We start from the raw sequence: 72,089 nt of genomic DNA on the forward strand, positions 1-72,089 counted from the left end.
GTAATGTCAACGGAGTATTTAAAATCTTCTTTTCCCTTTTTTCTTTTTCATGTTGTATCCTTCCCCTCTTTTTTTCTCCCTTCCCCCCCTTTAATCCTTTGTTTCTTCTTGATCTTATACTTTAGATATTAGGAGAAAAGTTCAATTTCTTTAACAGTTGGAGGCCTTGATATTTAGATATTATCATGTGTCTTTCTTCATTGTTTATCACTAAAACGTTTGATGGATAGACCCTAGTAAATTTCGGATTTTCTTTGAGAAATATATCAGTCACGGGTTTTAATTTCCATCTTTGTTGTCGAGTATAATTAGAGAGGTAATTCATAATTCTTAGATCTTTTAATTTTTTATTCCTAGTTTTCCATATCTTCTCCTTGTATATGAAATTATGGAAGCAGACTATTGGAGATTGAGCTGGTAATGTTACTGGTTTAAATGTCCTATGCATTCTCACCATTAGAGTTTCTTTGTCTCCTATATTGCCTGCCAATTCTTTGGAATTTTTGTAAAGATAGTCCTTTATTTATTATTTTTTTTATCTTCTCCGAGACACCTTCTGGGTCTGCCATTTTTTTGGGCTCTAAAAATGTATTATTAAGGTATCATATTGGTGTTGATGGTTGGAGATATATCTTAATATTCCCAGTTTTTCTTAACTTTCCTGGATCTTCTGTTTGAGTTTTTTGATTTCTTTCATTTCATTGATAAAAGTTAAGATATACTTTTTTTTATAGCGCCTCTGTGTTCTTCCAATAACTTTGTTAAGAATTATTTAGTGATTGCCTCTTGCTCAACAGTTACTTCTGTTAACCGTGCACTGTGTTGATGATGCTCAATCAATCAGGTTGGATCTGTCTGGTAAAAGTGCTCTATTATAGGCTTTTTCTCAGGATTCTATTTGGGTAACCTTTCTCTCAGAACATACTCATCATCTCTCTTTCTTTGAATTTAAATTTAAACACCAGAGCAATTCTGTCCGAGATGGAGGTATTGGCCCACTGGAATCCCTTTCTTCAATCGAATAGGATTGTGACTCCCCCAATTTAACATATTTATCCTGATATCCCCCTCTTGCTATATTATTAAAGTAATATCAAAAAAGTTAAGAGATAAATCTCCAATTTCTGCAGTACATTTAAGATTACACAGATTATCAATAAGTATTGCAAGAAAACTATGGAAACACTCATCAGTACCCTTCCAAATGATGATAACGCCAACTATAAAACCATTCCATAGAATAATGGAATCAGTGTAATATCTCAGCCCTCCTGAGAATACCACTACATCTTCCCACCAGCCCAGGTGAAGGTTAACATACGATAGGGCACAAGGTGTCCCCATTGCATTCCCCTTTAACTACTTGTAATAGGTACCATTCAAAAATAAAGTAGTTATGCTGGAGTAAAAATTGCAGCAATCCAGAACGAATGCATTGTGTCTATAACTATGGGCCACCCTATGATTGAGAAGTTTCTGGTGTTCAATTCGGTAATGGACACAGGGTAGACAGATTACGTTCGGTCTACCTTTAAGGTGAAACTTTGTAGTTGTGCCCAGTTTGGGAGGAATTAAAGATGGATAGGCATGTTCAGCCTTTCTAAAACGGCAATTACTCCACCTCCACAGGTGGTACCTCATACGCCTGTAGGCAGTCCCCTAGTTACAGTTAGTACCGGTCACTATTGAGGCAAGACTTGGTGATGCTTGGTTGGTTAATCAGGTGAAGGGGGAGAGGCCTGGACCCCTTTATAAACCCAGTTAATTATATGGACATTTTACTTTTATTTTAGCAAAGCCCACACGTTTCTGAACTTTATTTAGCACCTTCGGTATGACTTATAGTTTAATTGAGTGGTAGTATGAAATCTTTATGTGAACAGACAAACAGGGCTCAGCGGTTTTGAGGGATTGACCAGGAGCTTCCTGCCTAGTGACTGAGATTTGATAGCCAACTGTATGTGATGTTATATAGGTGGAAATAAGCTTCTGCGCCTCATATGTCTGTTCTTGAGGGATAAATCCTGTGAACTTGAGGGATTTCATTTGTAGAGTATTGTGGTATTTTTTTCATTTTTGTGAATGTATTTTTAGGTTTATCTCCTTGAGTCCACTGGTCAAATTGGTTAAGGATCAGATTGGCTGAGATTGATAAGTGTTCGCATACTGAGTCCTCTTACTACTTATACCTCCTCTGTTTGTAGGCTGTCTATCTCTATGTAGTTAAAATCATTAGCAATTACCTAGACCAGTGTACTGTAGGCAGGAATGATTAAAGCTTGGATATGTCCACTAATATTGCTACATCTATATACTGACTTGCTACATAGTTTCACACACTTGTATTTCCCTATTGTATATTATTACAGATCTAGTCTAGGAAGTTTGACTGTGGGGTCTCTAACTTTGCCAGATTGGGGATTTTTTTTAGAGAATTACCTTCTTATTGGTTGGTTATTATAATTGATAAAAAAATGAGGGCACAAATAGCCAGAGACTATTTTAAAAAATATTAAATAAACTTATCCTAATTTTGAAAAGATCACATACTGCAATAAGTACATTCGTGATTTAGAATTTTTTTTAAATTTGGTAAAAAGTTACTATAATGTTAGTGGAAGTCCCATTAACCAAAAACTCTACACAAAATTAAATATCATAGTATGTAAATAATTAATTCATAATTCATGGCCAATTAGATGCAGTTTTTGTGGCATCTCTCACTTTCTGCAGTTTTCATGGTTCTCCATCAGACACTAAGAAATCTTCTATTGGTCCTGAGAATTTAGGATTTTCAACACCCAGTAACATTGCAGCTCAAGTGAACGGTGATTAATGACCCAAACTGCAATAGCCAGCCGTGAAAAGATCATATTTGTAAAAAAAAGAATTAATAATTTCAGCCATTTTTTAAATTCATTCTTGATGTGTGATGTTGATGTCAGTTTATGAGTGTCTGTATGTGTCTTAACACTGGATTTATTTATATGTGTACGTATGTGGCCGGAAGTCGTGTTTCTGTATGTGCTTGTGTATGCAGGTGTGTATGTCTGTGTTTGTGTGTCACTATTTTGGTAGCACCCATGAGGGATTTAATGTAGAATAATAAACACCAGAAGTTGGGGTTATTGTTAGTATACGGCAAATACTAATTACTGGAGAATTGCAACTTTCACAACACAGACTGAAGGGATACAGGACAGTGCCTTTATTATTCATTGATTGGTTTATGGATTTATTTATTGAAAATAACCCAGTGTCACATTTCCCTATCACCCAAACAGAGCAGGAATATAAAAAATATGTTTCTTCATGGACTCTCAGCTCACTGTTGGATGGAGATCCTGAGAATGATAGTTTAGCTAGCATTGGAGCACTCCGACAACAGGACTGAGAAAGCCACATGATGGCGAAACGCATTTCTGGATAAACACAAGGACTCCATTATATAATTTGGTATTTTATATTTGCTATTTGCTTTATTTTTCATTCATTTAGTCTTCTTAATATTGATGCTTAATATTAAAGTATTTAAAAATATCCACTGTCTAGACTCCTGCATTTTCAAAGAAGTGCCATATAAGGCATCTATACTGAGCCAGCTTGCAGGCTCTGTGTTTGTATGATAATTACCTTCTAAAAGTGATACAGATTTATAAGTGGAACTTCACTATCATTTTATATCTTCCTTTTATCCTGAGCTTTTATAAGAAAAGATGTTACCACCATAACAACAACATCAAAGAGGGGAGTGGTCACCTGAAATGGACCAATCAGCGCTACACACCAGAGCTGGGTTATATAGCTCTAGAACATGTGAGTGTCCAATTGAAGTTTTAATATACTAGCATATGTTTTAAGGTTTTACACTATTGCACTTTATTTTGTATTTAAAGGGATATACACCAGATTGGAGTTTCAAAGTAGCAAGTTAAGTGTTCTTTACGTATTTTTATATATACTAATGGATACGTCACTTTATACATAGAACTCCACAGTTTTATTGAAATTTGCACCTAGTTGTGTGTTTGTTGGAGAATTGTACATTCAGTGTAGTCATAGCTATGAGAAAATTAGTTATGCAAGTTTGTACAGAAAATATTCTTATTTTATTTTTCATTTGATGTCACACAATTAGATCACTTCTAAAACCCATACATTTGTCTACCTGCAGTTAATATTGGGATAAGATAATATTATTTTTTACATTACTGGGCAGTTGATATCTCCATTTACAGTAAGGTGCTGTGACATCATAAATACTCTGACATCATCTGATGAAACAATCAATATCAAACTCACCTAAAGTCAGAGCAACTGGACACCTTGAGAGTGAACAGTTGCTACTGCATTGGTCAGGTGCTATTTTCAATAATTTATGAATTATTACTATTATCAATCAGCTGATTGCTAAATATATTTGTGAATTTAAAAGCTATATATTCACGCAGTATAATAAGAATGAAGAGAACAAGAAAACGTTCTCGTAACGAAACTGAGGACAGTCAGGACATTTCTGACAAATTAAAAACAAAAAATAGAAAACTCAGTACCAGATCAAAAGGACAGGAAGAGCAGACATCTCTTGGACATTCCAGGAGAAAGAGCTGCAATGAGCAGGATATTGAGAGAGGGAGAGAGCCAAAGAGACGGGTCATTGCTGAGGGACCCAGCAGATATCAGGGTCAAAAACGATCCAGGACCTCCAGTCATGATGAGGATTCGCAGGTCATACAAAAAAGAGTCAAGCTCTCCTCATCTGCCAAACTGGGTCATAAAAGTGAGAGAAAGTCTGCTGGAAAAAGCGGCCAGATATCTCCACTCAAAAAACAAGCCCTGAAACGAAGCATGGAATGCGATCTTGAGGAGCAGGTCATGCAGAAAAGACCAAAGCTCTCCTCATCTGCCAAACTGGGTCAGAAAAGTGAGAGAAAGTCTGCTGGAAAGATCAGTCAGTCATCTCCACCCAGAAATAAAGCCCTGAAAAGAAGCAGGGACTATGATGATGAGGAGGAACAAGTCAGACAGAAAAAGGGAAAGGTCTCCTCTGGAAAGGAAGAGGAGAAAACAAACAAGCCAAAGGGCAACGATGAATGTATTACAGGTATGAAAATTTTTTTTTTTACAGAGATTTGCCAATTCGTATCAGATATTTTACCCTCAATTGACCATACTCTGTACCCATTCACCGTCTCTAATTAATCAATATTTCCCACACTTCAGCTACCACGAGTTCTCAGGCGATGGGGTTTTAAACTAAAGAAAAATACAGCCAGAGTGACCGATCAGAGAAATCAAAATCACTCACTCACGGTGTATTGGTTGCAGGGTATTGAGGGCATAACCCAACGATAGAAATAGAAAGAGAAAAGACTGGAAAGGGTTAACTAAACGAAGTGCCCCCAAAGAACAGTCTCTATACCCTGGCTAAGATAAGCTCTACCAATGTACAGCAGCAAATATGCTAAATCATAGAGCAAAAAAAAGAACTAGGAAAATAATACATTTTTAATAACCCCACTTAGGAGAACCAAAAGGTATAACAAAAATGAACAGTGTAAAGCTCATAGTGAAAAACAGAGATAAAGAAGTAAAGAAAAATAGATAAAAGGTTTAACATAGGTACATCTGCTAAATCTGTGATATATGCAGTAGTTGCACTCAATGTCTAGTGGTCACTAAAGGTAACTATATATAAACAGCCTCTATATTACAGGTAATTAAATGGACCAGCGGTATAGACAATGAGAGGTCAGTGAAACAAAAAAGAAAGAAGTACAATGTAACTTGCTTAAATTGTTGTGTATATAGATACACGTATATAATTAATCTAGAGAGGATAACCCCAGCAAGTATCTACGTTGTACAAAATGGGGAGCTCCATAATCGTGAAACACACCCTTTCTGTTAGAGAGAGACTTAGTGAGTAGGTTAGTCCGGCCGGACAAATTAAAGGGACACTCCAGGCACCCAGACCACTTCTGCTCATTGGAGTAGTCTGGGTGCCAACTCCCACTACTCCTAACCCTGCAAGTGTAATTATTGCAGTTTTTTATAAACTGCAATAATTACCTTGCAGGGTTAACTGCACCTCTAGTGGCTGTCTACTAGACAGCCACTAGAGGGAACTTCCTGCTTCATAGCACAAGAAACCTGTGCTAGAGCGTCGCTGGACGTCCTCACGCTGTGTGAGGACCTCCAGCGTCGCTCAAATCCCCATAGGAAGACGTAATACGCATGTGCGGCATTGCCGCGAATGCGCATTAGGTCTCCTCGGCCGGTGTGCGGGATCAGTCTCGCCCACCGGCCGATGGAAGAACAGGGAGGAGCGGCGTGGAGGAGGAGACAGCGGCGAGGGACATCGCTGCTGCCTCAGGTAAGTGACTGAAGGGGTTTTCACCCCTTCAGTACCTGGGGATTGGGGGGTGGGAGGGAAAGGGACCCTCCAGTGCCAGGAAAACGGATCGTTTTCCTGGCACTGGAGTTTCCCTTTAATGTAAAAGTCGCTCTAAATAATTACACTGCAAGGAAAGGATGGAAAGACATGTAGAATGGATAAAAAAATATAGGACCAATAGAGTAGCTATGGTGCCAGATATTCTGTGGATAAAAAGTATGTATTAGATAGAGAGGTATTACAAGTAACGATATAATGCACTGTAGATAACCTGCCTATACTGGAAGAGCTAGAAGGTCAGGAAAACGACTGGCTTTGAAATCAAAAAAGCTAGCTACAGCAGTCCTAAATGAACCTCCGTGGAAACAAGTGAACTAAATAGGAAGATATAACAAGTATCAATATAATGTAACATTATTACCCTGCCTGTATGGGAGAAACTGGAGAGTAAAGTTACTGGCTGGCTTTTAAATAAAAAAGCTAACTCAAATAGTCCTAAGTAGTGATAACGAAAGGAAGCCCCCTCCCAAATCTTAATTGGATGAATAAAGAGAGAGCAGATGCCTAAGTAGGGTACACAGTGTACCAGGGTTTGCTCAACGCGCGTTTCGGCGCCCACGTGCGCCTTTGTCAAGAGCTTTTAAACTAGGTAATGGTATAGAGCAATATTTCAAGACCTTTGATAGATGTAGAATATTAATCCCTCCATTTTGAAATAGCCAATAATATTCATAAGGAATGTAGCACAAAATAAAATGTATTTTAATCAAATTATCCATGATGTGATATTTATAAACCATATTATCGTTTCATATAACTGGGTGGGATGGGAAGATTTGTATAGCGGTTCTAGAGTAATAGAGAATTAAGCTGGTTCCTATGTTTATAATGAATTGGAGGCTAATGCTATATGTATTAAATCTTTAAGGAGGAAGTACACAGCCTGTGGTTGAATCAAAGAAGCCACTGCCTCTGTCAGTCACTGGTTACCGATTCCATAAAGTGCTGGGACAGGGGAGCTTCGGACAGGTGAGTCTACTAACAATCTATAATTCTTAATACATCTATTGATCTAGTGGAGAACTCACTTCTCATTATTCTTTTTGTATTCCTATAACAATTTATTGGGAATTAATTTGTTATTAACCTTGGGCACGTGCATGATCCATAAATGTGGAAAGTATAGTAAGACGTACAAAGTAGACTCCAAATAAAATACCTAGGACCTTCTATTTTGCTATTTTGTGTTGTTTAACATGGCTTCCTTTATTAACAGTTCTATTAAATCTTTCGGTCTTTCTAGAAACTTCATAATTCACAACAGAACAACAGACATAGGTCTCGAATTAGTAAAAACATTTCTAATTTTCAAAGCTCTGTATAAATATCCCTTATATAGGATTCCCAGGTAGGTTTCCAAGCTCTGTATAAATATCCCTTATATAGGATTCCCAGGTAGGTTTCCAAGCTCTGTATAAATATCCCTTATATAGGATTCCCAGGTAGGTTTCCAAGCTCTGTATAAATATCCCTTATATAGGATTCCCAGGTAGGTTTCCAAGCTCTGTGTAAATATCCCTTATATAGGATTCCCAGGTAGGTTTCCGAGCTCTGTGTAAATATCCCTTATATAGGATTCTCAGGTAGGTTTCCAAGCTCTGTATAAATATCCCTTATATAGGATTCTCGGGTAGGTTTCCAAGCTCTGTATAAATATCCCTTATATAGGATTCTCAGGTAAGTTTCCAAGCTCTGTATAAATATCCCTTATATAGGATTCTCAGGTAAGTTTCCAAGCTCTGTATAAATATCCCTTATATAGGATTCCCAGGTAGGTTTCCGAGCTCTGTATAAATATCCCTTATATAGGATTCTCAGGTAGGTTTCCAAGCTCTGTATAAATATCCCTTATATAGGATTCCCAGGTAGGTTTCCGAGCTCTGTATAAATATCCCTTATATAGGATTCTCAGGTAAGTTTCCAAGCTCTGTATAAATATCCCTTATATAGGATTCCCAGGTAGGTTTCCAAGCTCTGTATAAATATCCCTTATATAGGATTCTCAGGTAGGTTTCAAAGCTCTGTATAAATATCCCTTATATAGGATTCCCAGGTAGGTTTCCAAGCTCTGTATAAATATCCCTTATATAGGATTCTCAGGTAGGTTTCCAAGCTCTGTATAAATATCCCTTATATAGGATTCCCAGGTAGGTTTCCGAGCTCTGTATAAATATCCCTTATATAGGATTCTCAGGTAAGTTTCCAAGCTCTGTATAAATATCCCTTATATATGATTCACAGGTAGGTTTCCGAGCTCTGTATAAATATCCCTTATATAGGATTCTCAGGTAGGTTTCCGAGCTCTGTATAAATATCCCTTATATAGGATTCTCGGGTAGGTTTCCAAGCTCTGTATAAATATCCCTTATATAGGATTCTCAGGTAAGTTTCCAAGCTCTGTATAAATATCCCTTATATAGGATTCCCAGGTAGGTTTCCGAGCTCTGTATAAATATCCCTTATATAGGATTCCCAGGTAGGTTTCCAAGCTCTGTATAAATATCCCTTATATAGGATTGTCAGGTAGGTTTCCAAGCTGTGTGTAAATATCCCTTATATAGGATTCTCAGGTAGGTTTCCTAGCTTTGTATAAATATCCCTTATATAGGATTCCCAGGTAGGTTTCCAAGCTCTGTATAAATATCCCTTATATAGGATTCTCAGGTAGGTTTCCAAGCTCTGTATAAATATCCCTTATATAGGATTCTCAGGTAGGTTTCCAAGCTTTGTATAAATATCCCTTATATAGGATTCTCAGGTAGGTTTCCTAGCTTTGTATAAATATCCCTTATATAGGATTCCCAGGTAGGTTTCCAAGCTCTGTATAAATATCCCTTATATAGGATTCCCAGGTAGGTTTCCGAGCTCTGTATAAATATCCCTTATATAGGATTCCCAGGTAGGTTTCCTAGCTCTGTATAAATATCCCTTATATAGGATTCCCAGGTAGGTTTCCTAGCTCTGTATAAATATCCCTTATATAGGATTCTCAGGTAGGTTTCCAAGCTGTGTGTAAATATCCCTTATATAGGATTCTTAGGTAGGTTTCCGAGCTCTGTATAAATATCCCTTATATAGGATTCCCAGGTAGGTTTCCAAGCTCTGTATAAATATCCCTTATATAGGATTCTCAGGTAGGTTTCCAAGCTCTGTATAAATATCCCTTATATAGGATTCTCGGGTAGGTTTCCAAGCTCTGTATAAATATCCCTTATATAGGATTCTCAGGTAGGTTTCCAAGCTCTGTATAAATATCCCTTATATAGGATTCCCAGGTAGGTTTCCAAGCTCTGTATAAATATCCCTTATATAGGATTCCCAGGTAGGTTTCCAAGCTCTGTATAAATATCCCTTATATAGGATTCCCAGGTAGGTTTCCTAGCTCTGTATAAATATCCCTTATATAGGATTCCCAGGTAGGTTTCCTAGCTCTGTATAAATATCCCTTATATAGGATTCTCAGGTAGGTTTCCAAGCTCTGTATAAATATCCCTTATATAGGATTCCCAGGTAGGTTTCCAAGCTGTGTATAAATATCCCTTATATAGGATTCCCAGGTAGGTTTCCAAGCTCTGTATAAATATCCCTTATATAGGATTCTCAGGTAGGTTTCCAAGCTCTGTATAAATATCCCTTATATAGGATTCTCAGGTAGGTTTCCAAGCTCTGTATAAATATCCCTTATATAGGATTCCCAGGTAGGTTTCCAAGCTGTGTATAAATATCCCTTATATAAGATTCCCAGGTAGGTTTCCGAGCTCTGTATAAATATCCCTTATATAGGATTCCCAGGTAGGTTTCCAAGCTCTGTATAAATATCCCTTATATAGGATTCTCAGGTAGGTTTCCAAGCTCTGTATAAATATCCCTTATATAGGATTCCCAGGTAGGTTTCCAAGCTGTGTGTAAATATCCCTTATATAGGATTCCCAGGTAGGTTTCCTAGCTTTGTATAAATATCCCTTATATAGGATTCTCAGGTAGGTTTCCAAGCTGTGTGTAAATATCCCTTATATAGGATTCTCAGGTAGGTTTCCAAGCTCTGTATAAATATCCCTTATATAGGATTCTTAGGTAGGTTTCCGAGCTCTGTATAAATATCCCTTATATAGGATTCCCAGGTAGGTTTCCAAGCTCTGTATAAATATCCCTTATATAGGATTCTCAGATAGGTTTCCTAGCTCTGTATAAATATCCCTTATATAGGATTCCCAGGTAGGTTTCCTAGCTCTGTATAAATATCCCTTATATAGGATTCTCAGGTAGGTTTCCAAGCTCTGTATAAATATCCCTTATATAGGATTCCCAGCTCTATATAAATATCCCTTATATAGGATTCTCAGGTAGGTTTCCAAGCTCTGTATAAATATCCCTTATATAGGATTCCCAGCTCTATATAAATATCCCTTATATAGGATTCTCAGGTAGGTTTCCTAGCTCTGTGTAAATATCCCTTATATAGGATTCTCAGGTAGGTTTCCAAGCTCTGTATAAATATCCCTTATATAGGATTCCCAGGTAGGTTTCCTAGCTCTGTGTAAATATCCCTTATATAGGATTCTCAGGTAGGTTTCCTAGCTCTGTATAAATATCCCTTATATAGGATTCTCAGGTAGGTTTCCAAGCTCTGTATAAATATCCCTTATATAGGATTCCCAGCTCTATATAAATATCCCTTATATAGGATTCTCAGGTAGGTTTCCTAGCTCTGTGTAAATATCCCTTATATAGGATTCTCAGGTAGGTTTCCTAGCTCTGTATAAATATCCCTTATATAGGATTCCCAGGTAGGTTTCCTAGCTCTGTGTAAATATCCCTTATATAGGATTCTCAGGTAGGTTTCCTAGCTTTGTATAAATATCCCTTATATAGGATTCCCAGGTAGGTTTCCGAGCTCTGTATAAATATCCCTTATATAGGATTCCCAGGTAGGTTTCCAAGCTCTGTATAAATATCCCTTATATAGGATTCCCAGGTAGGTTTCCAAGCTCTGTATAAATATCCCTTATATAGGATTCTCAGGTAGGTTTTCTAGCTCTGTGTAAATATCCCTTATATAGGATTCCCAGGTAGGTTTCCAAGCTCTGTATAAATATCCCTTATATAGGATTCCCAGGTAGGTTTCCAAGCTCTGTATAAATATCCCTTATATAGGATTCTCAGGTAGGTTTCCAAGCTCTGTATAAATATCCCTTATATAGGATTCTCAGGTAGGTTTCCGAGCTCTGTATAAATATCCCTTATATAGGATTCCCAGGTAGGTTTCCGAGCTCTGTATAAATATCCCTTATATAGGATTCCCAGGTAGGTTTCCAAGCTCTGTATAAATATCCCTTATATAGGATTCTCAGGTAGGTTTCCAAGCTCTGTATAAATATCCCTTATATAGGATTCCCAGGTAGGTTTCCAAGCTGTGTGTAAATATCCCTTATATAGGATTCCCAGGTAGGTTTCCTAGCTTTGTATAAATATCCCTTATATAGGATTCCCAGGTAGGTTTCCAAGCTCTGTATAAATATCCCTTATATAGGATTCCCAGGTAGGTTTCCAAGCTGTGTGTAAATATCCCTTATATAGGATTCCCAGGTAGGTTTCCTAGCTTTGTATAAATATCCCTTATATAGGATTCCCAGGTAGGTTTCCTAGCTCTGTATAAATATCCCTTATATAGGATTCCCAGGTAGGTTTCCAAGCTCTGTATAAATATCCCTTATATAGGATTCCCAGGTAGGTTTCCTAGCTTTGTATAAATATCCCTTATATAGGATTCCCAGGTAGGTTTCCAAGCTCTGTATAAATATCCCTTATATAGGATTCTCAGGTAGGTTTCCAAGCTCTGTATAAATATCCCTTATATAGGATTCCCAGGTAGGTTTCCAAGCTCTGTATAAATATCCCTTATATAGGATTATCAGGTAGGTTTCCAAGCTCTGTATAAATATCCCTTATATAGGATTCTCAGGTAGGTTTCCAAGCTCTGTATAAATATCCCTTATATAGGATTCCCAGGTAGGTTTCCGAGCTCTGTATAAATATCCCTTATATAGGATTCTCAGGTAGGTTTCCAAGCTCTGTATAAATATCCCTTATATAGGATTCCCAGGTAGGTTTCCGAGCTCTGTATAAATATCCCTTATATAGGATTCCCAGGTAGGTTTCCAAGCTCTGTATAAATATCCCTTATATAGGATTCTCAGGTAGGTTTCCAAGCTCTCTATAAATATCCCTTATATAGGATTCCCAGGTAGGTTTCCGAGCTCTGTATAAATATCCCTTATATAGGATTCTCAGGTAGGTTTCCTAGCTCTGTATAAATATCCCTTATATAGGATTCCCAGGTAGGTTTCCAAGCTCTGTATAAATATCCCTTATATAGGATTCACAGGTAGGTTTCCGAGCTCTGTATAAATATCCCTTATATAGGATTCCCAGGTAGGTTTCCAAGCTGTGTATAAATATCCCTTATATAGGATTCCCAGGTAGGTTTCCTAGCTCTGTATAAATATCCCTTATATAGGATTCTCAGGTAAGTTTCCGAGCTCTGTATAAATATCCCTTATATAGGATTCCCAGGTAGGTTTCCAAGCTCTATATAAATATCCCTTATATAGGATTCTCAGGTAGGTTTCCAAGCTCTGTATAAATATCCCTTATATAGGATTCCCAGGTAGGTTTCCAAGCTGTGTATAAATATCCCTTATATAGGATTCCCAGGTAGGTTTCCTAGCTCTGTATAAATATCCCTTATATAGGATTCCCAGGTAGGTTTCCAAGCTCTGTATAAATATCCCTTATATAGGATTCTCAGGTAGGTTTCCAAGCTCTGTATAAATATCCCTTATATAGGATTCTCAGGTAGGTTTCCAAGCTGTGTATAAATATCCCTTATATAGGATTCCCAGGTAGGTTTCCAAGCTCTGTATAAATATCCCTTATATAGGATTCTCAGGTAGGTTTCCAAGCTGTGTATAAATATCCCTTATATAGGATTCCCAGCTCTGTATAAATATCCTTATATAGGATTCTCGGGTAGGTTTCCAAGCTCTGTATAAATATCCCTTATATAGGATTCCCAGGTAGGTTTCCTAGCTCTGTATGAATATCCCTTATATAGGATTCTCAGGTAGGTTTCCAAGCTCTGTATAAATATCCCTTATATAGGATTCTCAGGTAAGTTTCCAAGCTCTGTATAAATATCCCTTATATAGGATTCCCAGGTAGGTTTCCAAGCTCTGTATAAATATCCCTTATATAGGATTCACAGGTAAGTTTCCAAGCTCTGTATAGATATCCCTTATATAGGATTCTCGGGTAGGTTTCCAAGCTCTGTATAAATATCCCTTATATAGGATTCCCAGGTAGGTTTCCAAGCTCTGTATAAATATCCCTTATATAGGATTCTCAGGTAAGTTTCCAAGCTCTGTATAAATATCCCTTATATAGGATTCCCAGGTAGGTTTCCAAGCTCTGTATAAATATCCCTTATATAGGATTCCCAGGTAGGTTTCCTAGCTCTGTGTAAATATCCCTTATATAGGATTCCCAGGTAGGTTTCCAAGCTCTGTATAAATACCCCTTATATAGGATTCCCAGGTAGGTTTCCTAGCTCTGTATAAATATCCCTTATATAGGATTCCCAGGTAGGTTTCCAAGCTCTGTATAAATATCCCTTATATAGGATTCTCAGGTAGGTTTCCAAGCTCTGTATAAATATCCCTTATATAGGATTCCCAGGTAGGTTTCCAAGCTCTGTATAAATATCCCTTATATAGGATTCCCGGGCAGGGGCGTACCTAGAGCATTTGGCACCCGGGGCGGGTCCTATTTTTGGCACCCCCCTGCCCCCCCCCCCCCCCCCCCAAATTTAAATATAAAAACAACCAATTTTTTTTTTATGTATTTAGCACTACGCAGTGTTTGTGTGTTTGAATGTATGCATGTTTTTGTATGGAGTATATGCGAGTGAATGTAGCGGTGTGTTTGTATGTAGTGTTGGCGTTTGAATGCAAGCATGCATTTGTGTGTTGTGTGGTATTTGAATGCAGTGGTATGGTTATATATAATGGTGGGGTGTGTATGTAGTGTTGACGTTGAAATTCATGAGTGTATTTGTGTGTAGTGTTGGCGAGATTGTTAGATGTCTGCACATATACACATACACGGACATACACACATGCAGATACATATACACAAAACACAGTCACACACAGATACACATTGACACACATGCAGACATCGTGGCGACTCTAGGAACAATATATATGGGGGGGGCACATAAGATACCACAGTCAAAACAGGAGGGGGAGCAGTAAAACTTCTCACTAGGGGATGGGGTAATATGCTGCCATTGGCTGTCTGATGCCAGCATGCTGTGTTCTGCATGCTGGCATCTGACTACACATTTGCATATTATTCACATTAGCCACCCAGATTTCTTGTTGTGGGCTGGCTGACACCTCTTAATTGCAATCTTTGTTTAGCAGATAACTCCTCTATTTGCTATCCTTTGTGGGATTGCCATATTTAAGGACACCAATTAAAGGAACTATCTGCTAAACAGCACCCTCATTTGGTATCTTTAAATATGGAAATCTCACATACGGGCACCAATTCAGGGAATGATCTACTAAACAGATAAAGGATAAAAAAAATGCCCTTTTCTTATTTTCAGTTGTTTAGCAGATAAATCCCTTATTTGTTATCCTTATGTGGGATTGCAATATTTAAGGACAGGAAATAAGGGAGCTATCTACTAAACACATACGCAGAGATACACACAATCACACATAATCACAGATTTACACAAACACAATCACTGACCCACAATCACATACACACACACAAATATTACATACATACACACATTTAATCATTAAGAGGTCCACCCTGCCTCCCTACCTTGCTCTAGAAGGGCTGGAGTGGATCCTCAGTCCCTGGTGGTCAGTGGTTGCTGCTGGGATCTCTGTGCTCTTTCTGCACAGGTCCATCGCACGCCCTGTAATGATGCCGAGGCCGCGATGACATCATATCCTGGCTGCCGGCTCACTGCAGGGCGAAGACCGTCAGACACAGTCACTCACACACAGTTACAGGCACAGTCAAACATGCAGGCAATCACACAGGCAGACAGTCACACATACACACACAGATTCACAGACAGTCACACCCACAATCACAGGCAGACAGTCACACATACACACAACACAGTCACAGGCAGTCACTCACACACACACACAGTCACAGACAGTCACTCACACACACACGCACACACACACACAGTCACAGACAGTCACTCTCACACACACGCACACACACACACACACAATCACAGGCAGACAGTCACACACAGTCACACAGACAATCACAGTCAGACAGTCACACACACAGTGGCACACACACACACACAGTCACAGACAGTCACACACACAATCAGAGGCAGACAGTCACACATACACACAACATAATCACAGACAGTCACACACACACAATCAAAGACGGTCACAATTAGGGATCGACCGATATTGATTTTTTAGAGCCGATACCGATAAGCTGTGAACTTTCATGCCGATAGCCGATAACTTGCCGATATTCTGTACATTTACCATTTTGAAAAAATAAACTCTTTCTAACGGTAAATGCACAAAATATACATGCCACATGTAGTGGATGAAGTGTATTTAGACAGGGGAGCTGTGTGTGTAGTGGATGCAGTGTGTATTTGTGTAGTGTGTATATATAGTGTATGCAGAGTGTATAGTGAATGCAGTGAGTGTTTGTGTAGTGTGTATATATATATATAGTGAATGCAGAGTGTGTATAGTGAATGCAGAGTGTGTATAGTGAATGCAGAGTGTGTGTATAGTGAATGCAGAGTGTGTGTTTGTGTAGTGTGTGTATAGTGAATGCAGAGTGTGTGTTTGTGTAGTGTGTGTATAGTGAATGCAGAGTGTGTGTTTGTGTAGTGTGTGTATAGTGAATGCAGAGTGTGTGTTTGTGTAGTGTGTGTATAGTGAATGCAGAGTGTGTGTTTGTGTAGTGTGTATGTATGTAATGCAGTGTGTGTGTATGTATGTAATGCAGTTTGTGTGTGTGTAGTTTGTGTATGTAATGCAGTGTGTGTGTGTAGTTTGTGTATGTAATGCAGTGTGTGTGTGTAGTTTGTGTATGTAATGCAGTGTGTGTGTTTGTGTAGTGTGTATGTATGTAATGCAGTTTGTGTGTGTTTGTGTAGTGTGTATGTATGCAATGCAGTGTGTATGTATGTAATGCAGTGTGTGTGTTTGTGTAGTGTGTATGTATGTAATGCAGTGTGTGTGTGTTTGTGTAGTGTGTATGTATGTTATGCAGTGTGTGTGTGTTTGTGTAGTGTGTATGTATGTAATGCAGTGTGTGTGTGTGTTTGTGTAGTGTGTATGTATGTCATGCAGTGAGTGTGTGTGTGTGTGTGTTTGTGTAGTGATGTAACTTGTGTAAAATGGAGGGGGGATTTTTTATGTTTATTATAATTTTTTTTATATTTAAATTGTATTGTTTTTGTTTCTTTTAGTCCCCCCCCCACCCCCCCACCTGCTTATTACCAGGGAGGGGGGGATATAGTATTCCCTGGTGGTCCGGTGGCTTGTTAAGTACTGTGGGGCGGCTGGCAGCAAGCGCTAACTTACCCTCCCAGCAGCTCCTCCAGCTCCCCAGTGTAAATCTCGCGTCCCTTAGTGCCGCGCGGAGCGTTGCCATGGTAACCCGTGGCAACGCTCTGCAGCCGCGGGTCTCGCGAGATTTAGACATGGAGCTGCAGGAGCTGCTGGGAGGGTAAGTCAGCGCTTGCTGCCGGCCCCCCCAGGATCGCCGGGCTTGTAATGAGCCTGGCGGTCCTAGGAGGTATTATCGGCAATATCGGTAGCTATATTGGCCGATACCGATATTTCCGAAAATAACGAATATCGGCCGATTATATCGGTAAAACCGATAATCGGTCGATCCCTAGTCACAATCACAGTTACACACTCACAATCACAATTACACACTCACACACAGTCAAAGACAGTCACAATCACAGTTACACACAGCACACACAGTCAAAGACAGTCACAATCACAGTTACACAAAGCACACACAGTCAAAGACAGTCACAATCACAGTTACACAGAGCACACACAGTCAAAGACAGTCACAATCACAGTTACACAGAGCACACTTAGTCAAAGACAGTCACAATCACAGTTACACACTCACACACAGTCAAAGACAGTCACAATCACAGTTACACACAGCACACACAGTCAAAGACAGTCACAATCACAGTTACACACAGCACACACAGTCAAAGACAGTCACAATCACAGTTACACACTCACACACAGTCAGACAGTCACAATCACAGTTACACACAGCACACACAGTCAGACAGTCACAATCACAGTTACACACAGCACACACAGTCAAAGACAGTCACAATCACAGTTACACACACACACAGTCAGACAGTCACAATCACAGTTACACACAGCACACACAGTCAGACAGTCACAATCACAGTTACACACAGCACACACAGTCAGACAGTCACAATCACAGTTACACACAGCACACACAGTCAGACAGTCACAATCACAGTTACACACAGCACACACAGTCAGACAGTCACAATCACAGTTACACACAGCACACACAGTCAGACAGTCACAATCACAGTTACACACAGCACACACAGTCAGACAGTCACAATCACAGTTACACACAGCACACACAGTCAGACAGTCACAATCACAGTTACACACAGCACACACAGTCAGACAGTCACAATCACAGTTACACACTCACACACAGTCAGACAGTCACAATCACAGTTACACACTCACACACAGTCAAAGACAGTCACAATCACAGTTACACACAGCACACACAGTCAGACAGTCACAATCACAGTTACACACAGCACACACAGTCAGACAGTCACAATCACAGTTACACACAGCACACACAGTCAGACAGTCACAATCACAGTTACACACAGCACACACAGTCAGACAGTCACAATCACAGTTACACACAGCACACACAGTCAGACAGTCACAATCACAGTTACACACAGCACACACAGTCAGACAGTCACAATCACAGTTACACACAGCACACACAGTCAGACAGTCACAATCACAGTTACACACTCACACACAGTCAGACAGTCACAATCACAGTTACACACAGCACACACAGTCAGACAGTCACAATCACAGTTACACACTCACACACAGTCAGACAGTCACAATCACAGTTACACACAGCACACACAGTCACAATCACAGTTACACACAGCATACACTCTCTCACTTACAGTAAGATTGGGCTGGAGTAGGAGTGGATTCAGTCCCTCCTGTGCTGTAGTTGGGGAAGCAGGGACCCCTTCCTGCTTCCCCTCTCTCTGTGTGCAGCAGTATGAGGCTGCATTTAGCTCCGCCCCCGCATCCGGCTTGGCTCCGCCCCCACGGCCGTTTTAGCTCCGCCCCCAAATCTCCGTGCAGGTTTCCTGCTTCCAGCCCCTGCTTGTGAGCTGTGTTGGCTGCCCGGCGCCCCTGCTGCTACGGCACCCGGTGCAGCCACACAGCTCACAGAATAGCAAGCCTGGCCAGCCCTGGTGGCACCCCCCTGCCTGATGGCACCCGGGGCGGACCGCCCCCCCCGCCCCCCCCTTAGTACGCCACTGTTCCCGGGTAGGTTTCCAAGCTCTGTAGAAATATCCCTTATATAGGATTCTCGGGTAGGTTTCCAAGCTCTGTAGAAATATCCCTTATATAGGATTCCCAGGTAGGTTTCCAAGCTCTGTATAAATATCCCTTATATAGGATTCCCAGGTAGGTTTCCAAGCTCTGTATAAATATCCCTTATATAGGATTCTCAGGTAAGTTTCCAAGCTCTGTATAAATATCCCTTATATAGGATTCCCAGGTAGGTTTCCAAGCTCTGTATAAATATCCCTTATATAGGATTCTCAGGTAGGTTTCCAAGCTCTGTATAAATATCCCTTATATAGGATTCTCGGGTAGGTTTCCAAGCTCTGTATAAATATCCCTTATATAGGATTCCCAGGTAGGTTTCCAAGCTCTGTATAAATATCCCTTATATAGGATTCCCAGTTAGGTTTCCTAGCTCTGTATAAATATCCCTTATATAGGATTCCCAGGTAGGTTTCCAAGCTCTGTATAAATATCCCTTATATAGGATTCCCAGGTAGGTTTCCAAGCTCTGTATAAATATCCCTCATATAGGATTCCCAGGTAGGTTTCCAAGCTCTGAATAAATATCCCTTATATAGGATTCCCAGGTAGGTTTCCTAGCTCTGTATAAATATCCCTTATATAGGATTCCCAGGTAGGTTTCCAAGCTCTGTATAAATATCCCTTATATAGGATTCTCGGGTAGGTTTCCAAGCTCTGTATAAATATCCCTTATATAGGATTCTCAGGTAGGTTTCCGAGCTCTGTATAAATATCCCTTATATAGGATTCTCAGGTAGGTTTCCGAGCTCTGTATAAATATCCCTTATATAGGATTCCCAGGTAGGTTTCCAAGCTCTGTATAAATATACCTTATATAGGATTCCCAGGTAGGTTTCCAAGCTCTGTATAAATATCCCTTATATAGGATTCCAAGGTAGGTTTCCAAGCTCTGTATAAATATCCCTTATATAGGATTCTCAGGTAGGTTTCCAAGCTCTGTATAAATATCCCTTATATAGGATTCTCAGGTAGGTTTCCGAGCTCTGTATAAATATCCCTTATATAGGATTCCCAGGTAGGTTTCCAAGCTCTGTATAAATATCCCTTATATAGGATTCTCAGGTAGGTTTCCAAGCTCTGTATAAATATCCCTTATATAGGATTCCCAGGTAGGTTTCCGAGCTCTGAATACACGTCCCTTAAACAGAGCTATTAGGGAGGCCCCCAAACCCTGTAAATACATCCCTCAGGAGGTGTTGAAGCGATGTTACAAAGTGATATCTGTATTATGCCCCCACTATTTAAATAAAGTTTTACAATAAAAAGTAGCTGAAATTCCCACCTTCTTTTGCAACATTGTGTTTGATACGAGGCTCTCTCCTCTCTCTATGTGATGCTCAGGTTGTGCTAGCTTCCACCAAGGACACAGGTCAGGTTGTTGCAATTAAATTAATAAAGAAAGCTAAAGTTGAGGAAAAGACCATTCAGAAGGAGAATCGGATACTGCAAATGGCGAGCGGCAGTCCGTTCCTGTGTCAGGGACTCGCTGCCTTCCAGACCCGGGTATGAAACACCGTGCCCATAATGTCTCCTTATTTCTAGATATTTCTATATGGCGGATTGTGTTCTGTTAATATTAATGCAGTATATATTAACCAGAACTTTGTTGTCTCTCTTGTGAAACAGGAGTACACCTGTCTGGTCATGGAGTACATACCAGGGGACAGTCTCCAATCCTACATGGCTGGGAAGGAACATCTGTCCATGGAGGAAGCAAGGTGAGTCATTAATAGCTCTAGCAGGTAGAGGAAAGAAGTAGTGAGTTTAACACACGATACAGAAATGAACCTTTCAATATCAGCCAGACAATGGGCAATACAAGAAACTCAGAACTAGGAGCGGGAGGCGTTCTGTACGAACTGATGGCAGATCGGGAGCCGATATGAGTTAGCTGACCTGCCGTAGCCCGAAGCCGACGTCAGGGTGTATTTCAATTTCTATTACCATGGATCTTCTGAATCAATTCATATACAGCTTGTGCTTTATGACAAAGAACTGAGAAGGGTTTAATGGGTAACATATCAAGAGACAGTCCCTCCACCATTTGGGTACTTATTAAGTAAAACCATTATAAGGATCATGTTTTCAAATGATAAAACTGATGTTTTTAATAATATTAATGGTATTAAAGTAAAGTCTTATCTCCCATGGACAGGTCCTGTTTGTCCAGATTGTTAGGCATGATAAATAGATACTTGTATCGTACCTGCGGTCATACGTTTCTTGGCCTGCGCAACTCCGATCCCTCCGTCCATGAAGACTGTGTCTCTCCTCTCCCGCGGTGTCCCGAAGTTCGGCAGCCAATGGATGGTGCATACGTCCATGCAATTAACGGCTCTATCTTTGCCCCTTAAAGGGAAAGCACTCCTATTATAACTGCTCACTAATTACCTTAATTGGTTCCCTAGCCTATCAACACACACTTAGGCCTATTTATACCTCCCTCTGACATCACATCCTTGCCCTGTCGTGGTCTTTGTAGTCCGAGAGTGCTTTTCTTTAGCTTAGACTTTTCTGGTATCTTAATTCCAATTTGTTTCTTGTTCATCCGTTCATCTGGTATCCTTGACCCTCTGCTTTGTTCTACATTCATCCTTTCGTCTCCAATCCAGAACTTGGCCGGTCTGACTATTCTATACCTCTTTCTGTACATTTTATACGTTAAGACCAGCCACTCTAAGGCACGGTAATACGTCTTGGTTTGTGTATAAGTATAGAGTGTGGCGAAACCAACCTCGCCACTGGGCCCTGGAGAAGCCTGTTTGCTAGCCTCCTACCTGCTGACTATGGCCCCTGGGTTATTTGGGGCATATTGTACTTTATATTGCTGCTGCTGGCCCTTTTAAAAGCATCAGTGGACATATTGGGACTTTTGGGACTACTGTCCCTTTAAGACTGTGGAGCATATTACAGTAATACTACCTTTAATATCATGTATGTATTTATGTGTTGAGTTAACCTGGGTTATATGTATGTAGCATTCAGCTGATTGTTCGGTAGAATCACTCCATTCATTATACTGAGTGAAACTACCGAACAACCAGACCACCCAGGAATAAGTATGCCTCCAATTACCGTTTGCAACAATGTTGCAAACGGGTAATTGGCAATCAGTGTAATGTATTCTTTGTCCTCTGGGTGGCCGCCATTCGGGAAACGAACACGTGGCGGCGGCCATCTTAAACTCCCGAACAGCGGTGTTTTGCCGTCGAGTGTCTGGAACTAAAATCGGACACTCGACTAGGCAAACACCGCTGAGACCTCCATACTTCCAGAAATTCGTATAGAAACTACCGAATGGCCCGCCGTTCGGTAGAAAGAACCCCACAAACAAGGTAATTCATTCAAACCCTCTCCAGGCTCTATAACACAGGCAATTCGTCTGTTTTCATTCCCTTGTCTGTGACCGACCGCAGGGCCAAAATGCATGGAACTGTTTTCGGATACTTTACCCATGCGGTCGGTCAAATCTTTGGAACCCCATATCTCCCGAACCGTTTATCCGAATGAACTGATTTTTGGATATGTTGTCCCCCTGAATAAGGGCTGTTTTTGGGGTACATCCAGAACCTGGCTAAAAATGTGTACCGTATAATTGGGTTTACTGTTATCTGAGGGGAGGGGATGTGTGGGTGGAACCATGTATGTGATTGGTTATTTTATGCCTCCCCCTGGGTGTGGCCTGTAAGTGTACAAGTGTAATAAAAGCCAGGCTGGATGAGCCAGTCCAGAGTTCCTGCTTAACCCTCAAAGTGAAGTGTCGTCTCATTATTGGGGGAGGATTTATTGTATGCTGTTCCAGTTTGACTGCTAGGATTGAAAACCTATTCGTATGGTTCCTATTCAACTGTCTACAGCATTCAGAGGCTTGAGAAGATTCATATGCTTCTCTGATACGGTGATTGTGGTGTCTGCCAGAGTGCTTGGAGTCCTCAGGAAGCGCTAGGAGCATCCATTAACGGAGGTACCAGGTCGGAGTGACAGGCGACCCGTTACATAGAGCTCCTTAGTTTGCGTGTTAGTGTAACTGACAACTGCATAGTGCTGACATGTCACAGTTACCCTGCTAGGTGCACTATAAAGAGAAATACATTTTACCAATAAATTGAAATGTTCTGCCCTGCTATATGTTATTTTAATATTAATGATTTGGGCAGATTGCTTGATGATGTTCTTTCTATTCTTTTTTCCAGGTTCATTTCAGCAAACCTTGTCTGTGGGATCCAGTATCTCCATGCCCGCGGGATACTTCATAGGTCAGTATTAGTGCTGGTTTATTTAGAAAGCGCTGGCGTGCTCCAATGAGAAATAATGTTATTATATCTCTGCTCTCTGCTTTATCTCACATTTATATCTGTCTTCATTATCTAGGGATCTGAAACCAGCCAATATTCTCTTTGATGCCAAGGGCTATGTCAAAATAGCAGATTTTGGCCTCTGCGAAGAGAATATTTTTACGGATACAACCACCAACGGACGAGCTGGCACAGTCAAGTACATGGCGCCAGAGGTTAGTTAGAGGGTGTGGCTATGTGAGCTGTAGGGGGAGGAGTTAAGGGTAGTGATATAAGAGCATATATGTTTAATTAGCAGTAGAGAGCCGAGTAGCAGTGGGGAGAAGAGGGCACTATCAGAGTATAGATATAAACAAAAAAAGGGATACAGCTGTATATCTGCAAATAACTAATTGGCAACACAGTATCAGAGTAGCAGTGGGTGGACTTAGAGGAATGTGTTTAGACTAGATTTGGAATAAAATGATGGGGATTATATGAAAAGCTGTAAGATAGTAATATTCTCAAAAACTCCATACCAAACCTATTACAGTCTAAGTAGAAATATAGTAATGATGTGTCCATTTAATACCATGTGTTAATACCTATGTGTTTTTGCAGGTACTAAGCTACAAAGAGTACGGCCATTCAGCAGACTGGTGGTCGTTTGGCGTCATTCTCCATTACATGATAACTGGGCAGAATCCATTTAACACCAAGATCAGTAAGACGCATTTTATAAATGAAGTATTAAACGCTGACCCGTGTTACCCAACCTGGCTGGGCAGTGATACTATAGACCTTCTGAGCAAGGTAAGGAACAGGCTGTTATAGGAGCAGATACACTGTAAGCCGGTAATAGAGAATGTGCCGGTTAATGTTTTAATTGAATATAACGATAGAGGTTGTAAAGAAGAATGATAGAAGTTACTGGAGAAGATATGGGATATCGGTGGTAATAGATACTGGCTCTATTTATTGCAGTATGTACTAAACAGGTTATAGAACCAACTGTTAATAGTGAGAATGACTGGTTATGTTCCAGTGCAGAGCAGATTCAGAATTCCCTATTCATGCCTGCCTATCACCCATTATTGCTCAGGTTTGATAGCAGCACGGAGTGGTGGGGTGTTCAACAACTAATGCCTGAAATTATTTAAACCTTGATATTTAGTGGGTTAATACTAATATTTAATAATGATGGCAGATTAAAACACAGACATTTACTTTACAAAATGTAATCTTGTATATTACTATCTACCTGCAATGTACCGACAAATGGAGAAGCCATTTTGTGATTCTATTGGACTACACAATAGGCATGTGCAAGGGGAAAATTTTCGGTTCGGTTCGGTTCGGCACTTCCGCAATTCAGAAATTCGGCACTTCCGCAATTCAGAAATTCGGCACTTCTCTTGCAGCCGCTTAGTAGATAACTCCCTAATTCCAACGGTATTAAGGAGTTATCTACCAAAAGGCTGAAAGACCCAAATTGGTCTTTCAGACAAATTTACTAATACTAAGTAAAAATTCTATTAAATTTGCCTGTGGCTGCTCACTGTAAAAAATAAATAAATAAATAGGGTCCCACCCCCCTCCTGAGCCCCCACCCGTGGCGCGCGAGTGGGGGCTTTTAAACTAAAGGGGGAACCTATTGCCCCCATCCCTGAGTGGCAGGTGGGGGCCCTAAAGTAAAATGATGTGGGGGGACCTATTGTCCTCCCCCGACCCCCACCCCTGAGCGGTGGGTGGGGGCCCTAAATACCAATAAGGGGGGACCTAATGTCCTACCCCCTGGACCCCACCCCTGAGCGGTGGGTGTGGGCCCTAAATTAGAATAAGGGGGGGACCTAATGTCATACCCCCTGGCCCCCACCCCTGAGCGGTGGGCAAGGGCCCTAAATACCAATAAGGGGGTACCTAATGTCCTACCCCCTGAGCGGTGGGTGGGGGCCCTACAGTAAAATAAGTGGGGGGGACCTAATTTCCTACCCCCTGGCCCCCACCCCTGAGTGGTGGGTGGGGGCTCTAAATACTAATGGGGGGGACCTAATGTCCTCCCCACTGGCCACCACCCCTGAGTGGAGGGTGGGGGCCCTAAATAGGCTGCTCACTGTTTAATAAACATGCCCCTACTCGCAGTTTAGCGAGTAGGGGCATAATTTACTAATACTAAGTAATCATTACTTAGTATTAGTAAATTTGGCTGAAAGACCAATTTAGGTCTTTCAGCCTTTTAGTAGAGAGTTCCCTAATACCGTGGGAATTAGAGAGTTATCTACTTATTTATTCCTGTCATTACACTGACTGGCTAAGTAACTTACATTTTATATGAATGTATGTTACTTGATTGTTGTAAGTGTTGCAAATGCTTACAGCTGAATCCTGGCTATGTTTGTATACTTTTTATTTAAAATTGTATACAGTGTAATATTCTTCATTCTTCCACTGGGAGTATATTAGTTCTTAGGCAATACTGTGCTTCAGCACTTCGACAATTTCGGAACTTCGACCATTCATCTATAAATTCATCTAAATTCACATTCGGACCGAAACGAGTTGCACAAGAGGAAATCTTTATTTAAAAAGATTTATACCGACAAGAAAAAAAAGGGGGGGGGGGCAGCTTCGCTCAAGAGTAGGCGCCATCTAGTATTGTAATTGTTTATGTGCTTGCTGAACGACTTTTATCTGCTGTTTAGATATATATCAAAGTGATGTACCTACTTCCTATTTTAATTACTATGTGATGTCAATTAATTGCCTCAATAAAAGAAAAAAATATTTATAAAGAATTAGAGTTGCTGGTATGAGATTATTGTTAATGTAACAATTTACAACAAACTTTACACAAACACAGCCATCTAAGGTTTGATAGAAGGTTAAAATGGCTTCCTTCAGTAGGGATGATAACTTTTAGTTTGCGTTATAGATTATTACATCGTACATTAAAATATTACAGTTCGGAGATATCACAAAGTAAAGCGGCACTGTCATGCCGAATCCCGTTTTTTTTTTAACCCCCCTCCCGCCTCCACTACATCCAATCGACCCCCTAGTCACCCCCAAATGCCCCTAAGCCCCCCACATTACCTCTTTTTAATTCTTTATCTTCTGCCCCGATCTTTATTCAGGGCGCCGCCATCTTTGTGTGGGTAGGTGAAGTCCCTGTGGGACACGTCATCTACCCACACTAGACAGACTGTGAGATTCCCGCACATGCCCAGTGAAACACCTGGACATGCGAACGGGAATTTCACCTATTCATTCATTCATCAGACAGACGAATGAATGAATAGAAAAAATCAGACGAACAAACTAACACTGTGTATCAGTGTTAGTTTGTTCGTTCAGTTTATTACAAGGAGGGAGCTACCGGCGTGCAGCTCCCTCCTTGTAATATGTAAAGACAGAAGCGGCAGGGAGCAGTGCTCCTCGCCACTTCCTAAGCCCCCCATGTCCCCCCTCACTCTATGGGGGTCAATATGACCCCCATAATAGGACAAGGGAGATTAAAATCTCCCCAATGCCCCTACTCGCTATACCGCGAGTAGGGGCATGTCCACTAAACAGTGAGCAGCCTGTGGCTGCTCACTGTAAAAAAAAAAAAAAATGGTAATAAGGGGGGGACCTACTGTCCCCCCCCCCGGCCCCCACCCCTGCGCGGTGGGTGGGGGCCCTAACAATAAGGGGGGGGGGACCTTCTGTCCTCCCCCCCGGCCCCCACCCCTGAGCGGTGGGGGGGGGCCCTAATAAAAACAATAAGGGGGGGGACCTATTGTCCTCCCCCCCTGGCCCCCACCCCTGCGCGGTGGGTGGGGGCCCTAATAAAACAATAAGGGGGGGGGACCTATTGTCCTCCCCCCCTGGCCCCCACCCCTGCGCGGTGGGTGGGGGCCCTAATAAAACAATAAGGGGGGGGGACCTATTGTCCTCCCGCCCTGGCCCCCACCCCTGCGCGGTGGGTGGGGGCCCTAATAAAACAATAAGGGGGGGGACCTACTGTCCCCCCCCCTGGCCCCCACCCCTGCGCGGTGGGTGGGGGCCCTAATAAAAACAATAAGGGGGGGGGACCTATTGTCCTCCCCCCCTGGCCCCCACCCCTGAGCGGTGGGTGGGGGCCCTAATAAAACAATAAGGGGGGGGACCTACTGTCCTCCCCCCCGGCCCCCACCCCTGCGCGGTGGGTGGGGGCCCTAACAATAAGGGGGGGGGACCTTCTGTCCTCCCCCCCGGCCCCCACCCCTGAGCGGTGGGTGGGGGCCCTAATAAAAACAATAAGGGGGGGGACCTATTGTCCTCCCCCCCTGGCCCCCACCCCTGCTTGGTGGGTTGGGGCCCTAATAAAACAATAAGGGGGGGGGACCTATTGTCCTCCCCCCCTGGCCCCCACCCCTGAGCGGTGGGTGGGGGCCCTAATAAAACAATAAGGGGGGGGGACCTACTGTCCTCCCCCCCTGGCCACCACCCCTGCGCGGTGGGTGGGGGCCCTAATAAAACAATAAGGGGGGGGGACCTACTGTCCTCCCCCCCTGGCCCCCACCCTTGCGCGGTGGGTGGGGGCCCTAAATGGACCCCCCCCCCCATCAAGGTGACTAGGGGTCCCAAGCCCCTAGTCACCCCCCACCCAAAACATTCTATCCCCTACCTACCCCCCTCACCCTAAAAATAGTGAGGGGGGAATAAAATAACTAACCTGTAAAAAAAAAAAAAAAAAAACTTACCATTTGACGTCTTCTTTTTTCTAAATTCTTCTTACTTCAGCCCCCCAAAAGGCCAAATAAAAATCCATAAACCCGTCGCACTTTAAAAAAAAAAAAAAAAAAAAAAACCGAGCGCAAACAAAAATTAATCCATCTTCACCCATGGAGGGCACGCCGCGTACTGAGCTCCGCAGGGCGGGTCAAGGCTTATAAAGCCTTGCCCCGCCCTGCAATTAGGCTTAGAACACAATGATTGGTTGGTTTAAACCAATCAGAGTGCTCTGTGTCATTTTACACAGCGTGGGAAAATTCAAAAGAACTTTCCCACGCTGTGTAAAATGACAGATCACTGTGATTGGATGGTTTTCAAGCCATCCAATCACAGTGCTCTGTGTCATTTTACAAGCGTGGGAAAATTCCAAAGAACTTTCCCACGCTTGTAAAATGACACAGAGCACTGTGATTGGATGGTTTGAAATCCATCCAATCACAGTGCTCTGTGTCATTTTACAAGCGTGGGAAAGTTCTTTGGAATTTTCCCACGCTTGTAAAATGACACAGAGCACTGTGATTGGCTTAAACCAACCAATCATTGTGTTCTAAGCCTAATTGCAGGGCGGGGCAAGGCTTTATAAGCCTTGACCCGCCCTGCGGAGCTCAGTACACGGCGTGCCCTCCATGGGTGAAGATGGATTAATTTTTGTTTGCGCTCGGTTTTTTTTGTTTTTTTTTTAAAAGTGCGACGGGTTTATGGATTTTTATTTGGCCTTTTGGGGGGCTGAAGTAAGAAGAATTTAGAAAAAAGAAGACGTCAAATGGTAAGTTTAATTTTTTTTTTTTTACAGGTTAGTTATTTTATTCCCCCCTCACTATTTTTAGGGTGAGGGGGGTAGGTAGGGGATAGAATGTTTTGGGTGGGGGGTGACTAGGGGCTTGGGACCCCTAGTCACCTTGATGGGGGGGGGGGTTCATTTAGGGCCCCCACCCACCGCGCAGGGGTGGGGGCTAGGGGGGGAGGACAGTAGGTCCCCCCCCCCTTATTGTTTTATTAGGGCCCCCACCCACCGCTCAGGGGTGGGGGCCGGGGGGGAGGACAGTAGGTCCCCCCCCCTTATTGTTTTTATTAGGGCCCCCACCCACCGCGCAGGGGTGGGGGCCAGGGGGGGAGGACAATAGGTCCCCCCCCCTTATTGTTTTTATTAGGGCCCCCACCCACCGCTCAGGGGTGGGGGCCGGGGGGGAGGACAATAGGTCCCCCCCCTTATTGTTTTATTAGGGCCCCCACCCACCGCTCAGGGGTGGGGGCCGGGGGGGGGGGACAGTAGGTCCCCCCCCCTTATTGTTTTATTAGGGCCCCCACCCACCGCTCAGGGGTGGGGGCCGGGGGGGAGGACAGTAGGTCCCCCCCCCTTATTGTTTTATTAGGGCCCCCACCCACCGCTCAGGGGTGGGGGCCGGGGGGGGAGGACAGTAGGTCCCCCCCCCCTTATTGTTTTATTAAGGCCCCCACCCACCGCGCAGGGGTGGGGGCCGGGGGGGAGGACAGTAGGTCCCCCCCCCCTTATTGTTTTATTAGGGCCCCCACCCACCGCGCAGGGGTGGGGGCCGGGGGGGGGGCAGTAGGTCCCCCCCCCCTTATTGTTTTATTAGGGCCCCCACCCACCGCGCAGGGGTGGGGGCCGGGGGGGGGGCAGTAGGTCCCCCCCCCCAATCTTTAACCCCGCGCAGGGGAGGGGGGGTGTTTATTGTTTTTTTTGTTTTTTGTTTTTTACAGTGAGCAGCCACAGGCTGCTCACTGCTTACTAGACATGCCCCTACTCGCGGTATAGCGAGTAGGGGCATATTATTTACTAATACTAAGTAATCTTTACTTAGTATTAGTAAAGTTGGCTGAAAGACCAATTCAGGTCTTTCAGCCTTTTAGTAGATAGCTCCCTGATACCGTGGGAATTAGGGAGTTATCTACTAAGCGGCTGCAAGATGCAGCCGCGGCAATGAATAGGATCGGAGTTTCATTCATTAGAATGAAATTCCGATACAAACAAAGTACCGAATTGCATCCTAACACCAATGGAGAATTCTGTTAGGATGCAATTCGGCAGTTTTGCCGGCGTTCTGTCTAAGTGACAGGACGTTTGGCAATACTGACAGGAAGCATTGTGGGAACAGGGAGGAAAGCTAGGGATCATGGGAAAATTGCTCTGACCAGCGGAAATGAAGCACACTTTGCTCCTCTGCTGGTCAGAGCTGGTCAAGCGGAGGAATCCCATAAGACAAAGAGTCCCTACTTTGTCTTATGGTTTTAAAGAAAACTAAAGGAGACAGGAAGAAAAGAATAACAGATCCCGAGAGAGGGGGAGAAGAGGAAGAGATTGAGGAAAGGTAAGTTCGGCATGACAGTGCCGCTTAAGTATTATACTCAGTGTATCCTCTCTCTCTCTCTTCCTAGCTCCTGGATAAGGACCCTTGTGCACGTGTTGTGATGGGAAGGAACATTCGGGAACACCCCTTCTTCAAAGACATTAATTGGGAAGATCTTGAGAGGGGTAAAGTGAGCTGTCCATTCCTGACATTGCTAGTAAGTGCACATACAATCAGTATTTACAAACTGAGGGAGGATTATATAGAATAATACATCCTTAATTATTATTATTAAAAAACGATTCCTTAATCCTCCATTAATCACATCCCAGCAGGGGTTCAACTAAAGAAGTACTGGATTCATTTCTCCCCACCGTTAATGTGACCATTAGAAACAGTACATTGTCATTTATACGTAAGAAGTAGACAATGCCATATGATGCTAAACTAATGACATCTATGTTTATATCGCAGACACCAGAGACAGGCACCACAGGGAAGTAACTGAAAACTATGTCATCAGTGGCCCGTCTTTCATAATCCCTAAATGTCTGGAATGAAAGTACTGTAGAGGCTTCCAGCAAGGAAGATAGAGATGGACATGTCTCGGTTATACTACAGGAGCTGCTCGAACATCAAAAAGAGCACGTTCTCCCACAAAAATGTGTTGCTGTATACCGTCAAATATTTACATTATATGGAATTATTTTTAAGCCAAACATTTCCTGGGAAAACATCTAGAGCGTAATATAATAGAGGAGAATACAAGTCTGAGAACTATTCTCAATAGTCCAAATTCAAGAGGGCTGATATCTAGGTGCTTTGATTTGATCAGAGAAATAAAGTTAGATGACAGTTTTAATTCCAAAGTGGTATGGGGAAAAGACCTGAATAGAGAGATATCAGCCGAGGATATGATCAGGGCTATAAATAATGTCAATAGAATGGTTCACTGTCTAAACATTGTTGACATTTTTACAAACTAGCAAATATGTGGTATCTAGTCCCAGCAAAACAATCTAAAATGAATAAAGGCATGCATAATGGTTGTTGGAGATGCGGATCAGGAAAAGGTGATTATTTTGGTGGCAATGAGGGCTACTTAAAAAAAGTAAGGAGTGACATTAAAGATCAGATAAGCATTCTATGTGAAATAGACTTTTACCCTAGAGAATTTACTGTAGCATCTGAACTGGCCTCGAATGTCTACTGAGAATAGAATGATGATAACACATATTCTGATGGCTACTAAGTTTGAACTAGCGAGAAATTGTAGAAGTAATAGGATTCCAGAATGAATGGAAATTAAGGCTCATACGTTATACGAATGTAAACCTGAATTAGGTATTACTAAAAATAACTCATCTGTAATGTGAAAATCCAATAAATGAAGGCTGCTATTGATAGTTTTGCAGTCTAACAGTTAAACTACCCTGGGCTGTTAATATAGCTCAATATTAGTAGAAGTTAAAATACTTCAGGAGGAGTCTGAAATTGGACAGTAGAGTCGTCACGTCTCAGTGCAAGCTTGTATGGTTTTGTAGCGTGGGAAGGGGAAAATAGATAAGAAATTTGGTATAAAGCGCAATTTTATTAAGTATTTTATATGTGTAATTGTAATTCTTTTTCATTGAAAGTTGCATTTGTTGAATTGTATAAATTTTATTAAAATAAAAGATTAAAACGATAACGCATATTTACATTATTTGTAGAGGACTATCTTTTACTGGTGTATTTAAATGATATACTGTGTGTATATGTGTGTGTGTGTGCGTGTGTATGTTAAGGTGACAGTTCCAAATTTATTGTATGAAAGGTATTTAATTTCAAGCTGCCTTCTCCTCTGAGCCCCCACCCTTTCATTTCATGTCTCTTGTGTCGTTGCCATTGAAGCAGTGCATGTCTATGAGGAAAGTTCAGTGTCACTATACAGAGAGTGGAGACACTAAATGTCAGTCACACTGTGTAGCACTGCCCCAGGAAGTACCTCTAGTAGCCATTTGAGGAGTGGCCAGTGACGTTATCTCTAGACTGTAATGTAAACACTGCATTTTCTCTTAAAATGCTTGAAGGGAATGATTATACTCACCAGAACAAATACAATAATCTGTAATTGTTCTGGTGACTATAGTGTCCCTTTAAACATATCATAATTAACCAACATGGCCATGGAAACATGTTTACATTCAGCCACGCTACACTTATTCAGAATACAGCGTTATACCATGGGCCTATGTTCAACCACACTCCATTTTCCTCAATTAAGATTCACCGCAGTGTGTCTCTTTCTTCCCCAGCCCCTTTATGTGTCTCTGTGTCCTGCAGCCCCTTTGGGTGTCTCCTCCTAGAACCTGTCTGTCTCTTTTGCCCCTTCCCCAGCCCCTGTGTCTCCCCAGCCCAATTGGGTATCTCTCCCCCAAGCCTCGATCTGTCTATTTTGTCCCTTCCCTTGCCTCTCTGGTTTTCTCTCCCCTCAAGCCCCTGCCTGTCTATTTTGCCCCTTCCCCTGTTGGTCTCTTTTGCCCCTCCCCCAGCCCCTCTGTGGCTCTTTGCCCTCCTAGTTCCTCTGTGTGTTTCTCCATAGCGCTATTTGTGTATCTCTTCCTCCCAGCAACTTGTGTCTTTCTTTCCAGCTCCTCTATATCACTTTGTGTTTCTCCAGCCCCTCCGTGTATTTCATCTCCCCTATGTGTCTTATTCCCCCAGCCCCGATGTATCTCAATTCCTCTCCCCAGCAGCAGTGTCTCATTCTCCGCTAATCCCTTTCATGTGCTCATTTCATTCCCCCCAGCGACCCATGTGTCTCAATCCTGCAGCCCACTCCATGTGTCTCAATCCTGCAGCCCACTCCATGTGTCTCAATCCTGCAGCCCACACTCCATGTGTCTCAATCCTGCAGCCCACTCCATGTGTCTCAATCCTGCAGCCCACTCCATGTGTCTCAATCCTGCAGCCCACTCCATGTGTCTCAATCCTGCAGCCCACTCCATGTGTCTCAATCCTGCAGCCCACTCCATGTGTCTCAATCCTGCAGCCCACTCCATGTGTCTCAATCCTGCAGCCCACTCCATGTGTCTCAATCCTGCAGCCCACTCCATGTGTCTCAATCCTGCAGCCCACTCCATGTGTCTCAATCCTGCAGCCCACTCCATGTGTCTCAATCCTGCAGCCCACTCCATGTGTCTCAATCCTGCAGCCCACTCCATGTGTCTCAATCCTGCAGCCCACTCCATGTGTCTCAATCCTGCAGCCCACTCCATGTGTCTCAATCCTGCAGCCCACTCCATGTGTCTCAATCCTGCAGCCCACTCCATGTGTCTCAATCCTGCAGCCCACTCCATGTGTCTCAATCCTGCAGCCCACTCCATGTGTCTCAATCCTGCAGCCCACTCCATGTGTCTCAATCCTGCAGCCCACTCCATGTGTCTCAATCCTGCAGCCCACTCCATGTGTCTCAATCCTGCAGCCCACACCATGTGTCTCAATCCTGCAGCCCACACCATGGGTCTCAATCCTCCTGCTCACGCCATGTGTCTCAATCCTCCTGCTCACGCCATGTGTCTCAATCCTCCTGCTCACGCCATGTGTCTCAATCCTCCTGCTCACGCCATGTGTCTCAATCCTCCTGCTCACGCCATGTGTCTCAATCCTCCTGCTCACGCCATGTGTCTCAATCCTCCAGCCCACTCCATGTGTCTGAATCCTCCAGCCCACACCATGTGTTTTAATCCTCCAGCCCACTCCATATTTCTCAATCCTCCAGCCCACTACATGTGTCTCAATCCTCCAGCCCACTCCATGTGTCTCACTCCTCCAGCCCACTCCATGTGTCTCAATCCTCCAGCCCACACCATGTGTCTCAATCCTCCAGCCCACACCATGTTTCTCAATCCTCCAGCCCACTCCATGTGTCTCAATCCTCCAGCCCACTCCATGTGTCTCACTCCTCCAGCCCACTCCATGTGTCTCAATCCTCCAGCCCACTCCATGTGTCTCAATCCTCCAGCCCACTCCATGTGTCTCATTCTCCCAGTCCTCTCCGATATGCATTATTCTCCCACCCCCCTGTGTCTTATTCATCCCAGCCCCCATGTGTCTCAATCTCCCAGCCACTAAATGTGTCCTACCCTCTACCGCCTGTGTGCCAGTTCACCTCCCTCCTCTTGTATAGCATGGCCAAGCATGGACAGCAGGATTGGAGCTTGTTTCCCTTTTTCCAGTCTGACAGGAAGCAGTTTGGTACTCTCAATGAGCACTTCCTGTCAGACCAGGGAGAGGGAGACAAGCCCCTCTACCCCATACCACATTCGGCCACTCTAAATACAGAAACCGTACGAGCAAAGCGCTATACAGTGCGTTCTTCTCCTGACAAATCATGTGCCCACTAGGTTGGTGGCTGTACACCTTATGGTAGCACCCGCCCTGGAACAGGATAAGTTAAACTGGCCTCAGGTTACTCTCAGCAGGACAGTCGACTTCTAGGCTCTAAGCCTTATGTGGGCGTGGGCAGTGGAGTGTCCCTTTAAAGAACATTGGCAACAATGTACACTTATGGACTTATATAAAACTGAATTATTTAATGCTTGAGAAAGAACCGAGAGAAACGCCTCACGTGACTGCCAACTGGATGTATCTTTGCTGTACACGGAATTGAAGTGGAACCATTTGAATCAATTTTACATGTATGAACTTGAGTCCTAGCAAGGATAATTTGGATATTATTTCTTTTTATTTCACTCATTAAACGTTTAATAAAGATTGTGCTTCATACACAATCTGTGGTCACGATTTATATTTGTAATTATTGGTTGGTACATTGTAACCTTTCATTTTCTACGACTGTCACATTATTTTGTGCATGAAATGCAATATAACTGTATATACAATTTAGAATTATTTTATATATTTTTAAATACTTATATTACACTTGTCATTTTTTCCGCACCATTTTTTCTGTGTTTATTTTGATACAGATCTGTTTGCCAAGATTTTGATGGTTGCAACACTGCTGTTCATTTTAATAGTAACAAGGGATTTATTTTCAACAGTGATTTTAAGTTAATGTTTGCCTTTAAATATTGTGCCACTTTATCATTTCTTGATTATAGTGATTCTAATAACTAAAACCTCCAGATAATACACGGTGAGCCGCCGCGGTGTCAGGAGAGAATGGCTGGTTGTATTGTGCGCCAAGGCTCAGTGTACCAGCCTTAGCTCGCCGGTTTTGGTGGAATTTTCAGAAAAAAAAGAATAACAAGTGTATAAATAGGTGCTTAATAAACTGGTATTGTGCAGCTGTAAAACACTCCATGGATATCCCAAAATCCAAAACGTATAAGATAAATAAAAAACAACCAACTCAATGTTCAGGTTATGTATTCCATCTAAAGACCACATACCATGACTTTCAATAGCCGCAACATGTCTATCTTTAAATGTAGAAATACTGTCTGCCAGAGTAATTAAATACTGCTTGCTCCTTCAAAGAGTTATAGCCTATATATAGGGAGCTTTGAAACTACTTTGTTAATCCCAATAAACTACAATTATGCAGATGGCTACGACAATAAAAATACCAGCTTTCAATACAGTTTGAAACGTATCCCGCCTGAGAGTGATGGGAGTTATTTCAGCTGCATGAGAGCTGCAGTCCATAGCATACTAAAGACAAGGATTACATTATTCCGAGTTTTCTCTAATCATAAAAAAATCTGTATGTCCCAAAACTACAAAAACCCTAACTCTACACAAACCCTGCCCCTACACCAAGTGCAACCCTACTACAACTCGAGCCCTACACAAACCCTAACTGTACAAAAACTTGGAATCTTGCGGCTGGCAGGAAGCTGTAACTTACCTTCACAGCAGCTCCTGTCAGCTCCCTTCTCTCTTCTCCGATGCGTGCAGCTCCCAGGTCAGCTCCCTCTGCAACTCTCGCGAGAGCTGCGGGGTCAGAGCGTTGCCACGGGTTACCGTGGCAACGCTCCGCGCGGCCGCGACAGTTGCAGAGGGAGCTGACCTGGGAGCTGCACGCACCGGAGAAGAGAGAAGGGAGCTGACAGGAGCTGCTGTGAAGGTAAGTTACAGCTTCCTGACAGCCCCCTCCTACAGCCCATCCACTGGACCACCAGGGAGTGCAAGCCCCCCTCCCTGGCCAGCTAACAAGCAGGGAGGGGGGACGAAAACATATTAATAATAAAACAAATAATAATAAGAAAAAAAAAAATTTAAAATAATAACATAAAAAAAATAATACAATTAATAATAAAATAAAAAAATAGTTACCTAAAAAAAAATATATTAAAATAATAATTAAATCATAATTAATAAAATGCCCACCCCCCACCAATGCTCTGCACTCACACACACACACACTGCACTCACACACACACTGCACTCACACATACACACACTGCACTGCATTCATTATATACACACTGCACTCACACACACTGCACTCACAGACACTGCACTCACAGACACTGCACTCACACACACTGCACTCATTATACACACACTGCACTCATACACACACACTGCACTGCATTCATTATATACACACTGCATTCATGCACACACTGCATTCATACACACACTGCACTGCATTCATTGTACACACACTGCACTCCATTCATTATATACACACTGCACTCATACACACACACTGCATTCATACACACACACTGCATTCATTATATACACACACTGTAAATAAATATTCAGTTAATATAATTCTTTTAGGATCTAATTTTATTTAGAAATGTACCAGTAGCTGCTGCATTTCCCACCCTAGTCTTATACTCGAGTCAATAAGTTTTCCCAGTTTTTTGGGGTAAAATTAGGGGCCTCGGCTTATATTCGGGTTGGCTTATACTCGAGTATATATGGTATATAAAAATACAGATTATCACATTTTAAAATAAAAAAAGAAAATCCCCACAGTAAATGAGGGCAAATCCAAAGAAAAGACAATTTAGATAATAAAACATATATTCTACCTTCCCTTATTTTTTTTTTACAAAAAGGTGAAAAATGCTCTTACATTTTCTGTATAAAACTGTTAATAAAGTGACAAAGTTTTGTTTGTTTTTTTTAAAATGAAATTGAGATTTATCTGATACCAATGAGTTTTTTTTCTGGTTTTGTAAAAAATGCAATGTATGTATAGAAATAAAAATACAAGATATTGTTATAGAAGAAAATGTTGCTATTTTGGGAGATTTCTGTGGTTCTTGAAAAAAAAAATAAGCTTTTTAAAATGATTGACTTATTAATTTGCTTGCATGTTGGGGTACATATTGGTGATTTATGGATATTATAATTACGGACTTGTATCAGTAACTAGGGAAAAGACTTCCTAACAGAATTCTAGTTACCGACCCAATGTACTTTATTGATGTACCTTCATATAATCTAAAGAATACAGACATCCCTTTAAAGCGGTGCAGTCAAACCCACTACCACCTTGCAAAATGAGTACTTCATAAAAATACAATCGTTATGAAATACTCATGTGTTGGAATTTCACTGAAATTCCAATCCAGTTAAAAGAGAGATACTGAAACAAAGTAGGGACAATTTTTTTCTCAGTATTTTTCCTTGTGCCTGACCCTGCTTTACATTTGGCAGAGTTACCATTGTCAAGTGACCAATGGCGTCTGCAGAAAAAATATCCATGTAGGATCCTGCAGTCTTGTGGATTCCTCCATAGACCTCAGTGCTGTACTCTTGCGCACGCATAAAAAGTACAGCAGTGACATCAGCTCCTGGCAGCTGAAGCGCCAACAGCAGAAGAGGATGGTGGCGCCAACGAGGGACTGGTTAAGGTATGTTAAACTCCACCTGCCTCCCCTCCCGGCCATCAAACCCCCTGCGGCGATGTCACTGTCTTTGCAAATTATGCACGATGATTAATGCAAGATATGAATATTTTGCTCAAGTCTCACTTAACGAGAACTCCACAGCAGCACAAGTTAACCAGGTGAAATGACCAATCAGAAAACATCAAAGTAAATAAATCTCCCATACTCATCTAGCACCTCCTTTTTCGAACTGCGAACAACAAACAGTATAGATATACATCTTGCGAAGTCTTCAAAACTTGAATGAAAACGATGGTTTCTCAAGAAAAACACTGGGAATCGAAATCAAACTGAAACAAGAAGGAAAAAAAAATAATTGAAAACCAAGATTAGGTTAAGAAATGGGTATGGTACATATTCAAAAACAACATAGAATAGTATAATACACCATATGTATATAACATCAGAACAATACCAAGTATGAAGACAAACATACCAATCCTGAACCAGGATCTAAACGAGAAATAAGGGAAGGGAAGAATAGGGTGGGAAAATATTCAACCTTCTGTCATTAATACAATTAAGATAGGTACACTGAAGCTAGCATCATCTACAACTGGAACCGAGAGATACAACAAGAATCCATAAGCAGGCATTGTACCACTCACGTGCATAGAAGTGGAGATCTTGATAGCTCCATCTATTTGTAAGTAGATTTTTTATTTTTTTTTCCACTCTTCCACTGTGTAAAGAATACTATATACTTCTCCATATCTTCACTTCTGATTTTTATTACATATGCAACCAGAAAACACGGTGAGGCGCTACTGCCTTCTCCTTGTACAAGCAACTTACATTTGACCGGGAAAAAAAAAGAGACTCTAGACTGGGTTTTCGCTCTGCTTCCACCAGTACAATTCAAGCACTAAACCACCACATATACTCCAGAAACACTGATGAACGAACACAAAACAAGTTATCACATCTGTTCAGTATTTCTTAGTATTTGTCTTTTTTCATTCAATGAAGTCAATTTAATATTTTTAGATAAGATTCTGAAATTAATTAACATTTGTGGGTAAACTTTAAAGTGATTTAATATTTTGAGAAATATTTTAGTATATAAATATGTTTTGATATATTGATACTTTTTTGTTTAATTTCTTTTTATTATTTTCAGTTAAGTTGTCAATGTATAGGGTACAGAAGGAAGAGGGATACTTAAAATGGTTGAACATAGCGGGGTTCACATTAGTTATACAGAGTCAATAAAATTTTCCAGTATGAGCAATTGCAATTACAGTTCCAGTGCCCCTTTGGGGCATTCAATGTCTCTGCTGGTAAGTGTGTGTCGACCGTTCAGGATTTCTAGTAGCGATGTCAATACCTTTCATAACATGGCTAGCAACATTTGGACCCTTAGGTCCCAACAAGTACACTCTAGGACTGTGATTTTGGGATGTTCGAGTGAATTATATCGTCGGTTGAGCTGTCAGAAAAACAGGACTGATAAGGTTACTTGTGGGCTTAGGAGTTAGAGGCTCCCCGACCTCCCAGTTCCGTTGTTCTGACATAATATACCCAGTGGGTTAGTGGGTCTCCTGTTCCCATCAGACTTTTAACGCGGTTGGGGCGTGTGGGTCCCCGTCATTGTGGTGGGAGGTGAGGCCGTTGTTTTTTTGTCTAGGGGACGGGTTTGTTCAGTGTTTATACCCCAGGTGTTGGTGCCTGAGTGATAGGGCTGGTTGGCCGTGTAGGCCGTGTTAGGCTTAGGTTAGAGCAGGATTCAAGGTTCTGGCCTGCGATGTACCTCGGGTAAGGGCTTTCCTGCCTTTGTTTTTTCGCAGTACGTGTCCTGATGTGCACCTGTGTCTCTAGCAGTCGTCTTGTTGTATGTTGTCTTGCGGTCGGGGATCCAGGTATGTCTCCCTAAGGGTTTCAGGGAGTAGCCTGTGCTCGTACCTGTGTTTGATCTCGTTTTGTCTGTTAGTCGTGCTTACGGGGTAGGGTGGGGAGGAGGGACGGGCGTGTGTCCGCACGTCAGTGAGTCGGGTGTCTGTCCGTTTTGGGTGGGGTGGGTAGAGGGGGAGGGGGGGGGGAGGGGAGGGGGGGAGGGGAGGGGGGAGGGGGGGCGGCTCCTCGGGAAGCCAGCTGTCGGGGTACGCTGGGCTGGTGAAGTTCCCCTACTGGGACTTCGCTTGGGCCACCAGCTCGTGTTTGTAGATAGCTGGGGTCTTAGTATTAACCAGTTTCCCCTAGTAAGTCTGGGAGTCTATCTCCAGTCATCGTCAGAATCCAGTGTGTCCATGTATCTAGGTACCTCTGGGCTCTGTCCGTTGCCGTCAGGTGTAGGTCCTCCATCACCCTGAGGTCCTCCATTTTCGCAAACCATTCCCTGAGGGTAGGGGCCACCGTGTCTTTCCAGTGTAGGGGGATGAGTAGTTTGGCAACGTTCAATATCCGTATAGTCAATGAGCGTTTGTATCTGTTGTCGGGCACCTTAGTGTGGTGTAGGAGCATTGCTGCCGGTTCGTAGGGAGGGGGGCTGTCTGAGAATTTCTGTATTAGTTTGTATATCCCCCGCCAGAAAGGTTGTATCCTCTCGCAGGACCACCAGATGTGTAGGTGTGTCCCGGTTTCAGTCCCGCATCGCCAACATTTTGCGTCATGGTCTGGGTGCATGTTATGTAGTATGTCTGGTGTGCGGTACCATTGTGTGAGCAGTTTGTATGCGGCCTCCTGGTGTCTGCTGAAGACCGCACAGTGGTGTGTCAGTGCGCATATTTTGTCCCATTCCCCTTCGCTTAATTGCAGGTTCAGGGCCGTTTCCCATTTACCCTTAAATCTAGGGGTTTCAACGGGGATCTGGGTTTGTAACATGCCGTAAAGCTTTGATATCCCGTGTGAGAGTGGTTCCGGATCTAGGCACAGTCGCTCGAACTCTGTCGGAGTACGGCGTAGGGCCCTGCCCTGTGGCAGGGTCCGGAGATAGCTCGTCGTTTGTGCGTGTGTGAGTGTCTGTGAGAAGGTCGGGGGCCGGTCGCCTATGAGGTCTGAGAGGGTCTTCCGGCCTGTTGGTGCGATTAGGTGGAGGAGTCTAGGTAGTTGGGTAAGTATCATGCTCCTAAAGATTAGCGGGTCTAGTCCCGGGGGGAAATCCTTGTTGTGTGTCAGGGGTAGTAGGGGTGACGGGTACGGGGTTAAGTTAGCTCTGTCAGCTATGTTGTACCATACCTGTAAAGTGTGCCTCACATATATAGGTGCCTCCATTTTCCCCCTTCTGGGTAACCATGGGGCCAACGCTATGGGGATCCCCAGGTCTGCCTCCTCCACTGTCTTCCATTGCTTGTGGACGGCGCCTTTGGACCATTCCACTATTCTGAGGAGATGGCACGCTAGGTAGTAGAGGTGGAAGTCTGGCAATGCCATGCCCCCCCTCTCCCTCGGCTGAGTGAGTTGAGAGAATTTTAGCCTAGGTTTTTTCCCATTCCATACGTATTCCCTTAAGGTCCTGTGTAGGGTCGCGAAGTATGTCTTGGGGATACGTATAGGTATCGTCTGCATCAGGTACAGTAGGCGTGGGAGGAAATTCATTTTGACGACTTGGACCCGTCCAAACCAGGAGATGTGGGGGTATGACCATTCCCCTGTATCTCTCTTAAACAAGGCCAGCATCTGGGCGAAGTTTTCCTTAAAAAGGTCCATGGTGTTGCGGGTGAGCCATATACCCAGGTACCTGATTTTAGAGTCTGCCCATTGGAATGAGAAGCTCTGACGGAGAGATGTTTCCCGTTGTTTGGGCATGGAGATGTTGAGGATGTATGATTTGGCGAAATTAATTTTCATGTTAGATATCTCTCCGTACTCTTTAAAGGCTCTAACAATGTTAGGGAGTGAGATTTCGGGTTTAGAAACAAAGAAGATAAGGTCATCGGCGTACGCCGCGACCTTGTGTTGTGCCCCGCCTCTGGTTACCCCTGTGATATCCGGGTTGGTCCGGATTGCCTGTAGGAATGGTTCTAATGCTAAAACGAAAAGGATCGGCGACAGGGGGCATCCCTGTCGGGTGCCGTTCTGTATTGTGAAGTCCTCTGTGAGAGCCCCGTTCACGAGTATCTGGGCTTTGGGCTGTTTATAGAGCGCCTCTATCCAACCTCTCATGTGCGTTCCCATGCCCAGGTGCGAAAGGGCCTGGAACAGGAATGGCCATCCGATCCTGTCGAAGGCCTTCTCCGTGTCTGTGGATAGCAGGAGAAGGCCCCCGACTCCCCCCTGCTCCTCGTGGGCTATTGATAGGGCTCTGATCGTGTTGTCCCTGGCTTCCCGTCCCCTCACGAACCCCACCTGGTCCGGGTGTACCAGGGCAGGGACGTGCGGTTGCAGGCGTGTCGCCAGGATTTTTGCTAGGAGTTTCGTATCGCTATTTATAAGGGAGATGGGTCTATAGTTGCGGCAACAGTCGCCATCTTTCCCTTCTTTTGGAATGAGTGTGATGTGTGCCCTGAGGGATTGTGGAGGTAGGTGGTGCCCGTCCCTAATCGCGTTGAAGGAGGACAGCATCGGCGCATATAGGATCTTTGCAAAGCATTTGTAGTAGCGCAGTGGGAGGCCATCCGGCCCCGGGCATTTGCCCAGTTTGGATGTTTTGACAGCCCCTGCTATCTCCTCCACCGTGATGGGCTCCTCCAGCGCCTCCGCTACCTCTGGTTCCAAGTGTGTGTGTGTGTGTTAGTTTGGAGGAAGTTAGTTATCCGGGTCATGAGGTTGGCTCGTGATTGTGTGCCTTGTGGGGTCGGTAGGGAGTAGAGGTCTGTGTAGTAGGAGCGTACGATTTTGTGTATTTCGGCAGGAAGGCGAAGCACTCTCCCTTGACCGTCCTTCATTCTGTCTATATACGTCAGCTGTCTGCGTTTGGTCAGCATTCTTGCTAGCAATGTTCCGCTTTTATTGCTGTTGGTCTCAAAGAACGTCTTTTGTCTGGCCGCCTCTCTATGGTGTCTAGCGTTTAGTAGTGTGGATAGTTCCCTTCTTAGCTGAAGTAGCTTGGCCTGTAGTGAGGGGAGGTTGTCTCTTTTGTTCGAGTCGTCTGTCGTCTGTATGTCATGTATTTTTTTTTTTTTTTTTATTATAAATTCTTTTATTGTTTTTTCAAAACACTTATACAGAAAGACCGACAAACAAAACATGGGTTGTTTTGCATAATAATAAACATAAAAAACAGGTCAGTACTTAGTCCATCAAACAAACCCAATACATAGTACAACATTATCTGCGGGGGTAAGCCAGAGGGTAAGCCGGGGGGGAGGGTTATCTATACTCAGGCCACTGATTCAATGGGAAACAACTGAGCTCTTTTCGCTCAATGATTCAGGGAATAGTTTCTAAATTATTAACCCAACTTTGCCATAGATCAAATCTTTTTGGGGAATTCAGATATGGTATACTTAAATCTCTTTCCATCCTCGCCTGGAGGTTAATTTGATTTTTAATAACCTCCCAGGGCAGAATTTGATTTGATTTCCAATTCCGTGCCACCACAATTTTAAATGCGATACAACAGTGAATTATAAAACTTCTTATTGAGTGTGACATATTCGGCCACTGCATATGTAGCAGAACTACCTCTGGTTTCCTTTCGAGTTCTATTCCTGTTAAATCTTTAATAAACCTTATCAATCTCACAATTGAAAGCTGAATATTTGAGCAGCTCCACCATATGTGGAGAAATGAACCAACCTCTTTTTCACATCTCCAACATCTAGCTGTAACTCCTGGGTATATCTGAGATAATTTACTCGGGACTAAATACCATCTATAAATCACCTTATAGTGGGTCTCCAAGAGATTTAAGCATTGGACCTGACTACGTGTGTTATTTATGGCTTTACACCAATCTTGGTGTTCCAAAGTACAGCTTAAGTCTTTTTCCCATTTATCCTTTTGTGGAAAACTAGACACTTCTTTAATATTTCTAATTACCTCTATAGCTTTAGCCAGGACTTTAGGTATGGCCTGATTTGAGAATATTAGTTTCAACATAGTAAATAAATTTCCTATCTTTCTACTAAGATGTTTTTGCAAAAAATATTTAAGCCTCAGGTAATTAAAGCTCTCTCGTTGAGAGAGGTGATATTTTTGTAGAATAGAACTAAAAGTCATTATTTTGTCTGATGATAATATCTGTGACACTTTAATTATACCATGTACTCGCCAGCTCTCTAAAGACAAATTGGACAGATTGGCTTCTACAATCCTCAGATTTGCCGAATCCATTATTGTAAATTTCAAATCTAGTTTCTTTTTAATTTCCTCCCAAACTGGCATCATTTGGGCCCATATCCTATTATTGTTAATGTCGATCCCCATTTTATCTAGACTTTTCGTATTCCATATCATGCCCTCAGGGGTTTTCAAACCTAGATCTTCCATTTCAATATTAAACCAACTTTCTTCTTTGGCACACGCTAGTTGGGCCCTGTACATATGTGTGATCACATTTGCCCAATACATCACTTTTATATTGGGGAAATTTAATCCCCCTTCCTTGGTTTTCAGTGAGAGAATATTTCTATTAATTCTGTTTTTTTTTCCTTTATTGATAAAATTTTCCAAATTGTTTTGAAATAATGTCAGCCATATTGCTGGGATCTTTAAAGGAATCATTTGGAATACATAATTCCATTTAGGAATAATATAGGAATTAATAACATTTATACGGCCCCACCAGGTAATCTGCATATTTCTCCATTCTTTAAGTAAAGAGTTTGTACTTTTTAATAACTTTAAGAAGTTTTCTTCCATCATTCTGTCTAAATTCTTAGTAATAACTATACCTAAGCAATCGAATTTCTGGGGCGCCCATATAAATGAGTATTTTTTACTAATTTCTTCCCTTGCTTTCTTGTCTAATTCAATGCCCATAACAACCGTTTTTTCATTATTTAACTTGTAATTGGCTAGGTAGCTATACTTTCTAACTTCCTCCATTAAATGTTGCAAAGAGCTGATTGGGTCAGTGATTGATAGCAGAATATCATCCGCATACATGCTGATTTTAAATTCTTTATCCCTTATTTTGTAGCCTTTTATATCTTCATTATTCCTAATATTTTCCGCTAGTGGTTCTATGGAGAGGATATATAACAAAGGGGAGAGCGGGCAACCTTGTCTCACCCCGTTATTTATATATACCCAGTCTGAGCAGACATTTGGGCCTACTATTCTAGTTGAAGGGTTTTTATATACCGACATAATACCTCTTAGCATCCAGCCATCTATTCCGTATGCTTCTAGAGATAATTCTAAGAACTTCCAATTCAGCCTATCAAAAGCTTTTTCTGCGTCAACTGCTAAAGTCATAAGGGGAATATGTTTCTTGTTGGCGTTATCTATAATGTCTATAATTCTCCTTGAATTGGAACCTGCCCATCTCTCTGGTATAAAGCCAACTTGGTCATTATGGATTAAGGTTCTAGTAATACTCTTAAGACGGTCTGCTAGAATGGATGAAAATATTTTTACATCAGAATTGATTAAAGATATGGGCCGATAACTGGACATGGCAGTTGGATCTTTTCCCTGTTTCAAGATGGGCAGCATATTTGCTCTTGTCATCTCTTCCGGGAAACTACCCACTTGCACTGCGTTATTAAATGCTAATGCCAATTGTTTGCTCAGAATAGATTTAAATGTATAAAAAAATAGATTGGAGAATCCGTCTGGGCCGGGAGTTTTTTGTTTCTTACTTCTCATTATGGTCCGATTTACCTCCTCCTCTGTGATCTGTTTATTTAGACTCTCCTTCTGAGTCTGATCTATTTTTAGAAGGTTTGTACTAGTCAGGTATTGTTTAATCTTATTTATAGGGGCTTCATCAGGGATATTATATAACGCTCCGTAGTATTCTCTAAAACAATTGCCAATATCTTTTGGATTTGTGTAGGTTATTTGATTGTGTACAATCTTTAATATCTGAGCGTTAGCCTGTTGTTTCTTCAATTTATTGGATAACATCTTATCTGTCTTATTCCCTCTACAATAAAATCTCAGTTTTAGTTTTTTAATATTATTCGCTGTTTTGATATTCAAACATTGTACAATATTATTTTGGACTTCCGTTAGTCTTCTACCTTTCTCTATTGAGGGTTCTTTTTTATTGTCCTCTGTAAGTTTATAAAGTTCAATATACAAGTCTCCTAGTCTTTTTTCTTTAGTTTTAACTTCATGGTTTAATTTTATAAGGTACCCTCTCAGTACTGCTTTAAAGGAGCACCAGGTATTTAGATTTGATGTATCCGATGGGTCATTCTCCTTAAAAAAAACAGTTTATCAGCCTCTCCAGTTTAGTCTTACAGTTTTTATTGTATAACAGATAGTTATTTATTTTCCACGTTGTAGTATTTCTGGTTATTAAATTGTCTTTAATTTCAAATATATACATACTATGATCTGACCAGACATTTTCTACTATATTTATTTTGCTCATATTGTTCACTAGATTTAAATTGCCCCATATCATATCAATTCTTGAATATGTATAGTGGACTTTAGATAGATGGGTATAGTCCCTTACTTCTGGATTTTGGAGACGCCAAACATCGAATAAATCAAATCTATTTTTAGTATTAGTTAATGAGCTCGCATTTTTTATTATTGTTTTATTTATAACACTCCCTTTCATCACTTTTTTGTCTTTTGATGGGTCTAATATGCAGTTAAAATCTCCTGCAACTATATATAATCCTGTTTTAATTTGATCTACCTTATTTAATATTTTGTTTAATTGTGAGACTGGGGCTATGTTGGGTAAATATATATTGACTATAGTATATTTCACTTCGTTTATCAGACCTACTAATATCAGAAATCTACCTTCTTTGTCTAATTCCTGATAGAGTGTCTCCCACTTAACTCTTTCTGAGATTATCAATGCCACGCCTCTTTTTTTTTTCTCCTTCATGGAGGCATGTATAATAATTGGGAACTTCTTTCCCCCCCACGTTGGTTTCTCATTTTGTCTCCAATGAGTCTCTTGTACTAGGCAGATGTCAATTTTATCTTTTATCATTTGGTTGCGCAACAGGGATCTTTTATACACCGTATTCAGGCCTTGAGCGTTTATAGACAGGAACTTAACCATATTTTGTTCTTCTCCTTCTCCTTTCCCCCCTCCTGACTTTAAAACCTCGCAGATAACACAAATATAAGACAAACAACATTACAACAGCTAGGGACATTTTAAGTCCCAAAACTACACCTATCTCTCCAGAGACCTTAACCTGGCCTCTGTGGATAGCCCCCATCTCGTAAGCAACCTCTTGCTCCGAGACTTGTGCTTATATAAGAAAGCATCAGGCAGGGCCATGGGGTAGCATCTAAGGGCACGAACCTGGGGGGAGAACCAAAAGGGAGGAGAGGAGAGAGGAGAGGGAGAAAAAAAAAAAAAAAAAAAACAACTGCAGTTCGATTATGCTAAATTGTGCTACTTGTTTCCTCTTATATATATTATTCATTATACTATTTTGTGCCCATTACTTCCACCTTATATATATTGTCCTGTGATTAATTTTCTACACCGTTCCTTTTTCTAACCCTCTATAGTGATTGCTTATTTCAATTTATTTCAGTTTATCTATTCCTTACACATTCTATACTATAACACTCCAGTTTAAATAGTCTAGCGACCTAACTACACTTATATCTTTAATAAATGTTCAATACAGATTTACCCTTCACCCGTTTGGTGCTATGTTCAGTGAAGTTACAACCCATAACAGATAATAAATACTTTTACCCTTTATAGGGTTTAGCCCTTCCTAATCATTCATTATACTAATTTGTGTCCGTTACATTCAATCTTATTTATAATATCATTTAATTCGTTTTTTACAGTGAACCTTTTTCCAATCCTCCATAGTGAGTACTTTTTTATAATATAATACCCTAATTTAAATATTCCAGCAGCCTTACTGCCATTATCTCATTATATCCTTATTGTGCTCTATTTCTTTATCCCTTCAATCATTAAGTGATATATTTAATAAATTAAGCAAACTTTTACATTGTGACTTTATCTTTGTTACTCTTATAATCCTTTACCAAATAAAACCTTAGTTGCCTCACAATTTCTCCTATTATATTGCATACCCCTATATCTTCTATTATTCTATACTTATTACTTCTTCTTTATCTATACTTAAGTACCACTTTCAACCAATCCTGCAATAGGAAAAAAAAAAAAAAAAAAAATATATATATAAAAAACAAATAAAAAAAAAAAAAATAAAAATAAAAAAATTATCTTCATTGGCTAATTTAGTTTTTGGAGAGCATACTCGCTTTAGTCCAGTCCTCTAGCTCTTTAGCTGAAGTAAATGTTCTCCATCTATCTTCCCACCACACAATTATTTTGGATGGCTGTATCCATTTATATTTTATCTCATTTTGCTTCAGAGGTTCTAAGGCTTGATGAAAAGTTTTTCTCCAGCGTCGAGTTTGAATTGATAGATCTTGAAAGGTGATTATCTCTTTAAATTTCTCTGAAAGATTTTATTTATTCCTCAACAGATTCAGCACTTGTTGTTTACATGAGACTGAAAAGAAACATGCTATTACGTCTCTTGGATAATGAGACGGAACTTCCTTAGGTTTTCTTAATCTATGTATCCTTTCTATGATGGGAACAGCGGTTTCACACTGTAGGCCAGCTTCCTTAAAAAAAGATAGTAGATAGTCCTTTAATTGATCTTGAGTTACAGCTTCTGGAATATTTCTGAAGCGCACATTGCACCTTCTTGATCTGTCTTCCAGATCTCTAATCTTCAGATTAATTTGTTGTAGTTTATCTTCTGTTTGAATATTCTCTGATTGCAAGTTCTTTATTTGATCTTCCATTATAGTAATTTTATCCAATGCAGTAGTTAATTTTGTATTCATTCTCTCCATCTCTATTTTAATTGTGTTTAAACTGATGGTGATCTGATTGGCTATCAATGCCGCTTGCTCCTCCAGTTTAGTCACAAGAAAATCTTGAGAAACAAAGTTAATCTGTTCCAAGCTTTTTAGGCTTACTGTCTGTGTGATCTGGTCTTGATATAGGATCTCGCTGTCTTTCCTGCCCTGTTTTTCTTTATTGGGTGAGAAGAACCCTGATAGTCTCGTGGGCTGGGAGTCCTCTTTTTTCTCTCTGGACTTAATTTGTTTCTTGGTCGTCATTATGGAGCTCTTTCTGTCTTCCCTTGTTCGGGAGAAGAGTGGCCCTTTAAAAATGATGTCTCTGCTAGCCAGTAGCGTTTATCGTTGTTTCTGAGCTTTTAAGAATAGCTGCTAAGCTTATATAAGCATTAATCTATTACAGCCTCTTTTATAACTCTTTGTTATATTTCTCTTCTCTTTTTTCCTTTTTCTTTCCCCTTTTCTGTTCCCTTAACACACAGGAGATCCCTCCACTCCCTGCTTTAACACAGCCCTCTTATCGAGACCAGTATATACCAGTAGACACTTATCTTTTATAGAAGCTTTAAATATCTTCTTCTGGTCCCCGTAGCGCTTTAGGAGCCTTTTAGCCCACCTCAGTGGTTGATGCACCAGCTCTCTCTTCAGCCAGATCTCCCTTCAGCTCTCTTTCCCTCTGTCTTTAGCAGCCTTAAGCCTCTCGTTTCTCTGCGTCTCTCCGTCTCTCCTCGCCTCCTCGCCTCATCTCTCGTCCCCTCACTCGCGCCCGCGCCCGCTCCTCATAGCTCCGCCTCTCGACGTGCGCACGTGGCGACCTCACGCAATCACGTCCTCACGTCATCACGTCCTGCCTGTATGTCATGTATGAGTGACGTGATGCGAGCTTCTCTTTGTCGCTTTAACCACGACCCCTTTTGTATAAGGTGTCCTCTTATTACGCATTTGTGTGCCTCCCATATGTATGTGGGTGAGGTTTGGTCTGGTGTGTTGGATGTGAAGTAGTCCGTCAATATCTTTTCTGTTTCAGTCCGGATGTCAGGCATGGACAGCAAGTAGTCATTCAGCCTCCACTTGGTCGCCCTTGGCCTATATAGTGGTGAGGAGATAGTGAGCGTCACCGGTGCATGGTCAGACCACGTTGCTGTTCCCAGCTCCGTTGTCTTCACCAGGGTTAGGTGGTGGTGTGTCGTGAAAAGGTAGTCAAGTCGTGAGTATGTGTTGTGTGGGTGGGACAGGAACGTATAGTCCCTTTCGTCCGGGTGGTGCGCTCTCCAGCATTCTATCAGTTGCGATCGTCGAAGTAGGGCCCTGATGTGTGTCAGGTGCTGGGTCGGGACCCTTGAGGACCCGGAGGACGAATCCCATTTAGGGTCCAGTGTCAAGTTGAGATTCCCTCCCAGAATTAGTATGCCCTCTGTGAAGGTTAGCAGTTTGCGCAAGGTGCGTTTGAGGAAGCTGTAGTGCCTTTGGTTAGGGGCATAGATGTTTGCAAAGGTATATGTAGTTTCGGATATGGTGCCCCTTAGGAATAGGTATCGTCCTTCCGGGTCCGATTCGGCTCCCGTTTCATGGAATGGTACCCTCTTGTGGAGTAATATGGCGACCCCTCTTGATTTGCTTGTCTTAAAGTCGCTATAGTACCCTCTAGTGTATCTGTGGTCCGTCAGTTTGGGCCGGAGCCCTTCTTTGAAGTGTGTTTCCTGGATATAGACCACGTCTATTCCGGATTTATAAAAGTCCCTCAGTGCGCTTGAGCGTTTTTCGGGTTTGTTCAACCCTCTTGCGTTGATAGTGGTGATTGTGAGGTCCGCTTGTCGAAGCGCCATGGTAGGCCTCCTGGGGGACCTCAGGGTGACGGTCTAGGGGAGATAGTCTGTTGGCGGGGGTATGTAGGGGAAAGGAAGGGGAGAAAAGAAAGAAAAAAGGGGGGGGTTGGGGAGAGAAAGAGAGGGGGGTGGGGGGAAATAGGGGTGAGTAGTCAGTCTGTGGTGAACCAGCGTCCGTCGAGGCGCTGTCTAGGATGTGGGTTGCCCGGGACGGGTTAGTCACCTTCCCACCAGGGGTGTGAGGCGACCCCCTACCCGGGGTCTATTACCCCTTCCTCAGAGGGGTCGAGGGAGGTCGCGAGTGTCGTGGCAGCACTCGTGAGTGTGCGGGTTGTTGTGTTATCGGTCCCCTAAGTCCTGGGGTTCGTTATCCATGTCGGCCCCTAACGGCTCGTAGTGTGTCTAGGTAGTCTATGTGTTCCTCGCTTTCTAATGCGTGGCCCTGGGCCATGTAGCCTTCGTCTGTGTCGGATCTCTCGTAAGTCAAAAGGTAGCGTGTGTGGGGGAGCTCTGTGATGACCATATAACCTTCAAACATTGAAACATTGTAAACATTTTAAACATTTGATTAGTAGCAGTAAACAAAATTAGAGAAAAAGAAAACCTGCTGCGTCTTGGGCCTTGTCACAGCCCGGTAGCATGTGCCCAGTGCCCCCGCGGGGCCCACCTCCCCCCCCCCCATCCCTATTAGCTTCTCTATCCGGCAGTGTTAGCCGGTGCCAGTCGACCGTGGAGGCCCTCGTTTCCCCTCCCGGGAGCCCGGGCCCCCCCGGCCCGGCCGAGGGCGCCCCCCCCGCGCGCGCTCGCCCCCTCGGGTCGTCACGCAGCGGGGCGAGGAGCCCAGCCCAGCCAGGGGCACAGGCCCCTGCCCTCGTTGCCTAGGGCATGTCCTCTGGCCTGGTAGCCTTCGTGCCTGTCAGTACTCTCGTGGGTCAAGGGATAGTGTGTGTGGGGGTGGGGGTTCCGTAGCAACCCTTCAACATCCTAACATATATCGGTTAAGCATTTGGTCATATGCATGCAACATAAATGAGGGGAAAGGGTAATCTGCAGTGTCTTGGGCCTTGTCCCAGCCCGGCATTATGTGCCCATTGCCCCCGTGGGGCCTACCCCCTCCCCCCATTCCTGTCAGCTTCAACACCTAGGCAGTATTATCATGTTTTAGTCGGCCGCGAAGGCCCGCTTTACCCTTTCCCGGGGGCCCGGGCCCCCCCAGACCAGCCGGGGGCGCCCCCCTGCACGCTCTCCTGCACGGGTCGTCATGCAGCGGAGTGGGGACACCCACCCCCCCACCACCCCCCCCCCCCGGGGCGGCCTTGCGGCCCTCACCAGTCCATGCAACAGATACAATACTTTGGCTGCTGTTGTGGGGCCTCTCTGGTCTCCCGGCTGGGCGGCCCGCTTTAGTGTCCAAGGTGCTATGGAATGTCTCTGGTAATCTACCAGCTGTATACGTCTCAGTTGAAGGGTTGGTGGGTCAAATAGTCCTATCCCTCCGCCCTGCACCCGGTCGGTCTCTGGGGTGCTTGGTGGTTGCCTGGGTAGATTGGCACGAGGTGGCTAAGTGCCTGTGGAGCGTGTTACCTTAGCTCTGGTGAGCAGGGCGTGGGTGGGCCCTGGACCCCAGCGGGGCCCGGGCGTCGCACCGGGCTTTCTACATAGTGGCCCCGGACGGGCGCGTCGCCTGTTGTCGGCCTCTTCTTTGTCTCTGTGGTCTCTGTTGAGGCAATTGGGCAATTGTGGCAGGTATATAGAATGCCAGCGGGTCCGGCCATGGCATCTGGATCGGGGGGAGCTGCAGTTCCCGGATCAGTTCTGGTAGGTCCTCTGCTTCTCGCACCAGGATGGGGCCCGTGGGTGTGAAAATCTGTAATCCGGTTGGGAATGTCCAGCGGTAACGATATTTGTTGGTTTGCAGGGCCCTCGTAAGCGGGCGCATGGCCCTGCGGTAGGCCAGTGTCGCTGGGGAGAGGTCTGGGAAGAGCTGTATCGCGGCTCCGTTCAGTGGTATACGGTCCATCTCCCTGGCCCTTTGGAGGATCTCCTCTTTGAGTGGGAAGCTGGCCAGGCAGCAGATAATGTCTCTGGGGGGGTCTTCTGGGTTCCCCTTGGGGCAAAGCGCCCTGTGAGCTCTTATGAACTCTATGTGTGAAGCCTCCGGCCTGTCGAGGATGTTGTTAAAGAGGCCTGTTAAAATCTCCTTCACCGGTTCTGGGGCGGTCGAGCTTTCGGGGACACCCCTGACTCTGATATTTTGCCTTCTGCTTCTGTTATCGAGGTCTTCAATATGGAGGGCCATCTGTTTGAGTTGGGCTGTTTGTTTGTGTATGGCGTCCGAGTTCGCCGTTTGCACCGATTGTGCGTGGTCAGAGTCTGCCTCCAGTTGCGAGACTCTGTGAGTGAGGCCTTGCAGGTCCTCCCGCATGGCGTGTAGTTCCTCCGTGATGGAGCGTTGCAGGGCCTTGTTAGCCTCCCTCAGGTCTGCTTTGGTCGGGAGGTTACTTAGCATCACCATCCATTCCGGGGGCATCGATGGTGTCCCATGCGGGGCAGGGTCCCCTCCCCAGGTAGGTGTTGGAGCGGGATCCGCGGCCTCGGAGTCGTTAGAGGCCTGTGAGGTAAGGTCGGCCGGTGTGGTGAGGTATTGCCTGATCGACGGGGCCGGGGACCCTCTCGGGGTGTCGGCAGACTTGGCCGCTTGTGTTGCTCTCGGAGATTTCCCCATCGTGGGGTCCGACACGTTGTTTAGCGAGGATTTAAGCGGAGCCAGCGGGGAGCTCACAGATTATGCTGCCATTTCTCTCGGCGTCCAGGCCACGCCCCCTATTGATACTTTTTTATATATATGTTTTCTATATGATATATTTTTAAAATGTATATTTAAAACAAATTCTTTGAAAAAGCTTATCCAAAAATATTAAAGGACCACTATAGGTACCCAGACCACTTCAGCTTAATGAAGTGGTCTGGGTGCCTGATACAGCTAGGGTTAACCCTTTTAACCCTAAAAAAGGAAGGGTTAATCCAGCCTCTAGAGGCTGTCTCATTGACAGCCGCTAGAGGCGCTTGCGTGCTTCTCACTGTGAAAATCACAGTGAGAAGACGCCAGCGTCCATAGGAAAGCATTGTAAATGCTTTCCTATGAACTGGCTGAATGCGCGCGCGGCTCCTGCCGCGCATGCGCATTCAGCCGATGACGTCGCTAGGAAGGAGGAGGAAAGCTCCCCGCCCGGCGCTGGAGAAAGGTAAGATTTTAACCCCTTCCTCTCTCCAGAGCCCGGCGGGAGGGGGACCCTGAGGGTGGGGGCACCCTCAGGGCACTATAGTGCCAGGAAAACGAATATGTTTTCCTGGCACTATAAGGGTCCTTTAATTTGAGGTCCATGTTGGAATAGGATCTGCAAGGACCAAATGTCATAAGTGCAAGTAATATCAAAGGCTTTAAAACTCTGTCTGTCTAGTCTCCCTCCATCATTTTATCAATAAAAAATACACAGGTCATCCATGGATCAGACACAAATCTAGTCTTTTGTGGTTTTTAAAGACAAATATCTGATATCAACTCATAGTTTAAGCACAATTTCACTTTCTAAATGCACCTGATACATTTTCAGATTAGTTATCAGTCGTTCTTATATACATTTTAGCGTTACATTTAAATTGCTATATTCATGCGACTGTATAATAAAACCTACCATATAAGTTCAAGATGACTCCACAATGCCTTATATCTACATCACATGACCTTAAATCAAGCTCTAAGCAGGAAGCGCTTTAAAATACCAAAATGTTATTTTCATACTTACCAGTAAATTTATTTTCCTGACTATTTACTATGGCAACATCACTTATGGGTTGCTCCACCACCAGCCGGATCAGGACAGGAAACAATTAACAATTAACTAGACTGTAGGAATAAAAGTTCCCTCCTCTTTCCATTCCTCAGTCGAATTGAAAAGCTCAGAAAACACCTAGTGCGGGTACCTGATGCTGCCATTATAAATAGCCAGGAAAAATAAGATACTCAAGAATACTGAAAAAAAAAACACAAAATGTATTACACATAAGTAATGGAAGCCAAACACGTCTGCCAAGTTTAGTGGAAGAATAGGCCACATCCAGTTTGTAATGAATAAAGGTCATAGGAGAAGACCACGTGGCTGCCCAGCAGGTGTCATCAAGAGAAACATTTGCCCAAATAGCCCATGAAATCGCCAATGACCTAGTAGAATGAGACGTAATTTTCTCTGGAGGAGTTAGAGCCTTTAGAGTTCAGAGTGTAAGCCTTCATGATGACATTAAAAATCCATCTTTGTAAAGTAGAAGACGCAGCTTCACCTTTCCTGGAGCCCAAATAATAATAAATAGTTAATCAGTCTTTTGACAAGTCCCCGATACCTTAAAGTATCAAATTAAGCAGTCCCTCACATCCAAACAACAAAGTTTAATCTCCAATTCTGATAAAGGAGTCTTAAGAAAGGTAAACAATATCCTGCATTAGATGAAAATTAGAAACCACCTTTGGTAGAAAGTCCAGTTTTGGTCATTATACCACTCTGTCATGAAACACCTGAGTATAATATCATTTGCAAGAAAAAGCTTTAATCTCTGACATTCTCCCAGCCAATGTAATAGCCATTAAAAAGAAAAGTCTTATACGTCAAAGAAGTGAAATCCATCTCTTCAGATAAAATGTCTAGGACTAGGTGAAGATCCCATGGTGGTGTGTAGTTGCGTTTAGGAGGCCTGATTCATAAGGTAGCCTTAAAAATCTAGCAATTAAGGGATTAGACGTCCTATTACATAGGGCAGACAGAGCAGAGCACTGCACTTTTAGAGTATTTAGACGGAACCCTTGAAGCCAGCTTGTAGAAATTCCAGGATATGGCTCTGAGCAGGATGCAAGATGTCCTCTTCCATGATTTCCAATTTTCTTTCCTGAATCTTGACCATTTTCACTGGAGACAGAGTTACTGTTGCTAGAGAATTGCACCCAGGAAAATGATCTGTTGTGATGGAATCACAGAACTCTATTCCAGGTTTAAGATCCATCCATGCTCTAGAAGACAATTTATAGTCACTTGTGTATGGAGAGAAATTTCTTAGAGAGGCAATCCAACTAGGAGGATATTGTCCAGATAATAAAAAATCTTGATCTTTTGTGTCCGTAGGTAAGCCACCAAAGTGATAAGAATTTTTGAGAAAGTTCTTGGAGCCAAGCTTAATCCAAATGAAACCTCTGAACTGAAAGTGTTTTCCCCAAATCCAAAAACACAGAAACCTTTCGTGGTTCTGGTGTATGGGGACTGATAATATGCATCTTTCAGATCTAAGTCATCTCATCTCCTTTCCTTATGTTTGTGATTGTTGTTGAAATGGATTCCATCTTTTTTTTTTTTTTGTAAATCTGTTTTATTGAGAAAGCGGTTAACAGGGCAATTAGGCTCGCAGGCCTTCGTGTGAAACATACGTTGAGATATAATACAGAACCATTGTCAGTCATTTTAAGTACCCAACAACATTATTCTAGTACATAGCTTGGTGACGTTGTACATTCACATGGGGAGTATAGGTTGCTTATGTGAATATGCCATGACATTTTTATACCATCTGCTGATCTTTGTGTTATGTGTGGGCAAACAAATACTTGTATCCCATGTGTAAGGTGTGTTACCACATATTCATGTTGCCATTTCTCTCGTCCTAGTGTGAAGTTGTCATTACTGCGTGAGAAATCAATCATTTTAACCTTGTCTGTAGCATGTAGACTCGCAGGTCTATGGAATGTTGTCATAGGACAATGGTTTCAGTTCAGTACCTTATTCTTGCGGGCACATAGGCCCCCTAATCATTGGGTTATTGTGTTATTGTTATCTCTCTTTGGTTTGGCTATAACCCTGGATTCCCATGTTCCGGTTGGAAATGGATTCCATCTTGACTGATTTTATCTTCAAATGGTATTTAAGACTTTCCAGAATAAGTCTCCATTTCCCTTGTGGAAATTGGACAATGGGAGCCAAAAATACTGTGGAGTAATGACCATTGAACCTTTCTGATTTTGGCATTTCTGCGATCACTTCTTGTTGGAGCAGTTTTGAGATACAATTCCTCATGCATAAAGCTAAGAACAGTAAGCCAGTTTGTAGGGTTCCTCTGAAACAATGAAACCCATCTCTTCCAGGAGGGGAACCTCTTTCAACACTAACGGGACCTTCCAAACTATAAATTGATTAGCTGGGAAAGTAACATTATATTTCTAACATTTAATGGGCTACTATAGAGTTATCCCAAACCCTGAAAAATAAGTCGAATAGATGAGAATTGTCATAGCTCCAAATAATCTATCATGTTATAGCTATTGTTAATATTTGACACAAATTCAATGTTTAATTTTTTAAATATTGGGGTTTTGTTTAAAGGATAGAAATTGATTTCTTGTAATATCCTGCATATAGAGACATCTCATAATTTAGTATCAATAAAATAAAAAAAAAACCTATAAAGAGTACAAAACGTTTTTCTCCCTCCCCCCCACAGTTTTAACTATTATGATAATGACTTAAAAAATCAAAAGGTAAACACCATAAAAAATGCCATTTAGGTTGATTGCCCCCTTAAAAGGTAAGACAGCTTACCTTACTTCCAGTCTTCTGGCACTGTCCCCACCACCGATACACCTTCTTGACTGACATCACCATAATTGATGATCTCAGCCAATCCAATGCTTTCCCATAGGAAAAGCATCTCTATGAGGAATGTTCAGTCCCTCCATGCAGTGCGTGGATTGAGGATTGGCCACTAGAGGTGTTCAGAGGTTGTAATATAAATACTACCTTTTATCTGAAAATGAAGTGTTTACAACAAAAAGGTTGCAGGGACTGTGTATATTTACCAGAACAACTGCAATAAGCTGTAGTTGTTCTGGTGACTATAGTGTCCCTTTAATATACAATACGGACAGTTACAAAGTAGTGTGAAAATATGTAGCAAGTCAGTATAAAGATGTAGCAAAATTGCTAATTAATGTAACTAAATAGAGATAGACAGCCTAAAAGACAGAGGTATAAGTAGCAAGAGGGCTCAGTATGCTAACAATCTCAGCCATATCTGATCCTTAACCTATTTGACCAGTGAACTCAAAGAGATAAACATAAAAATAAAATAATAAATATGAAAATAAACAATACTTTACAAATGAAATCCCTTAAGTTCACAGGATCAATCACTCAAGAACAAACAGAAGGGTTGCAGAAGCTTCCTTTCTACCTATATAACATCACATATAGCTAGTGTGAAGGATTTTCCATGTACTTGCCTGTGGGCCCTCAGTTAAACCCTCTCCCTGCTGTTTTAATGCCTGTATCCGTTCGGTTCAAAATGTATAAAGAAATGTATTCGTTTACCGAACAGAGACCACACACCCTGGGTAGCAATCAACATTAGACACAGAGAAACCGCAACTTAACTGCTACTAGGTGGCCGCCATTCGGCATACGAACACGTGGCGAGAACAAAGGATGGCGGCCATCTTAGAACTCACGTACGCGGTCAGCGGGACTTATGCAGGGATTGCCAGGAACTAATTTCGGCACGGCAACCATGCAAACGCCCGGTCCCCACGGAAGTCCTGGATGAATACGTTCCCCTCCACGAATCAAACTGGCGTTCGGTAGATAGAATCTACCGAATGAGGGGAACATTCACATGTAACCAGCTGTACCATACGAACTGTGGTTTTCGTGTAGTTAGATACGAACGGAGACCGGCTCTTGCTACTGATTCTATGGAACTCTAGATCGGATACCTCCACATGGCAAGCCGGTCAAACTTCCACACGATGCGACACGGAAACTGCCGAACGGAAATTCGGGAAATTTGGATATATGACCACCAGTATCCTCAGCTACCCAGGGATGTTGAAATTATGTTTGTATGTTGTATAAAAAGTACTTTTCTGAAATTGTTAAAAACTGTAAATGTTCTGGCCAGCAGATAATTGAGCTATATGTATTGTAAGAACTCAATTATCTAGCCTGGCCCAGAGGAGGAGTTTTATGTTGCATAAATTGTTCTGTGTGCCAGTAAATCAGTCTTGTTCCAGCATTAAGCTTTGGCTCATGTGTGGATTATTCGGCGATTCCAGGGATATTTCTACTCGTGGAATATTGGGTATATTTCTTTTATGGGAAGAAGGGAATATTTGACGGAGTAACAGATTGTACCGTCACAACTGGTTGGCAGCGGCGGGATTTTCCCTTCTACTTCTGTACACCAGGATTCCAAGCAGACACTGGGAACAGTGAATGGAAGGCTGGTACACCCTGCTTAAAAGAAATACACTGAAAGAGCTACTGGAAGCTCGTGGAAGGATTGCTAGCAACAAAACCAAGTGGGTCATTATAGCAGAGTTAATGGAGCTAGACCGAGAGAACTTGGTTGCAGCAATGCCAGCTGTACAAGAGATGGAGACACCAGTGATTCAGGAGGAGGAATCACCAGCCAACAAATAAATGAGGGAGAAACTAGCATGGTTCGGTCCGAACCCAACGGCTGACGTTATCCTGAAAGTTATGAGCCTTTTAGCGGAGGAGGCTAAACAAAAAAGAGACGCAGAGCTACAATTAAAGCTGGCAGCGGTCCAGCAGGCAGCAACACATTCTGCAAACAGTGAGTACAACACAGCGGATACAAAGAAAATTCCGTTCGGCGCTTTTAAAGCTTTTGATGAAAAAGACTGTGAGATTGATAACTATTTAGCAGATTTTGAACGGCAATGTAACCTACATCGGGTAGCTAAGGAGGAATGGGTTTCAATATTGTCAGGGAAGCTGTCAGGCAAAGCCTCTGATGCTTTCCGGGCTGTCCCAGAACAGGAGATCCATAGCTACGCCAGGGTTAAGGAAGCACTCCTGGCCCGTTATGCAGTAACCCCAAAGTCCTACCGACAGAAGTTCAGGGACTCACGCAAAACCGCTAAAGATTCCTACGTGGAATGGGTATGCCAGTTATCCCTGTCGGCCTCGAACTGGATTAACAGTAGCCAGGCCGCCACCGCAGAGGAGATTTTGCAACTGATACTCCTGGAACAGTTTTACAGCCATATCCAGGCGGATGTCAAAGATTGGGTGAGAGACCGCAGGCCCCTGTCTCTACCAGAGGCCGCCAAGTTGGCGGATGAGTATGCGGATACTCACAAAAATAACCCAGTCGCACCACGGGTACAGCCTCCAAAACCTTCAGTGCCATCACACCCACCAGCAGCCCGATACCAACCCCCTCACCGACCGGGGAATTCTAACTCTCGCTACCCACGACAGGATGTCAGTGAGCTCCGTTGCTTCCGGTGCCAACAACTGGGGTCACATCCGACAGAATTGCCCCATGGACAACCACACCAGGTCAAATTGGTCTCGACCTGGGTACCAGCAGCCACCAGCAGCAGCCCATTGTGTAGATTCAACTTGGGATCCCAAGGAGCTGGGTCAGGAAGAACCATTGGGCACCCTTTACGAAGCCCTCATGGTGCAATCCACCGTCACAGACAATCGGAAACATCATTGCCAACTGGTTATCGTTAACGGCAAGACAGCACGGGGATTAAGAGACAGTGGTGCGACCATCACACTAGTACAACGACATCTCATTAACGCATCGGAGAAGCCAGGGGAAATCAATTGCTGTGAGAGTGGCAGGGGGGCAGTGTATCGCATTCCTACCGCACAAGTACACCTGGACTGGGGTGCGGGAGCTGGTAATGTGGGCGTAATGAAAGATTTACCCTCGGAAGTCGTGTTGGGCAATGACATTGGGCCCCTGACTTCGGCGTTCGCCTCAACCACCGCTCAGGAGCCCCACGCAGTAACCACCAGAGCACAAAGTCGCGCTGCCGAGAGCCATCCGCTTCCTACTGAGACCCAGGTAAGCCAACCCGACCTACCCCTGACTATAGAACCCCTTCCCTGGGACACCCCAGAAGACTTTGGGCGGGAAGTGACCGGAGACCCTTCCCTCAGAAAGTATCGAGAAAAGGCCAGGAGGGGAACGCAGTTTATCTGGGAAGGAGCAGTTTATCTGGGAAAAAGGCCGCTTATACAGGCTCACCGAGACACGGGTTAACGCACCTGGGCCTAGGCAAAAACGCCAACTGGTAGTTCCATGGAAATACCGTCGGAAGTTATTGCGAATTGGGCACGACGTTCCTCTGGCAGGACACTTGGGAATACGCAGGACGGGATATCGGGTAACCCAGAACTTTTTATGGCCTGGGGTATCCGATGACGTCCGGGCGTATTGCCAGACGTGCGAGGTATGTCAACGCATAGGTAAGAAGGGAGACCACCCAAAGGCTAAACTGGTCTACATGCCCATAATTGAATTGAAGAGTTCACGAGGGTAGTCGTGGACATCATAGGACCTTTGGCCCAACCTAGCCGTTCCGGCAAACGTTATATCCTCACAGTAGTAGATTACGCCACCCGTTACCCTGAAGCAGTGGCCCTTTCTAACATACAGGCTGAGACGGTGGCAGATGCGCTAGTCAAGGTATTCTCCCGAGTAGGCTTTCCCAAGGAGGTACTGTCCGACCAAGGTACACAGTTCACGGCCGAGGTAACCCAGCAGATATGGAAAGTCTGTGGAGTTAAATCCCTGACTAGTTCCCCATACCACCCCCAAACTAATGGCCTGTGTGAGCGCTTCAACGGGACGCTAAAGCAAATGTTGAAGTCGTTCACTGGGGCGTACAAGGATTGGGAGCGATTCCTGCCACACCTTCTCTTTGCGTACCGAGAGGTGCCGCAGGAATCAACAGGATTCTCACCGATCGAACTCCTATATGGGAGGCGGGTGAGGGGGCCTTTAGATCTTATCAAGGACCACTGGGAGGGGCAGTCCGAGATAGAGGGGACCCCGGTGGTACCTTATGTGCTGGAGCTGCGGGACCGCATGGAGGAACTAGCCCAAGTGGTGCAGGGAAACCTCCAGGCGGCCCAGCAGCGCCAGAAGGTATGGTATGACCGACGGGCTAGGCACTGTAGCTTTCAGATCGGCCAAAAAGTAATGGTGCTAAGACCGGTCTGAACTGACAAGCTCCAGGCCGCCTGGCAGGGCCCCTATAAAGTGATAGGGCAGGTATGCGACACCACATACACCATAGCTAGCTGCGAGGATGAGGATGTGAAGCGAACCTTTCACATCAACATGCTTAACCCCTTAAGGACCAAACTTCTGGAATAAAAGGGAATCATGACATGTCACACATGTCATGTGTCCTTAAGGGGTTAAGGCCTATCAGAAACGGGCAGAGGAAGTGACCGCTATCTGTGCACCAGCAGGGGAAGACACAGAGACACTACCTCTTCCCGACCTATTGGGCAGCAACGAAGAGAGGACCCAGACAGAGAAAGTCCAGCTAGGCGAACAACTGGGACCCCAAGAAAGGGCTCAAGCTGTCCGCTTGCTAGAAACCAAACAGGCCACATTCTCTCAGGAGCCTGGGTACACACGCCTAGCCGTCCACAAGGTGGAGACTCCAGGGCAAGCATCCCTGAGGCAGCCCCCTTACTGTATTCCGGAAGCAGTCCGAGAAGGGATGCAGAAGGAAATCGATGAGATGCTTCGTCTAGGGGTAATAGAACGCTCAGAGAGTCCTTGGACCTCGCCCAAAGAAGTACCAAAGAAGGACGGGACAACCCGCTTCTGTGTGGATTACCGGCGACTCAGCGACAAAACAGTTTTGGACGCCTATCCAATGCCACGGATGGACGAACTGCTTGACCGTATCTCTGCAGGGAAGTATCTGACCACAATTGACCTATGTAAGGGACATTGGCAGATTCCCCTAGCGGAAGATGCCATACCCAAGTCTGCCTTCATCACCCTGTTCGGCCTACTCGTGGAATATTGGGTGAATTTATTTTATGAGAAGAAGGGAATAATTGACGGAGTAACAGATTGTACCGTCACAGCTAGCTATCAAATCTCAGTCACTAGGCAGGAAGCTCCTGGTCAATTCCTCAAAACCGCTGAGCCCTGTTTGTCTGTTACCTCGGTTGTTCACATAGGGGAAACATCCTACAACCACCCTTGGCTGTCCCTATAAAGATATCACACTACCACTTAAACTATAAGGCATTTATAAGGTGCTAAATAAACGTTCAAAAACGTATGCTGTATGCTGTGCTAATATTAAAAAAATGACAACTTTTTCAGGGGTAAATGTCCATACAATTAACCAGTTTTATAAAGGGGTCCTGATCAGTCCTTCATCTGACTAACTAAACATGTGCAATTCGTTTCTGTCCGAATGCTTCGATGCTTCCGAATGTCCGAATTTCTAAATTCCGAACCGAACTGAATTGCCAAAGTCCCGAATTGTCGAAGTGCCTCAAATTTCTGAAAAGTGGCGAAACAGGAGAGAAACATAGAAACATAGAATGTGACGGCAGATAAGAATCATTCGGCCGATCTAGTCTGCCCAATTTTCTAAATACTTTCATGAGTCCCTGGCCTTTTCATTACACCTAAACCTAGTAGGGTTTGGGGTAGGGTTAAGGTTAGTGGCAGGGTTAGGGGTAGAATTGGGTGTAGGGTTAAGGTTAGGGGTAGGTGTAGGTGTAGTGTTAAGGTTAGGGGATTGCCGAATTCCCGAAGTCCAGTAGTGCCGAATTTCGGAAGTGCCGAACCGAACCGCTGAATTGCCAAAGTCCCGAATTTTGTAAGTCCCGAACCGAATTTTTGCACCCATGCACATCCCTATGACTAACAGGCATATGAGGTACCCTTGCCTATTCACCCTTAATTACTCCCCCTCCCAATAAAGTACATTGTGTTTTAATCAACTATTAATGATACAGAGACTTGTTCATATGATGTTTCCTTAGTTAGCTATGGCTACCCGACCTCATTCACTTGGCGTCACTTTAAGGAGGCTGAGTCAGTTGGCACAATTCATCTTATGGCAGTATGAACATCAGTGGCAGAAAACATTAGTTCAAGCACTAGTGTAACCAGACTTACAGTCACATGGGGCAGAACAAAATGTTGTGCCCCCAACGTACCACCGCCCCTGCCCCCATCCACCTTGTTCCTGTGTTTGTAAGGCTAATGAAACACATGCAAAGACTAGAGTATTTGTTGATATAGTGCATTACAATTTTTATGAATAAACACTTCTTAATGCAATAGAATAAAATAACGGATGACGGATCTAAAGGGATACTGTAATGAATGGAATACAAAGCTGTTTTCCTGGCACTACCGATCCCTCTGTTAGGGACCAGGAACCAGACAGAGACAGAACTAGATGCAAAAACACCTTTATTAGTAAATAACAAATAAATAACCAAAAGCAAAGTTCCGGAGGCAAGCAGGGGTCAGTCACCAGAGCGGGTAGTCAGACGAGCTAGGATCAGGAGAACAGAGAGCAGCGAAGTCAGGAACAAGGCCAGAGTCAGGAACCAGAAACAAACAGGAAACACAGGAACAAGGAGACTTCTGGGAAACAGGAAACCATGCAAGGGCCAGGGGTAACTAGGATTTGCTGCTTAAATAGGCTGCACTGATTAGCAGCAGGGTTGATTACTATTCTCAGATGAGTAACCGTGGCAACATACTGAAGGAGCTGATCGTTAATCTCACCTGAAAACACAGACACTGAAAAAGGAAGGGTTGCTGTTTAAAACAGCAAAGAAACCCTGACCCCCTCTGCCTCCCCCCTTCCTCGCGCCCTCTCTCCCCGGTAAATAAAGGTTTAAAAACCCTTTATTTACTTACCTTATCCCAGCGCCGATGTCCCTCTGCACTGGGTCGAAGCTCCACCCCCTCCTCCATCCCGCAATGAGAGGGGTCTAATGCGCATTCATGGCTTTTCAGTCAAAAGACTACGACTAAAACTAAAATGAAATTTGATGCCAAAAATAACACGGGCGGGTAAGACACAGAGAAGAGGGAGGAGAGAAAATGAGACACATGGGGGCTGAGGGAATGAGACACAACTGGGTCTGGGGGAGTGACACATAGGGGGCAGGAAGAGCAGGACACATGAGGGGGCTGGGAGAATAAGACACATGGAGGGGCTGGGGGGAATGAGACACATGGAGGGGTTTGGGGGAAAGGAGACACGTGGAGGGTTTGGGGGAAAGGAGACACGTGGAGGGGTTTGGGGGAAAGGAGACACGTGGAGGGGCTGGGGGGAGGAATTGAGACAAATAGGGGGGCTGGGAGAATAAGACATATGCAGGGCCTAGGTGTTACACAAAGAAACAGGATGGCTGGAGGTGAAAGAGACAAGGTGCTCTGGGGAAGAGACAAACAAATGGGGCAGTGAAAAAAAAGAAACCACAGAAGGTCTGGGAGAGGGGGGGGGGGAACAAAGAGCCACAGAGGAACTGGAGAAGGGGCAAAAGAGACAGGGGCTTCGGGAGGAGGGGGGCATAGAGGGAATGGGGAAACACAATAGAGACAGAGGGGCTGGGGAAGGGGCAAAAGAAACAGACCAGGGTTTGGGAGAGAGACCCCCAGAGGGTCTGGGGGGGACACAAAGATACACAAATAGGCTGCTGAAGGAGCAAAACAGACTAAAACTAGACTAAAAGTAAAACAATTTAGATTACTAAAATATGACTAAAACTGTGTTTTAGTCAAAAGACTAAGGCAATAAGAAAGATTACCAGACTAAAACTAAATTGAAATTTGTCCACAAAATTAACACTCACACACATACACACTGACAGACACACACATACACACTAAAAGACACACAATATCACTGATTTGAAACACACTCACTGACATACAATCTCACGGATTTGAAACACACTGACAGACAGAAACTCAATGACAGACACACTGACGATGACAGACACATACTCTCATTGATATGAAATATTCGCTGACAGACACATTAACTGACAGGCAAAGAGGAAAATGGGTCAGCGCTAAATAACGTAATAAGAGGCAGCACACCTGAGAGGATGATTCCCTCCAAAAAAAACTAAATACAAATAGGAAGGAAACAAAAAAAGAGACAGGGTGTGCCAAGGACATGAGGGGGGGGAAGACATACAGATGGGCTGGGGAGGAAAAAGACACAAAAGGGCCTGGGGGGAGAAAATTACATAGAGGGCCTGGGGGTGAAAAAGACACAGAGGGGCTGGAGAAGGGGAAAAAGATGCACTGAGAGTCTGGGGGGAGACAAATGGTCTGGGGGTGAAAGAGACACACACAAAGGAGCTGGTAACAGTAAAAAGACACAAAGGGGCTGGGAGAGGAGACGACACACAAAGGGGCTGGGGGAGTAAGACACAAAATGTGGGAGGATGTAAGAGTCATACAAAGAGGGGGGGGTAAGAGACACACAAGGTGGATTGTAAGAGATACACAAGGGAGGTGTAAGACACTCAATGTGGAGAAATAGGGTATAAGACACTAAAGGGGGTAAGACCTTTAAAATAAGAAACACAAAAGGGAGGTTAAGAGGCACACAGGTAAAGATGTTTTGTTTTGTATATATATATTTTTTAATTCTTTATGTTTATTGTGCAATAAAGATTACACACAAGCCTGCAGTGCCACGATAGCAGTAACAGGCATAGTGAAGCAAACAATATAATGACAAGGCTAGACTGCACATTTTTTATAGGTAAAAAAGATGGTGCTATTAATGCCTGAGGGTGGTGAAGTAGGATTATTAGTATAAGGTCATGCAAGCAGTCAGGCACGATAGGTATAATATGGAAAACAAAAAAGAAAATTTACTTTGCTTGGACGCCATGGATTTTACTCACATGGATGCCGAGTAAACACGTATTAATATTAATATTAGTATTATACTGTTGTGTAACATGCAGGATAATATTCAATAAAGTAAAATAAAATAACCACTGGGCTGTACCCCCCACAACAATTCGAACAGAGGGAGAATCTAGGTTAGTAAAGCTGTTGCCTATGGTAGAGCAGCAAATCAATTTATCTCAAGCCCTTAAACTAAAGCTTGTCACTAAAGGGCCTGCATAAGGCTGTTTTACCGATGCATAACTGTGACAGGCTGCCAACCTTGGAAGGCATGAGTCCACTGTTCCATATGCGTGGGCACCACCAGTCCCATGTGGAGGTGCGCTCCTGTGTCGCGCCGATAGGACAAAGGCCATCCGCAGGACCAGTGTCTCTCGGTGCTCGTGGTCGGTATTGCCGAGTGTGTGTCATGCCACCTTGCGACCTGCGGGCCAGGACTATGCCCCGGCTAGTGTGTCCCACAGAGGAACAGCTGCGAGATATTGAGGTGGGTTGTCTGAGTCGTGTTGTCGGCTGGCCCCACGCGGGTCTCTCCATTGACTGTGTCTTTACAGCATGCTGGGTAGGAGCTCTGTGTGGGCATGAGCTGTGGGCTTGAGGGCCTCTCTTGCTGGGCCTAGGCTTATGTAGGTTGTACCGCACGGGATGACCGGGCTTTCAGCGACTTGGCAGTGTTTGAGGCACTTGCCTCCGCATACCCTCCTTTGTCACAGTGTCAGGTTTCCCGGGTTTTGTCGTAGCTTTGCCGTGCTGCAGGTACGGGTGGAGCGGTGCTGCCTTGGCTGACCTCTGATTTCTGCACTGGAGTTGGTCAGGTGAGATAGGAGTGTTGGACCTGCTGGCTATGCGGGTCCAAAAATCTCCACATAACTTTTCAAATCTGGCTTCGAAGCCCTGTGCCCAGTCCAGGCTATTGTGGGGATATTTATGGAATAATAATAGTAAACAGTTGAGAATTGCCCACTATTTCAATTCTCAGATCCCAAAGATCGTTATCGTGTAAGTGAAATGTATTCCATATAAATAAAATCACAATTTGTTATAAAAATAGATACAATTTATTGTGACAATTTAAATAATAATATGTAACATGCGTGATAATAATCAATGAATATTCAGTATAACATGAGTATGCAATACACTGGCAATACATTCCAACGGATACACAGTCTTCTTAATTGTCAAGAAGATTTATGATGGTATTCACAGAGAAACGAAAGTGAAACTTACACACAGACACAGAGCTTGCAGCTTAAGGCCATAAAACTTTAGCTGACAGTTAGAATAACCCTTTCAATGCTGGCTAGGCCTCCTAGGTAATTAAGACCTATTCTCATGTAATTTTAAATAAAATAACATTTAAACCAGCTCATTAGTCATTTCTTGGAACCATCCAACAAGAGCAATCTACCATGTTCTATAAGCAGAATTTTAACTTGCCTAAACAGATATTTTATCTTATTTTAGAGCAAATCAATACACCTGGATAAATATCACGATATGCTAACATGTGATATGTCACATTAATACATATAATTATTCCTTTCTATCTGCAGAATAGAATGGTTATAACTATGTACTTCTTATTTAACTAAGATTTCTAAATATCGAAATCTGATCGTGATTTATCCAGTCGTACATCATGCTATTAGAATATTTTAATTCATTAAGATTAATTAAATGAAACCAGTATAATTACCAGTTGAGTAGACATTCTCATCAGATATTCTCAGGTAGCTAAGTGTCAAGGAATGTTTCTTTCTCGCTCTGACTCTGCTTTTCTTTCTTAGCCTGCTTCCGACTCTGACTTTTTACCCCGACTGCTCATTTCTTGCTTCTTTGCTTCTTTTGCATTCCTCTCTCTAGCTTACCTCCGCATACCTCCTCTCTCTTTGTCTTAACTTTTAAAGGCAAAAATTCTCTGTTAGTCACTAGGTGATAGATCAATAGAAAACTGGAGGTGTGGTTACCTTCCAGATAGCAATTTAAGTATTTGGTCTAAAGAGGGCAGTCTCGTCCCACTAAACATTCCTATCCAGGAAAGAGTTAACTTTTCCTAGTGGCTATTTTGACGTCATTTAGCTTATCTTTATGGTTATTTATAATTTAAGTTTACTGTCAGATCAAAGTGTTTCTTTAAGTTTTCTTCAGACTATGTGTCTGGCAAATACTGCTATAATTTCTAATATGACAGTTATAACTAAGTATGACCCCTAAACTTACAATGGGACGTTATACAATATCGAAAGTAAAATTAAATTATTTAATCTTCTCTGTCACAAATGTCTGGGTTTAGAATTGATTATATTCCATTAGCAATTAGACAGTCTGTCCAACCCCCGTTCTCATCTCTTATGAACAGGATTGTAAATACTAAGCATTCCTTTAGCTCTGGCAAAGTGGTTAGTTTTACAGAAAGGATAGAAATCTTGTGTCTTTTGTTAGCTTGAAGATAACAAAATGGAGTCTGCTCTGTTCAGAATGATTTAGGCAATATACACTTTAATTTCTATCATAGCACAAAATGTCTGCCGATATAAATACCCTGACACTATCTAGATTTGCATGTTGCTGTGAAGGCCTCCACATGGCGGCCATCTTTAATCCACCACGCGATCTGAGACTGCTAAAACACACTAAAATGTGTAATACTATGCAAAAATATAATAAAACCACACAAAATAGTGATACAAACACCTTTTTTCTTTTTACTCACTAAGACGTTTTCCACTTTGCTTATCTCAATGTTCCAGTATGATGTCTCAAAAGTCAGAGAGACAAAAGACAAGCACATAAGGCAGGGGTTCTCAACCCAGTCCTCAGGACCCCCTACCAGTCCAGGGTTTGGGGATTACCTGGGTGTGTCTAAGGTGTTTAGAAAAAGGGAAAAAAACACCTTAGACTCTAAGGTGTTTTTTTTTCCTTTTTCTAAACACCTTAGACACACCCAGGTAATCCCTAAACTCTGGACTGGTAGGGGGTCCTTGAGGACAAGGTTGAGAACCCCTGACATAAGGCAATATGTTTAAAAAAAAAAAAAAAAAAAGGAATTGGTCAAAGTAGAAAGAAACACTCACATGTGTAGAGCAGTAAAGCCTGCTCTGGACGCTAATGGCATATTTTGCAAGTATGGAGACTTGAAGCTGTGGTGGAGGCAAAATGCTTTATTCACAAACAGAGTAAAATCAGCTTCTGGGCAAGTAAGTCCCATTTTCTTCTCTCTCCACTGGTTTAGGTCCTCTCCAGTCCAAAGATCGAATACCGGCTTCATAGGACTCAGAAGGTTGGATTCGTACCACACTTACAGCCATTGAGCGTAACCGTATAATGACATCAGAGCGTGATGACGCGTTTCGCCGATGTGCTTGGCTTCATCAGATCCATCCTTACTCCGACTACAGTATCTAAGTTTTTTTTGGTAGTTACAGGTCACAAAGCACAAGGAGTAAAATAAACTTTTAATGTGGAGCGATTTTAGAATTTGGTATGTTTGTCTTGTAAGCTTAATAGCCATAAAAGAAAACAAAATTGCCACACAAAAGTATATATTTATATCAAGTAGACATCACAGGCTATTTGCCTAAGGTTGTGTTGACACTTTCTACATAGCCATTTCACCGCCAATCTGTTTTTTGGCACACAAACTTATAACAAAGAACTTCTCATGTGTATTTTGTAAAGTTGGTGTGTGCTATTCCTGTACACAACTTTATTTTGTGTTCAGTTACATCTGCTGAGTACAACGATACACCCATTGTATGTCTTTGGCACTATTTCGTGAAGCTACAGTACCATATAGGAGACCTGTCCTTTTCAGTATTTACAGTAGAATTTTGAGAGACGGATTTAATTGGCCTATGCTTCCATTTGGGGTATTATAACAGTTTGACTGTTCAAAAAAAAAAAAAACACAGACTCAATGGAACACTGAAGTGAACGGACGCATCCTGAGGGAGCTCCGAGCTGAAACGGGACAAAACGCTTGAAATTTCCCCCCTCATTTCAACGCCCCAACTATCTGGCAATCACCCCAAAATCCTTATGGGGAGAAAGGGGAAGAAATTGATACCGCACAAGCCCATATCGGGACAAACAATAGGAGACCTATGGAGGCAGGTGCGCGGGGCCTCCGAAGCAAGTATGGCTGCTCAGCACGGTGGGTGCTCGGACTTCTCCGAGGATATGTCCGACGAGGAGGAGAGGGGACAACCCCCCAATCCACCACAACAGATACCACAATGCGGTAGAGGGACGGATACAGAGCCGATCACCATAGCGATCATGAAGACTCTAATGGCGAACCTGAAACGCAGCTTCCACGAGGAGGTCCAGCGCTCCGTGCTGACCTGAAAGGCCTGACGGGCCGCCTCTCCAAACTGGAGAGCTCCTCATTATCACAGGCACAGAATGTCGCTACTATACAACACTCTGTACAAGCCCTGGAACTACAGGCCCGGCAATATGACCACCGCCTTGCGGCGCTTGAAGACGCCAGACGGGCCTCCAATCTTAAAATCAGGAAGTCCTAGAGAACATCACAGAGGCAGAATTACCTAAATTAACGGAGCGCTTGCTACAAGAAATCTTACCACGCAGCCAGAACTCAAGAATTACCCCGGAAAGGGTCTTCAGAGTCCCGAAACCCACCAACGCTCCAACAGCGGCCTCGAGAGATGTCATTATGACCCTCCGAAATGGCGGACACAAGGCGGCGATCCTGACTGCCCTCCGAGGCAGGACCCCCTTCCGCTTCGACAACATGGACCTCTCACTATTCCCAGACTTGTCCAGTGGCACCCTTGCCTGGCGTAGATCGCTGAGGCCACTTACCTTATTCCTGCGAGCCCACAAGATCGAATACAGATGGCGAGCCCCCAGGACACTGGTGGTCCAAAAGGGATCAAATCTACACAGCATCCAGGACATCAGGGATGCCCCGGCCTTCCTTCGGCTCCTAGAACTACCACAAGACCTGCTGTCCCCGAATAATGTGGCCACTAAGGACAGCAACTGCTCCCCTAACCGCACCCACACCTGGGACCCAGATAGGATCACCCCATTTACCCCCCAAAGCTCCACCCCGGATGCCTACTCTGCAATTACGACATAAATGCACAGAGACGCTCACCTGTCGGATGCTCGGCACAA

At 43.3% G+C, this 72,089-nt stretch overlaps 1 protein-coding gene across 1 annotated transcript; it reads left to right on the forward strand.

Annotated features, from left to right (window-relative positions):
* The first annotated feature begins 4,461 nt into the window (after positions 1-4,461).
* LOC134582653 (protein kinase C delta type-like) lies at positions 4,462-38,558 on the forward strand. The gene is made up of 10 exons (XM_063439307.1): positions 4,462-5,104; positions 7,326-7,426; positions 20,572-20,733; positions 20,857-20,948; positions 23,424-23,486; positions 23,602-23,740; positions 24,126-24,317; positions 30,657-30,785; positions 38,198-38,394; positions 38,489-38,558. Exons 1-10 carry the CDS (start codon positions 4,462-4,464, stop codon positions 38,556-38,558), a joined length of 1,788 nt encoding a protein of 595 aa, XP_063295377.1.
* The last annotated feature ends 33,531 nt before the right edge of the window (positions 38,559-72,089 follow it).

Source organism: Pelobates fuscus, chromosome 13 (assembly GCF_036172605.1).
Source record: "Pelobates fuscus isolate aPelFus1 chromosome 13, aPelFus1.pri, whole genome shotgun sequence".
Classification (NCBI taxonomy): domain Eukaryota; kingdom Metazoa; phylum Chordata; class Amphibia; order Anura; family Pelobatidae; genus Pelobates; species Pelobates fuscus.

Coding starts and splice junctions, on each gene's coding strand:
- LOC134582653 (XM_063439307.1), top strand. CDS start 4,462: ATGAAGAGAACAAGAAAACGTTCTCGTAACGAAACTGAGGACAGTCAG. Junction 5,105..7,325: donor CAACGATGAATGTATTACAG/GTATGAAAATTT, acceptor TAAATCTTTAAG/GAGGAAGTACACAGCCTGTG. Junction 30,786..38,197: donor GTCCATTCCTGACATTGCTA/GTAAGTGCACAT, acceptor TACATTTGGCAG/AGTTACCATTGTCAAGTGAC.